General features: G+C 37.2%; 1 protein-coding gene across 24 annotated transcripts; it reads left to right on the top strand.

The window, feature by feature from the left end:
- Positions 1–3973: 3973 nt before the first annotated feature.
- On the top strand, positions 3974–32139 carry LOC112169873. 24 transcript variants are annotated; one of them, XR_005801243.1, is made up of 21 exons: positions 3974–4103; positions 4201–4227; positions 4326–4448; positions 5332–5575; positions 5738–5800; positions 6035–6121; positions 6498–7073; positions 7548–7634; positions 7979–8560; positions 8740–8802; positions 9035–9121; positions 9460–10041; positions 10221–10283; positions 10516–10602; positions 10892–11488; positions 11963–12049; positions 12400–12996; positions 13471–13521; positions 13909–14504; positions 14803–14853; positions 15305–15646. XR_005801243.1 is itself a non-coding variant. In XM_024306936.2 (19 exons), exons 1-19 carry the CDS (start codon positions 4048–4050, stop codon positions 31886–31888), a joined length of 4998 nt encoding a protein of 1665 aa, XP_024162704.1. In that variant the 5' UTR covers positions 3974–4047; the 3' UTR covers positions 31889–32139. The 24 variants fall into 24 exon arrangements, 19 of the variants coding, with proteins under 19 accessions (XP_024162704.1, XP_024162706.1, XP_024162705.1 ...); XR_005801240.1 differs by having other exon boundaries at positions 13471–13617; XR_005801242.1 differs by having other exon boundaries at positions 13471–13617; positions 15252–15646.
- Positions 32140–59895: the final 27756 nt, after the last annotated feature.

The raw sequence follows: 59895 nt of genomic DNA, 5'->3' as shown, positions 1-59895 counted from the left end.
AAGATTACATATCACAGATGGTGACAGGTTGCAGACGGTGACCTTGATGTTTGATTTTATGACCAGACGGGGTCTGAAGATCATGTGTCATAGATGGTGACAGAGCACAGATGGTGACAGAGCACAGATAGAGACCTTAATGTTGATTTTGAGACCAGACGGGGTCTGAAACCACATGTCACAGATGATGACAGGTCGCAGATGGTGACCAAGGCAGGAAATAGGTAATCACGTTCGTAGTCGGACGAGTGGTTACGATTTCAATAGAGCTATAGTCTGTCTGCCATTATAGATTATGGGGGTAACGGTCGAGGTTGCTGGAGACTCATAAGTATGTAGTTAAAGGAGAATTCCTTGAGTATTCTTCTTTTATTGTCTAGATGAGACTTGAATTGCTTCTTGATGGTTAAGTTAGCAAATAGAACATTGTCACAGTGGTGATTTATGTTGTCCTTTAGATGGAAAGGTTATGGAGTGTTAGAAGGAATCATGGTTGCATGGTTTCCTTTAGTTGATGTGTGTGAGTTGTTGATTGATGTTCATGAGTTGCTCATACGAGCTTTCATAAGCTTACCAGGTTTTGTTGTGTGGAAACCCGGTGCACCATTCTTTTGGTCTAGGGGTTAATTCTACAGGTCAGGGTAATCGTGGCTGAAACTGAGGTAGCTTGCTGGCAGCTGAACGGGTAGGAAGCAAATTTTGTTGGCTTTGCCATTGTTATGACTTCCGCTATGTAGTAAGCTCTGAGGAGCATTTACGCTTTATTTTGAGATGACAATTTAATTCGTAAATTTGTGTAATATATAACTCTGTGGAGCGAGTGTATATTAACTTGGATTTGGTTCAGCGCATCAGTATGTACTTGTTTTAAGGGAAAGATGTTCCAGGTATTTGTATTGATGACTGAACATTCACGTATGTATAATTATGGGATTATATATATCGATTTTCATGTGTGTAAAATCAGGGGCGTGACATTTGACATTGCCACAAGAAAAAGTCTCTTAATTCCTAATATGCGCTGTGACATTGCCAAGCTTCTTGAGACTGGCCAGGAAGCTACAGCTAGGATTCGGGTAATTTCTCTTTTTTCATTGGGGTTAATTTACTTGCACAGTATCGAGAACAAGTTCTTAGTTTTTGGTTAGTAATTATTTGGTATATGTATTTTAGGTAGAGCATGTTATTAGAGAAGAGAATATGATGGCAGCTTAGGAGATCATCAGGCTATTTGATGAGCTTATTTCTATTTGCAGATTGAGGTTTGCTGTTCTTCTGCTGATTATTTCTTCTAAATATATTGCAAAGAAACTGGGGCCTTGTGTGCAATGAAGGAAGTCTCCTTCCTGATGATCTTAGATCTGCAAAAAGTATAAAGCAATTGGCGCAGGTCCTTCTGGGTTTTATTGAAGCTAAAGGCAGCTAAAGGCTAAGAGCCATCGAGAATATGAATGATCTTGATTCATGTATAACTAGCTAGGAATGCTCTTGTCTGGTACATTATCTAGTTACTTGAATGTATAGATGTTTGAATAATAGTACTTGAATTATATGGATTATAGTACTGTTTATATCGTAATATATCGAGCATTATTTCTGTGAATATTCTTCTTGTTGTCCAAGTTTCAGTCATACAACACAATACAAAACAATGTGTTGTATGACTGCAAAAGAGTTCAAAATTAAGGCTTCTCCTACAACAGTTACTAGATGTTATCCGATTTGATTACAATATTCACACCACAGTTAACCAAATATAGTTGGTTGTGTGAACTAACAACCAACATTAGAAAACAATAAAATTCTGTTGTGTGAGATTCATAACACACAACAGAAATATGACTATCCCTGTTGTCTGAATGAATCAACAGACAATAAATAAAGAATTATAGCTGTTGTGTCTTTACATCTCAGACAACAAGAAAGATTTATAATTGTTGTGTGTTATGAACCTCAGACAATAGCTAATTTCTTCTTTTGTTGTCGGAAGGGTCATGTCAATGCCGAGGCATCTCTGCGCATGCCATGCCAGACACATGTCTACGCAGCACAACATAAATAATTATCTGTTGAGGAAATGGATATTGCACAACGGTGGAATCACCGTTGTGTGATTTTTCAATCACACAACACTCGTTTAGACCACAGTGAGGCTGGTCATCACACAACTCCAAATATCTGTCGTCTGATCAACTTATTGTAGTAGTGCAATTAGAAAATTATATACAATTAATTAATATTTTAGAGGTATAAAAGAAAAAAAAAATCAATTATCGTGAGCAAACCCTTTACTCTAAAATATGGAATAGATTTCATTCAAAAAAAAAAAATATATATATATATATATATATATCTATACTTTTATTAAGAGATGGTTAAGTTAGTGACCTATTCTTGAAGACGTGAAGGGCAAATAAAATTGCTCACCCTCAATCAAGAACGGAGGATATATCCAGATGTCGCTCTCTCCAAACCCTAGACTCCCCGTTCTTGGGGGTCTCCAATGGCGGCCGATGCCGGCATCCTCTCTAAGGGGAGTTCTTCTCTCCACACTTCATGGCCTTTCAGCCCTCCGAAGCCATCTCTTTTCGGCAAACTCCCAACCACATCAATCTCTCTGGCAGATTGAATCGGTCGACCCAGGTCTCCGTTTTTCTCAAGAGGAATCTCGAAAGAAAACTGGATTACGGTGTTGTTCCGTATGGCCTTCCAGTGTCTGATTGCTGGGATGGATATTTCAGGTCGAGCCCGGCCACAACAAGGGCGGCTCAAGGATGTTTTGTCAACTTGGGATTACTGAACAGATCCGAGGAGCTGCTAAGGGTGATGGGATACTACGCTCTCCGATCTGCGGTGGTCGGATCTATGGCGAAGTCATTGAGGCATACAACGTTGGCTTTCACGGCAGCGATAACGGCCCAAAGATATCAAAACGCTGTGGCCTGGGCTTCGCGTTTGAGGGTTCGACATCAGGTCGGCCGACAGCCTGTACGTGCAGCGGCGATCGTGATCGGTGCAGGAGAAGGACGATGGGATTTCAGTTGGGTGCCCATATCACTTTCACGGCCCAATGTGCGGCCCAGATTTATTGGGTGGCCCAACTCATGTCCAAGACCCAGATTAGTTGGAACTCTTTGGGTGTCCGAGTTATTTTTGGATACTTCTTGTATTTAGGCCCGTTTGTGGACCAAACTCAGGGACTCTAATTCTTTAGGGTTTCGTATTTGGGATCCCGGAGGGTTATTTCGAACTACATCTGTGTTTGTCACCTGTGGTACTAGTGAATCTTCTGGAGTAGTACTGAAGGAATATTCACGCTATTTTGTAATGGTGGAGCATGGAGTGTTCAATGAATGGACCTATTTCTATGTACCACTGTGGGTACTACCACATCTTCTTGGTCTGTCTGTATATGGCAGCGGAAGGGTATGTAACGGCCATTTTGGCTTGAGGCTAGCACAGGTTTCTCTTGTTTGGATGATGCTCCAGAAAGTGTTCTAGATGTGTTACGATATGATTGTAATCAACTCTATTGAGTTCTAATCTATAAGGTTCTTTCCTTGATTAAAAAAAAAAAAAAAAAATTTATTAAGAGAAGAGGTTTTGTTAGCCAAAATTAAAAATTTTGACAAATTTAACTGTGAAAAATTAAAAAACTTTAAAAATAAATTAAATCAGAAGGTTAAATATGACAATTTCAAAAAGAATTTTTATTGAAAAAATTAAAAAGAAACTATCACACAACCTCCACTTTTCTCTCCCACTATTTTCTCTCTGTAATAATTGTTTTATTTCATTTATTTTTTTAAATTTTCTTTTAAAAAAAAAAAGTATTACACATGCAGAGTATGTATGAAGAAGACTAGTATAGAATAGATAAAAAGGAAAATGTCTCAAAAAAAAAAAAAAAGGAAAAAAAAAAGAATAGATAAAATACAAAACTTCAAAGTTCCTACACTAGTCTTCTGGTCAAATAAAAGAAAACGAAAATTTGATTCGACACTGCAGTCTGCAGCCCGTAACCATACGAAGACGTTGACGCTCAAGATGGGCTTACTGGGTCTCGTTGGATTTGCGCTCCAGTGCTTTGATGTTGTTGCATGGTACGCTTTCTCTACGAAGATGAACACCTTGGTCAAGTTGAGAAAAATTTCTCATAATATAATAACAATTTTGGTTTTGTTTATGATTTACTTGCAGGCCTCTCTTTGCTCTGGTCTATCCTCTGTAAGTCGTCCCGCTCTGACTTAAAATTTGTCAGAATATAATAAAATTTTTGATGCTGATGCTGATGCTGATGGTTTCCCTGATCATTATTCTGACAGCTATTCTTCCATTAGAGCAATCGAGACAAATTCCATTACAGATACTCACAAGATAAATACGTATTGGGTCGTCTTCTCATTGATCTTGCTATTTGAACATGCTTTTATGAAGCTCCTTGAATGGTACTTCTCTATTTTCTTTTGCTTTTTTATTGGGTGTTTCTATTTTTGATTTCCCAATCAATGAAAGATCACAAATATTGGAACCTTGTATAATGTAGGCAAGATAACTGTGTTGAACTCCTATCTGTAATATGGACCTAAAGTTGTGAATTTTCCCCAAAAATTTTCGCAATTGAATCGGTTATCCATGCTTTGATTTCTAACTACATACTGAAAGAAATGGAAAAGTAGTAATAAAATTTAAAAAGGAATCTTTAAACATTTCCTACCCATTACCAGAATCAATAGGAGAGAGACTTTTCACACTGGCTGTACTTAAATGCTGGACATGTAGCGACAGTTGGCATGACATTTCATTGTTTGTGGTGTAATCAAGGAGAAACAGAGAATTTTTCTTCACTAAGAAACAGACAGTTTCACAAGTCTTTTGAAAGTAATATAAAGATGGATATGATATAGGCATGTGTATTGTTAAATTAGATAAAGTACTGTTCCTTGTCTAAGGAGAAATATTAATAACCATGGTTTGTTTAGATGTAGATGGTCCTCATGTGTAAAGAGTATGATTACTTGAATTTTCTCTTCTTTGTTGTTCTCTAATGCACTTCAAGCTTTTCTAATGGATGTAATATATAATTTCAGTTTCAAAATCAATTTGTGTGCATGTACCAATGTATATCTGTGAGGAAGCTTTCATTCTTTTTTCTTCTATCCAGATGTTCCCCCCCCCTTCTTTTTCAAAGAAAAAGAGCTACTTAGTTTGATAACTGTTAGGTCCTTAATGACAAAGTGCTGAATCTTGTTACAATTTTTCAATGATCGTGATATGTAATATTAGTTTTATTAACTTTTGTTTCCTATTTTCCTATTCGATACCTGTCAGGTTCCTGCTCTGGCCATACATTAGGCTACTGATTGTCTTCTTTTTGGTGATGCCACATTTTGATGGTGCCTTATATGTCTATAAACACCTTATCTGTCCATGCCTCTCCATGGATCCCCAAATTGTTATCAACTTGTTCAACAAGCGGAAGGAGTCCTTTGTGAGAGATAACTTTCTCTCTGAGGTGGAGAGATATGTAAAGGAGAATGGACCTGAAGGTTTGGAAAGATTTATTGCTTGCAAGGTAAGCAGATCTTGTTACTTGTATCATTGTTTTTATTCATCATGTACATGAATGCTTCAAAATTCGAAATCTGAGAGAACACAAATTCACTTTTTGTCAGCAAGACCTTTGATGAAATCACTAGCTCCTCACCAGGTATCTCACTCCAATTTTTTGTTTCAGTCAACGAGGACAAATCTCGATGTAAAAGAGTTCAATGCCGTTTCATCCATGGATACTGAAGCGGTAGAATGCATAAGATCCCTTATGTGATTCATAGAGATTTCATGGTTCTTTCAATACAGTATTAGTAATTTTGAGCTAGATGACTTGCCTAATAATCTCAAATGGCATAGGAAAGAGTTTAGTTGTTTAATGTGATCACTGATAAAAAACCCTGAAATTCCGGCTTTCTTATATTACTTCTACTGACTTAACTATGAAGTTGATGATCTGACCTTTCCTTATCTTTTCTTGTAGTCAAAATCCATAAAGCCAAATGGTGGACAGAATGATATCAAAGCTGTGCAGGTAATGGCAAAAAAGAAGCGAACAACTGCTAGTCAAGTAAGGTTTTACTTGTGGTAAAATCTTATAACTGCATTTTTGGTTATAAATATGTTAATAGTATAAAGACATAGCATTAGTTGTATTGATTTACATCAGGAAAAAAAAAAGGAAAAAAAAAAGAAAAACAGTATGCTCATTTGTTCTAAATTGCTTCCAGTCATGTTGCTGAATCATTGGTGGTGGGATTGCTTCTCAAATTTCCGCCTAATTTGACGTTGTCATTCTTTTCACTCTTTATTCGGAATGTTTTATTCATGATTACTTTTTTTTTTTTGAAATATCAATTGCAACAGAATTGTGTCCATTTCAAGAGTGTATAAATGAAAAAAAAAAAAAAAAATTCATTTTGACCATTGTTTCTTTGCATTTGTAGGTTAGTCAGGCAAAGCCTAATCTCACTGTGAATGAAGATAAATTTTCTTCTACGAAGATGAATGAAAAAGCCATAGAGGGTGCAGCTGATGGAGAAATTCTGAAGACACCACCTCCAAAGAAATTCCAGAAGGAGTGGACGACCACTCAAACTGATGCAACTTTGAGTTCCCCTCTTGGTGATAATAAAGACAAGGCTACATACGAGGCACTGAAGATAAAGAATGAGGCAGATCCTAAGCTCACTTGGCCTGGAAACCGTGCAGCTATGGAAATATATGAAAAGCCAGTTGAGGTTGGAACAGGTATAGAAGATCCAGTGACTCCTAAAGAAGTCCAGAAAGAGTGGACTTGTGCTCTCTGTCAAGTAACCACTACATGTGAAAGCAATTTGAATTCCCACCTGCAAGGGCGAAAACACAAGGCAGCATATGAGGCTGTGAAAGCAAGGAACCAGGAATTTTTGCCCAAGATTGCCCCAGCTTCAACTGCAAAAACATCCAATCAACCGAATGAGGTGCCAGGAAAGAGTTCCCCGAGCAGTGGATCAAAACAAAAGGTTACTATCAATGAAAATGTAAGCAGATCTTGTTACTTGTATCATTTTATTTATTCATTATGTACATGAATGCTTCAAAATTTGAAATTTGAGAAAACACAAATTCATTTTTTGTCAGTAAGACCTTGGATGAAATTATTGTTAGAGGTTGATTACTAGCTCCTGACCTGGTGTCTCACTCCAATTTTTTGTTTCAGTCAACGAGGACAAATCTCAATGTAAAAGAGTTAAATGCAGTTTCATTCATGGATAATGAAGCGGTAGAATGCATGAGATCCCTTATGTGATTCATGTAGATTTCATGGTTCTTTCAATACAGTATTAGTCATTTTTGAGCTAGATGACTTGCCTAATAATCCCAAATGGCATAGGAAATATTTTAGTCGTTTAATGTGATCACTGATACACCCTGAAATTCTGGTTTTCTTATATTACTTCTACTGACCTAACTATTAAGTTCATGATATGACCTTTCCTTCTCTTTTCTTGTAGTCGAAATCCATAGAGGCAAATGGTGGACAGAATGATATCAAAGCTATGCAGGTAACGGCAAAAAAGAAGGAAACAACTTCTAGCCAAGTAAGGTTTTTACATGTGGTAAAATCTTATAACTGCATTGTTGGTTATAAATATGTCCACCGTATAAAGACTTGGCATTAGTTGCAGTTCATTTACATGAGAAAAAAAAATGCGTCTGGTTACTTTGCTGAATCTCTGGTGATGGGGTTGGTTCTTATATTTCCGCATAATGTGTCGTTGTCATTCTTTTCTTCAGACTTGTCACATGGATTTGGGTTTTACTCTTTATTTGGAATGTTTTGTTCAAGTTTACTTTTCTTCATTGCAACAGAATTGTGTCCATTTCAAGAGTGTATAAATGAAAAAAAAAAATCCTTTTGAACCTTGTTTCATCGCATTTGTAGGTTTGTCAGGCCGAGCCTAATCTCACTGTGAATGAAGATAAATTTTCTTCTATGAAGATGAATGAAAAAGCCATTTTGGGTGCAGCACTTAGAGATATTCTGAAGACACCACCTCCAAAGAAAGTCCAGAAGGAGTGGACCACCACTCAAACTGATGCAACTTTGAGTTCCCCTCTCGGTGATAATAAAGGCAAGGCTACATATGAGGCACTGAAGATAAAGAATGAGGCAGATCCTAAGCTCACTTGGCCTGAAAACCGTGCTGCTGCAGCTATGGAAATATATGAAAAGCCAGTTGAGGATGGAACAGGTATAGAAGATCCAGAGACTCCTAAAGAAGTCCAGAAAGAGTGGACTTGTGCTCTCTGTCAAGTAACCACTACATGTGAAAGCAATTTGAATTACCACCTGCAAGGGCGAAAACATAAGGCAGCATATGAGGCTTTGAAAGTAAGGAACCAGGAATTTTTGCCCAAGATTGCCCCAGCTTCAACTGCAAAAACATCCAATCAACCGAATGAGGTGCCAGGAAAGAGTTCCCTGAGCTGTGGATCAAAACAAAAGGTTACTATCAATGAAAATGTAAGCAGATCTTGGTACTTGTATGATTTTATTTATTCATTATGTACATGAATGCTTCAAAATTTGAAATTTGAGAAAACACAAATACAGTTTTGGTCAGTATGACCTTGGATGAAATTATTGTTAGAGGTTGATTACTAGCTCCTGACCTGGTGTCTCACTCCAATTTTTTGTTTCAGTCAACGAGGATAAATCTGAATGTACAAGAGTTAAATGCAGTTTCATTCGTGGATAATGAAGCGGTAGAATGCATGAGATCCCTTATGTGATTCATGTAGATTTCATGGTTCTTTCAATACAGTATTAGTCATTTTTTAGCTAGATGACTTGCCTAATAATCCCAAATGGCATAGGAAATATTTTAGTTGTTTAATGTGATCACTGATACACCCTGATATTCTGGTTTTCTTATATTACTTCTACAGACCTAACAATTGAGTTCATGATATGACCTTTCCGTCACTTTTCTTGTAGTTGAAATCCATTGAGGCAAATGGTGGACAGAATGATATCAAAGCTGTGCAGATAACGGCAAAAAAGAAGGAAACAACTTCTAGCCAAGTAAGGTTTTTACATGTGGTAAAATCTTATAACTGCATTGTTGGTTATAAATATGTCCACCGTATAAAGACTTGGCATTAGTTGCAGTTCATTTACATGAGAAAAAAAAAATGCGTCTGGTCACTTTGCTGAATCTCTGGTGATGGGGTTGGTTCTTATATTTCCGCCTAATGTGTCGTTGTCATTCTTTTCTACAGACTTGTCACATGGATTTGGGTTTCTCTTTATTTGGAATGTTTTGTTCATGTTTACTTTTCTTCATTGCAACAGAATTGTGTCCATTTTGAGAGAGTATAAATAAAAAAATCCTTTTGAACCTTGTTTCATTTCATTTGTAGGTTTGTCAGGCCGAGCCTAATCTCACTTTGAATGAAGATAAATTTTATTCTACCAAGATGAATGAAAAAGCCATAGAGGGTGCAGCCGATAGAGAAATTCTGAAGACATCACCTCCAAAGAAAGTCCAGAAGGAGTGGACCACCACTCAAACTGATGCAACTTTGATTCCCCCTCTCGGTGATAATAAAGACAAGGCTACATACGAGGCACAGAAGATAAAGAATGAGGCAGATCCTAAGCTCAGTTGGCCTGAAAACCGTGCTGCTGCAGCTATGGAAATATATGAAAAGCCAGTTGAGGTTGGAACAGGTATAGAAGATTCAGAGACTCTTAAAGAAGTCCAGAAAGAGTGGACTTGTGCTCTCTGTCAAGTAACCACTACGTGTGAAAGCAATTTGAATTCCCACCTGCAAGGGCGAAAACACAAGGCAGCATATGAGGCAGTGAAAGCAAGCAACCAGGAATTTTTGCCCAAGATTGCCCCAGCTTCAACTGCAAAAACATCCAATCAACCAAATGAGGTGCCAGGAAAGAGTTCCCCGAGCAGTGGATCAAAACAAAAGGTTACTATCAATGAAAATGTAAGCAGATCTTGTTACTTGTATGATTTTATTTATTCATTATGTACATGAATGCTTCAAAATTTGAAATTTGAGAAAACAAAAATTCAGTTTTGGTCAGTAAGACCTTGGATGAAATTATTGTTAGAGGATGATTACTAGCTCCTGACCTGGTGTCTCACTCCAATTTTTTGTTTCAGTCAACGAGGATAAATCTCAATGTAAAAGAGTTAAATGCAGTTTCATTCATGGATAATGAAGCGGTAGAATTCATGAGATCCCTTATGTGATTCATGTAGATTTCATGGTTCTTTCAATACAGTAATAGTCATTTTTGAGCTAGATGACTTGCCTAATAATCCCAAATGGCATAGGAAATAATTTAGTTGTTTAATGTGATCACTGATACACCCTGAAATTCTGGTTTTCTTATATTACTTCTACTGACCTAACTATTAAGTTCATGATATGACCTTTCCGTCTCTTTTCTTGTAGTCGAAATCCATAGAGGCAAATGGTGGACAGAATGATATCAAAGCTGTGCAGGTAACGGCAAAAAAGAAGGAAACAACTTCTAGCCAGGTAAGGTTTTTACATGTGGTAAAATCTTATAACTGCATTGTTGGTTATAAATATGTCCACCGTATAAAGACTTGGCATTAGTTGCAGTTCATTTACATGAGAAAAAAAAAATGCGTCTGGTCACTGTGCTGAATCTTTGGTGATGGGGTTGGTTCTTATATTTCCGCCTAATGTTTGGTTCATGTTTACTTTTCTTCATTGCAACAGAATTGTGTCCATTTTTGGAGAGTACAAATAAAAAAAATAAATAAAAAAAATCCTTTTGAACCTTGTTTCATTGCATTTGTAGGTTTGTCAGGTCGAGCCTAATCTCACTGTGAATGAAGATAAATTTTCTTCTATGAAGATGAATGAAAAAGCCATAGAGGGTGCAGCTGATGGAGAAATTCTGAAGACACCACCTCCAAAGAAAGTCCAGAAGGAGTGGACCACAGTCAGTCCGCTACAAACTCAAACTGATGCAACTTTGAGTTCCCCTCCTGGTGATAATAAAGACAAGGCTACATACGAGGCGCTGAAGATAAAGAATGAGGCAGGGGCTAAGCTCACTTGGACTGAAAACCGTGCTGTTGTAGCCATGGAAATATATGAAAAGCCGGTTGAGGTTGGAACAGGTATAGAAGATCGAAAGACTCCTGAAGAAGTCCAGAAAGAGTGGACTTGTACTCTGTGTCAAGTAACCACTACATGTGAAAACAATTTGAATTCCCACCTGCAAGGGCAAAAACATAAGGCAGCATATGAGGCAGTGAAAGCAAGGAACCAGGAATTTTTGCCCAAGATTGCCCCAGCTTCAACTGCAAAAACATCCAATCAACCGAATGCGGTGCCAGGAAAGAGTTCCCCGAGCAGTGGATCAGAACAAAAGGTTACTATCATTGAAAATGTAAGCAGATCTTGTTACTTGTATCATTTTATTTATTCATTATGTACATGAATGCATCAAAATTTGAAATTTGAGAAAACACAAATTCAGTTTTGGTCAGTTAGACCTTGGATGAAATTATTGTTAGAGGTTGATTACTAGCTCCTGACCTGGTGTCTCACTCCAATTTTTTGTTTCAGTCAACAAGGAAAAATCTCAATTTAAAAGAGTTAAATGCAGTTTCATTTGTGGATAATGAAGCGGTAGAATGCATGAGATCCCTTATGTGATTCATGTAGATTTCATGGTTCTTTCAATACAGTATTAGTCATTTTTGAGCTAGATGACTTGCCTAATAATCCCAAATGGCATAGGAAATATTTTAGTTGTCTAATGTGATCACTGATACACCCTGAAATTCTGGTTTTCTTATATTACTTCTTCTGACCTAACTATTAAGTTCATGATATGACCTTTCCTTCTCTTTTCTTGTAGTCGAAATCCATTGAGGCAAATGGTGGACAGAATGATATCAAAGCTATGCAGGTAACGGCAAAAAAGAAGGAAGCAATTTCTAGCCAGGTAAGGTTTTTACATGTGGTAAAATCTTATAACTGCATTGTTGGTTATAAATATGTCCACGGTATAAAGTCTTGGCATTAGTTGCAATTCATTTACACGAGGAAAAAAAAAAAGCGTCTGGTCACTTTGCTAAATCTTTGGTGATGGGGTTGGTTCTTATATTTCCCCCTAATGTGTCGTTGTCATTCTTTTCTTCAGACTTGTCACTTGAATTTGGGTTTTACACTTTATTTGGAATGTTTTGTTCATGTTTCCTTTTCTTCATTGCAACAGAATTGTGTCCATTTTAAGACAGTATAAATAAAAAATTAAAAAAAATCCTTTTGAACCTTGTTTCATTGCATTTGTAGGTTTGTCAGGCCGAGCCTAATCTCGCTGTGAACGAAGATAAATTTTCTTCTACGAAGATGAATGAAAAAGCCATTGGGGGTGCAGCCTATAGAGAAATTCTGAAGACACCACCTCCAAAGAAAGTCCAGAAGGAGTGGACCACAGTCAGTCCGCTACAAACTCAAATTGATGCAACTTTGAGTTCCCCTCCTGGTGATAATAAAGACAAGGCTACATACAAGGCACTGAAGATAAAGAATGAGGCAGAGGCTAAGCTCACTTGGACTGAAAACCGTGCTGTTGCAGCCATGGAAATATATGAAAAGCCAGTTGAGGTTGGAACAGGTATCGAACATCCAAAGACTCCTAAAGAAGTCCAGAAAGAGTGGACTTGTACTCTCTGTCAAGTAACCACTACATGTGAAAACAATTTGAAGTCCCACCTGCAAGGGCGAAAACACAAGGCAGCATATGAGGCAGTGAAAGCAAGCAACCAGGAATTTTTGCCCAAAATTGCCCCAGCTTCAACTGCAAAAACATCCAATCCACCAAATCAGGTGCCAGGAAAGAGTTCCCCGAGCAGTGGATCAAAACAAAAGGTTACTATAAATGAAAATGTAAGCAGATCTTGTTACTTGTATCATTGTATTTATTCATTATGTACATGAATGCTTCAAAATTTGAAATTTGAGAAAACACAAATTCAGTTTTGGTCAGTAAGAGCGTGGATGAAATCATTGTTAGGGGTTGATTACTAGCTCCTGACCTGGTGTCACACTCCAATTCTTTGTTTCAGTCAACGTGGATAAATCTCAATGTAAAAGAGTTCAATGCAGTTTCATCCATATATAGTAAAGCGGTAGAATGCATGAGATCCCATATGTGTTTTGTGTAGATTTCATGGTTCTGTCAATACAGTATTTGTCATTTTTGAGCTGGATGACTTGCCTAATAATCCCAAATGGCATAGCAAATATTTTAGTTTTTTAATGTGATCACTGATACACCCAGAAATTCTGGTTATCTTATATTACTTCTACTGGCGTAACTATTAAGTTCATGATATGACCTTTCCTTCTCTTTTCTTGTAGTCGAAATCCATAGAGGCAAATGGTGGACGGAATGATATCAAAGCTGTGCAGGTAACGGCCAAAAGGAAGGAAACAACTGCTAGCCAAATAAGGTTTTACATGTGGGAAAATCTTATAACTGCATTGTTGGTTATAAATATGTCCACGGTATAAAGACTTGGCATTAGTTGCAATTCATTTACATGAGAAAACAAAAAAAAAAAATGCGTCTGGTCACTTTGCTGAATCTTTGGTGATGGGGTTGCATCTTATATTTCCGCCTAATGTGTCATTGTCATTCCTTTGTTTAGACTTGTCACATGAATTTGGGTTTTACCTTTATTTGGAATGTTTTGTTCTTGTTTACTTTCTTCATTGCAACAGAATTGTGTTCATTTTAAGAGTTTAAAAATAAAATAAATAAAAATCTTTTTGAACCTTGTTTCATTGCATTTGTAGGTCAGTCGGGCAGAGCCTAATCTCACTGTGAATGAAGATAAATTTTCTTCTACAAAGATGAATGAAAAAGCCATTGAGGGTGCAGCTGATAGAGAAATTCTGAAGACACCACCTCCAAAGAAAGTCCAGAAGGAGTGGACCACAGTCAGTCCGCTACAAACTCCAACTGATGCAACTTTGAGTTCCCCTCTTGGTGATAATAAAGACAAGGTACATACGAGGCACTGAAGATAAAGAATGAGGCAGAGCCTAAGCTCACTTGGCCTGAAAACTGTGCTGTTGTAGCCATGGAAATATATGACAAGCCGGTTGAGGTTGGAACAGGTATAGAAGATCCAGAGACTCCTAAAGAAGTCCAGAAAGAGTGGACTTGTGCTCTCTGTCAAGTAACCACTACATGTGAAAGCAATTTGAGTTCGCACCTGCAAGGACGAAAACAGAAGTCAACATATGAGGCAGTGAAAGTAAGGAACCAGGCATTTTTATCCAAGATTGCCGCAGCTTCTACTGCAAAAACATCCAATCAGCCAAATAAGGTGCCAGGAAAGAGTTTCCCGAGCAGTGGATCAAAACCAAAAGTTCCTATGAATGAAAATGTAAGCAGATCTTGTTACTTGTATCATTGTATTTATTCATTATGTACATGAATACTTCAAAACTTGAAATTTGAGAAAACACATTCAGTTTTGGTCAGTAAGACCTTGGATGAAATCATTGTTAGAGGTTGATTACTAGCTCCTGACCTGGTGTCTAATAATCCCAAATGGCATAGGAAATATTTTAATTGTTTAATGTGATCACTTTCAAACCCTGAAATTCTGGTTTTCTTAGATTTACTTCTACTGACCTGACTATTAAGTTCATGGTCTGACCTTTCCTTCTCTATTCTTGTAGTCAAAATCCATAAAGGCAAATGGTGGACAGAATGATATCAAAGTTGTGCAGGTAACGGCAAAAAAGTAGGAAACAACTGCTAGCCAAGTAATGTTTTACATGTGGTAAAATCTTATAACTGCATTGTTGGTTATAAATATTTTCATGGTAGAAAGACTTGACATTAGTTGCAATTCATTTACAATTTTACATAAGAAAAAAAAAAGCGTCCAGTCACTTTGCTGAATCTTTGGTGATGGGGTTGCTTTTTATATTTGCGCCTAATGTGTCGTTGTCATTCTTTTCTCCAGACTTGTCACATGAATTTGGGTTTTTCTCTTTATTTGGAATGTTTTGTTCATGTTTACTTTATTCATTGCAACAGAATTGTGTCTATTTCAAGTGTGTGTGAATTAAAAATAAAGAAAAAAAAAAAAATCCTTTTGAACCTTGTTTCATTGCATTTGTAGGTTAGTCAGGCAGAGCCTAATCTCACTGTGAATGAATATAAATTTCCTTTTAGGTAGGTGAATGAAAAAGGCATTGAGTTTGCAGCTGATGGAGAAACTATGAATGAGTGGACCACCGTCCGTCTGCTAACAACTCAAACTGATGCCATTTTTAGTTCCCCTCTTGGTGATAATAAACACAAGGCTACATACGAGGGGCTGAAGATAAAGAATGAGGCAGAGCCGAATCTCACTCGGCCTGAAAACCATACTGTTGCAGCCATGGAAATATATGAAAAGCTGGTTGAGGTTGGAACAGGTATAGAAGATCCAGAGGCTCCTAAAGAAGTCCAGAAAGAGTGGACTTGTGCTCTCTGTCAGTTGACTATATATGAAAACGATTTGAATTCCCACCTGCAGGGGAAAAACACCAGGCAGCATATGAGGCACTAAAAGTAGGGAACCAGACATTTGTGCCCTATTTTTCGAGTGAGTGGAGTACTTACATTCAATATGGTTCTGAGGCTGATTCATTTAACATGTTATCCATAGGGAAGCTGTTTTTAAAAGTAACCCGGGATCTACTTTTGTTTTGGAAGTTGATCCATCGAGTAATCGGTTTCAAAGGCTTTTCCTAGCTTATGCAAGCTGTGTTGAAGGCTTTGAATTCTGTGTTCCTGTATTGTATGTGGATGGGACTTTTGGGAATAGTATTTACAATCGGCAGATTCTTTGTGCAACTGGAATGAATGGAAATCAAGATAATTTTCTCTTTTGTTGCCTCCTAATAATATATTTTTAATACTTTCGTTGCACCCCAATAAAATAAGATCTCAGACTTTTTTCTTCTGATTTTTTTTTTTTGGTTTCTTTTTCTTGTTTAGGTTATTTCACTGGTCTTTTCGAAATTGTGGAGCGGCATGCTCCCGTTGATCGTGCAGCGGCACCTTGCAATATCTTTTATTACCCCCCAATAAATTTTATGTTATTGTGATTTCTTTTCCCTTTTTGTTTATTTTTTCTTATCTTATTGTTTTTTGGTTTTTTGTTGAAATTGTGGAGCGGCATGCTTTCGTTGGCAGTGTAGTGATACGGCTGAAATAGCCTCACAATTTAACCCTACAAAATGTAGTAGTCAGTATAGGATAAGCAGGGATCGTTCAGTCTGGAGATTGTAGGTACACCTACATAAAAAGGTCAATTAACAAATAAAAGAATTAAATTGGGGTTTTGAAATTTTGTTCCTAATCTACTTAAAAAAAAACAAAACAAATAAATCTATATACAATAATCGACTTCCCTAACCTAGACCAATATCACTCGTAAATTACTAAGTGTAAAAACAGAAAATCCATTTTAACATGCTACAAAATGTGCCCATCTTAAATGCCTAGATAAGAGCCCAAATGAAAGCCTTAGCGGATCAATCCATTTATCTAATTCGTTCTAATGTAGGCTTGAATCGGAAAAGTCCTTACTAAGTCTAATACTACTAATTTTTGAATACACTCAGCGTAATTCTTTTAACTAGTAGTATTATCTAACCCTCGAATAAACTCACAAATGCAAATTAGCCATTACACATAGAATTTAATACGTAATTTCCAGAATTGTTTAATCATTGAGACATGATTTTTACCACTCATTATAACTAATTACTATTTGTTTAACTCGGCGTCTTAACAAATAACAGTTACTCTTGGCAAATTAAGCAAACGCACAAGAACTCTCACCGTTATTCTAGCATGCAAACTTATTAACCTAACTCTGAAAATTATCTAAACACGTAAAATGGCACAAGATTGTAACATGTATAAAAAAAGAATTCTCAAAATTAATCCAATAATAAACTGAAAATCTCAAAAATATTAATAAAAATATTCTAAAAATTTCATGTCTCCAATTACATAACTCACAAATCCAAACATACAAAACCGAAACAAAAATTGTAAGTAGAGTCACACTTTGAAGCTTTCCTCAGTGGCTTAGCAACAAGGTGATAAACTCGTCTCTGCTATGGTGGTGGAGCGTCTTTGACTTAGCTCCTAAGAGCTTCGTAGAATGATGGAATGATGGTGGTCACGGTCTTGTAGGTGATGGAGGTTTGAGGAGTGAATTGGGCAGAGTATTGGAATAGTTTTTTGGCCAGGAAGTGATAGGCCGGGAAGTGATGGGCAAGGAAGTAATGATAATTCTGGTCTAGACGTTACCTATTTATAGGGGAGCAGTGGTTGGCTTTTGTCGATCATAGCCTTCATCATTTGGACAGATGAGATTGCATCATAATTATTTTAATTTCCCAACTGAAACATCTCCTTTATGGCCTTAATTCCTCTCATAATGGGGTATTTTAACAAGCTGAAACGTCTTTCTCCTTTATTTATTTTCCAGTTGAAACATCTTTCTCCTTTATTCCCCAACTGAAAACGTCTTTCTCATTTATTTCCCTTCTTCATTGCTTGGTCAAACATCTTAAATGTTTTATTTTCTGATTCCATCATTACTGTTTCTAAGAGTTCCACCAGGCAAGATTTCCTACAACAAGGAGGAGAATATCAGAATGTTTTAGAGAAAATAAAGGGAATTAAAATGTAAAGACTGCAAAAGCAGTCGACAGTGAGGAATTTTGATCCAGTTAGGATTTCTTTAATTTTGCGTTTTCCACCCATTTCACGCCAAACACTCAACAAGACTCTCAAAATGACTCAATAACTCAAAACATGAAACTAAGGGAGAAACAAGGCTAAAATAGGGCACATACTCAATAACATCGTCGCACTTTGTGCTCCTATCAACTACCCCACACTTAGCTTTTGCAAGTCCCTTAGCAAAATAAAAATACAAAACAAAACAAAGACTAGACAAAAAGCAAGTAAATGACTCTACTGCCCCTAACTGTTGTCTTAGAGACTCCAAACTCATGGCTTTCACATTAAACACTTAATCAAAATCGCATAGATAATTCCATGGTTAATAAACATGTGACACTCATATGACTAAGTAAGATGTGGAGAACTTAAGTTATATAGTGAATGATAGCATGTTTCGAACAAGTCCAATCCAAACTCATAAGGCATACTCTCGATTTTTCTCTCAGAAATGGCTATGCTTAAAAACTTATCACTCAAGTATATGCAAGAGAACAAATAGTAAGGCAACAAACAACTTGCATATTTCATCAATAAAAGCATTTTGTGAAGAATTTTTAAAGACCTCAAGAAATGACTAAGTGCACAAATTGACCTAAACCATAAGCTCGACTTTGTAACTGACTCCACTAACCAAAGGCTGCCCATCTCAAGGATCAAGTAAGGACTTGAAACAGGTTGTAATAGGGCTAAGCTAGGGTTTTCAAAATGAAGATTAAGGATTCAAAAGTCCTAAGGACCTAGCAAAGCATATATGGACCACCTTATGTCACCATTTTTGTGGGCCAATTATGATTGTTTTGGGTTCAACCTTCACTCTAACCAACATGGGAATGGACAAAGGCCTAATTTTCAAGTTTGAGCCTTCTACAAATTTGAAAGTCCAAAACCACACTTAAACAATTTCCCAAGAGTTTTTTTTTTCAATTTTTCTTCTCTTTTGCAATTTTTCTTTCGTTCTTTTTCATTTTTATTTTTTTTTACGGCAATTTTTTTTTCTCTTCGGTTTTCCCCACCCCGCACTTGTCTTTCATCGTCACCCCTACACATTATGTCATGCTCTACTAAGTCTGTAGCACAAGGGTAGAGATGTCCTGTACTAAGCTCATGGTAAGGTAGTGAGGGTGATGACACAGAGGTTTTCAACATAGGCTCAAAGGGGTTCATTCTAAGGAGTCCCACGACGGGCACATGCAATTGGGGACACATGCTTGTTTCACTATAGTGGTTACCCTAATGCCTTCTATCCTATCCAAGATCAGGGCATATTATGGCATACAAGTTTTGACAGTCACAAAAGTCGAGTTCTAGTATTCTCTAGTCCATTAAACTCTATGGCACATGATCATTGAATTTTCAAAGAATGATGAGGTTTTGCAAATACAGCCATGAAATTATGAATTTATCAATTAAGCACTCAAAAAGAAAGTATTTAACTCAACAGCTCACTTAGGGTCAAATGAATTAGACTTAATCCTAGCATGCTTAATGAACCAAGTTACAATCCTATCTCAAATCTTCATACAAGTATCACAATGTCGATTAACCACAAAATTCAACTAAGTCATATTTCGATTGCGAAAACCTTCAGCCATGAATTCAGAGACATGTTAATCCTAAACGTTAGGGGCATCCTAAGACTCAAACAAACAAAAAGACTCGAAAACCAAAGATTTTTTTTTTCTTATTTTTTTTATTGGTTTTTTTTATTTTTTATTTTTATTTTTTTTAACTCAAGACTGAAAATATTATGAAATAAAGGTGTAAACCCACCCCACACTTAGAATCTACATTGTCCTCAATGTAGGCAAGAAAATATGGTATATGGACCCTAAATATGGGGGGCTACGAAAATAAGGGAACGATAAAACAAACAAACAAACAAACAAAGACACAAGTACAATTCAACCGAAGCAAGTGAAGGGATAGAAATGTCAAACTCTCGTTGATGGCTCCTCCACAGCTTCAGTTGAAATGGGTTGCCTCCCATGCAACGCTTAATATTTATAGTCCTTCAGCCTGGACTCTTCTCCTTGTTCACACGTCCTGGGTCAAGTGTTAGTAACATATACAAGGTTAGGAATACAAACGTTATGCATTTCCTTAACTTTCTAAGTTACTTTTACATTTACATACTTAGATACTGGAACAGAGGATCCAATATACCTTAAGCATGTCACACAACATGTTTTGTTTTGTTTTGTTTTGTTTTTTTTTTTGAGCTTGTTATAAAAATAGTTAATATCTCGATTGATTCCAAGTTGTAAGTTGGACCCAATAGAAACCACTACTATTGGTGAGATACGATATATGGATAGTTGCTTAAACATAAGTCTTTTTCCTTTGTTTCAGAAGGCTAGATGGCCAGATTAAGAAGTAAGTGAGAGGGAGGACTCATTTTAATGATACTACGGAGGCTACTCCCTCATTGAGGTTTAGGCCCTTATCGGCTACTCCCACATAGTGGTTTAGGCTCATTCTATAGTATCTTTGAGATCCAATTGAACCCATCACCAAGGGTCCTAATCTAAGACACCATCCGTATGCGCCCCTTACTCAGCTGGGAAATTAACTTATGTGTTAGACCATTCTCCAACTGCTAATAAAGGCCTCCCTCAAGCTCAAGAGACCTTAGCAACGTACTAATGAAGGGTTAAGGCCAATATTAACAAAAGGGTCATTGTCTACTCGTACGATTTCACACACTTACAACAATTAAGTCTTTAACTAAATTCATAACAACCTAAGTATATTAATCTAAGTGAACCACATACAATTTACAACATGCTTAATCTAAGTGAAAAATGTACAATTTACAACATGCTAAAAAAAAAAACTTCTACAAATTGCACAAAAATTATAAAAGATATGCTTAATTTCGTAACACTCATAAAACTTAAACTAAATCACAATTATAGCTTGGCCTAACATAAATCGCAATTTGTCACCATTCCACAAGTGTAGTATAAAAATTTAGCATGCATTCTATATAAACAACAAAATCGATGACATTTTAAGCGCTAGGGATTTTAACAATCCCCAGCAACGGCGCCAAAAATTGATACGGCTGAAATAACCTCACAATTTAACCCTGCAAAATGTAGTTGTCAGTATAGGATAAGCAGAGATCGTTCAGTTCGGAGATTATAGGGTAAACCTACACAAAAAGGTCAATTAACAAATAAAAGAATAAAATGGGGGTTTTGAAATTTGGTTCCTAATCTACTTAAAATAAAAACAAAAAAAATAAACCTATATATAATGATCGACTTTCCTAACCTAGACCAATATCACTCGGAAATTACTAAGTGTAAAAACAGAAAATCCATTTCAACATGCTACAAAAATGTGCCCATCTTAAGTGCCTAGATAAGAGCCCAAATGAAAAGCCTTAGCGGATCAATCCATTTATCTAATTCGTTCTAATGTAGGCTTGGATAGGAAAAGTCCTTACCAAGCCTAATACTACAAATTTTCGAAAACACTGAGCGTAATTCTCTTAACTAGTAGTATTATATAACCCTCGAATAAACTCACACGTGCAAATTAGTCATTACACATAGACAGCGTAATTCTCTGAGTTCTCATCTGTCAGAGTTTTTTCCCCTCTCTACATCATCAACCGAAGAATCCACTGTGAATGTTCCTCCTCAGGTACCTTTAATTTAGAATGAATTATCTGGGATAGATAATATTGATTTTAGGAAATCACAGAGGATTACCAAGGGTATTCCTAAGAAACAATATAAGCTAGACATCAAAGCCAAAACTAAATATCTTGTAGCTAATTACATGTCTAACCATAGGTTGTCTGGGTTATATGCACTTGTTGTTGATCAATTATCTACTGTATCTATTCCTAGTAACGTGCATGATGCATTGACCGATCCAAAATGGACAAAGGTGATGAATGAAGAATTAGAAGCTCTTCAAAAGAATGCAACATGGGAGTTAGTGCCTCTGCTGTCTAGGAAGAAGACTGTAGGATGTCGTTGGGTGTTTACTGTGAAGCTTAATGCCGATGGAACTATTGATAGATACAAGGTGAGGTTGGTTGCCAAGGGATATACACAACGCTATGAGATTGATTATGAGGAGACTTTTGCACCGGTAGAAAGATCAATATTGTCCAGATTTTAATCTCACTTGCAGCAAACAAAGATTGGCCCTTGCACCAATTTGATGTGAAGAATGCGTTTCTTAGTGGGAATTTGGAGGAAGAAGTGTCCCTGGATGTGCCCCCAGGTGTTAAGAATCACCCAAGTGACGTTAGCAAGGTGTGTAAATTGAAGAAATCTTTGTATGGCCTGAAGCAATCTCCAAGAGCTTGGTTCGGAAGATTTTCAAAGTCCATGAATGCGTTTAGGTACAGACAGAGCAATTCTGACCATACCTTGTTTATCAAACACAAGAATGGTAAGATTACAGCTCTAATTGTGTATGTTGATGACATAATTATTATATGGGATGATTCGAAAAGATGAATGAATTGCAAAAGTATCTGTCAAAGGAGTTTGAAATGAATGATCTGGGACAATTGAAGTATTTCCTGGGTATTGAAGTTGCAAGGTCTCAGAAGGGGATTTTTGTTTCACAAAGAAAGTATGGCCTTGATTTACTTGCTGAAATGGGGATGCTGGACAGCAGATGTTGGAGGTGAAAAATTCCGTAGAGGAGTTTGACCCAACAATTAATGCGGACTGGAGTGGGAGCTGACCGGGAACAATAGAGAAACTTCCTTCGAGCGTTGACCTGGAGTTTGACCTTAGGCTCGAGGAGGAGGGGGTACCTGTAGAAAACTCTCTGATGCCTAAGTCAGTACATTTCTCAGTAGTGGAGTAGAGAGAATTGGAATTTCATGGAGTACCTGGACGCCGAGCCTCCTTTATATAAGCGATGACTTACTTCGGGAACAAGCCGCCATTATTTCTGCTTTGATGGCTACATTTATTTACACACTTATAATGATAATTATTGCTGCACTAATAACAGTTAATCATTGCGTACTTACGACCGTCATTCATTGCGTATTTATGATAGTCATTCATAGCGCACTTATAATCATAATCATTGTGCGTAGTTATTGTCGTAATAATCTCCTTAATTGCAGGCCTAGCAGAATTTGACCACTCCCACAATGCCCCCAAATTTTCTCTTTGGATACTCGTCCTAAGAGGAAATTTCCATTCTCTGGCTGTTTCGAATCTTGCCTCGAATATTTCCTCGAGCTCTGGCCGTCCCGATTCTTTCCTCAAGCCCTGGCTGCCCCGATTCTTTCCTCAGGCCCTTGCCGCCCCAATTCTTTCCTTGGGCCCTGGCCGCTCAGAATCATTCCTCGGGCCTTGGCCGCCTTGAATCTTTCCTCGGGCCCTGGCCGCCTCGATTCTTTCCTCAGGCCCTAGCCGCCTCGATTCTTTCCTTAAGGCGAAGATTCACTTTCAGCATGAGACATGGAATTGCCCCCATTTCCCTTTGAATCTGATCAACAACATTTTATTCTCCTTGGCCACTGGTCTCAGGTATTTACTCTGGCCACCAGCCTTACACATACATTTCAACAACATTGACCACAAATATATTTCAAATATAAAAGGAAAAAAATCAGAATATGATTACTAAAGGAAAGAACGCTAGTCTACGTTACCCAGACTTTTGTCACTTCGAGGTTGTATTCCATCACTCCCAGTCCTTAGTGACAGAAATAGAATCCCGTCAGGGGTAGCTCCCGCCATCACTATTTAGGGACAATTGTTTCCCACAGACGACGCCACTTGTTGGAGGTGAAAAATTCCGTAGAGGAGTTTGACCCAACAATTAATGCGGACTAGAGCGGGAGCTGACTGGGAACAATAGAGAAACTTCCTTCGAGCGTTGACCTGGAGTTTGACCGTCGGCTCGAGGAGGAGGGGGGGTACCTGCAGAAAACTCTCTGATGCCTAAGTCAGTACATTTCTCAGTATTGGAGTAGAGAGAATTGGAATTTCATGGATTACCTGGACGTCGAGCCTCCTTTATATAGGCGATGACTTACTTCGGGAATAAGCCGCCATTATTTCTGCTTTGATGGCTACATTTATTTACACACTTATAATGATAATTATTGCTGCACTAATAACAGTTAATCATTGCGTACTTACGACCGTCATTCATTGCGTATTTATGATAGTCATTCATTGCGCACTTATAATCATAATCATTGTGCGTAGTTATTGTCATAATAATCGCCTTAATTGCAGGCCTAGCAGAATTTGACCACTCCCACAGCGACCAATGGAGACACCCATTGAGATGAATCATAGACTTGCTATTTATCCTGATCAAGTTCCAACTGATAAAGGGAGGTATCAACATCTTATAGGAAGGTTGATTTATCTTTCACATACTAGACCAGATATTGCTTATGCTGTGAGTGTTGTTAGCCAGTTTATGCATTGGCATAGTGAAGAGCATATGGATGCAGTCTTTCGTATTTTGAGGTACTTGAAGATGGCGCCAGGTAAAGGGTTACTGTTTGAGAAAAATGATGAATGGGAAGTTGTTCGATATACGGATGCAGATTGGGCTGGTGATAAAATTGATAGACGTTCTACATCTGGGTACTTTACTTTTGTTGCAGGGAACCTTGTCACTTGGCGTAGCAAAAAGAAGAAAGACCACTAAAAGTACCGAAACGACAGTAAAAGTGAAAGTAAAGGTTGTTTACCGCCCAAATGGCTAGTAAACCGGTAAGTTCAGGTTCAGGATGTTACAAATGACGAACTTTTTTTTGCCCAATGGGCTAAAGTCAACTGGCTAGCTCTTGGGGACAGGAACACTCATTTTTTTCATACCCAAGCTACAGTTAGAAAGAAAAAAGAACAGAATCTGCAAAATTAGAAATGAGCTTGGCATTTGGTTATTTGATCAATGTGACATCAAAATTTTTTTTGTAGAGGATTTTACGAAAGGTTTAGAAGTCGTGGAAATCCCGAGAGTTATGTTTTAACAGAATTTGTCTCTGTTATAGAACCTACAATTTCTGACCATGACAACAAACTGCTCTCACGGCCAGTTATAGTTGAAGAGATCCACAATGCTGTTCACTCCATCGGTGGTCTAAAAGTACCTGGCCCAGATGGCTTAAATGCCTTATTCTTTCAGAAACATTGGGAGGTTGTTAAGGGAAGTCTCTCAAAGCTAGTTTTTGACTTCTTTTCAAATACTTCTTCTCTAAAGTATCTCAACCACACTAACATTGCTTTGATTCCAAAAATAGATTCTCCTGAACTTGTTTCTCACTTTCGTCTTATTAGCCTGTGCAATGTTGCGTACAAGGTCATCTCAAAAATCTTGGTTTCCAGGCCGAAACCCCTTTTGAAAAAATGTATTTCTCAAAACCAGGGTGCTTTTGCTCCTGGCAGATCCATTGTGGATAATATCCTCATAGCCCATGAGCTTTTTTCTGGTTTCAATAAGTCTAAAGCTATAAAGGGTGCCATGGCTATAAAATTGGATCTTGAACAAGCCTATGATTTTCTAGATTGGACTTATATAAGAATGGTTCTTTCTCGATTTGGTTTTAATTCTACTTGGATTAATTTAATCATGGAATGCTTCTCGTCAGTTTCTTTTTCTTTGATTATTAATGGCAAGCATGAGGGAAATTTCTCCCCTTCAAGGGGAATTCGACAAGGGGACCCTCTATCCCCCTACATTTTCATTTTATGCATGGAACCATTGATTAGACATTTGAATTTGGCTGCTGGTCATTCCAAATCTCATATTGGTTTACTTTCCTCTCCAAAGGGATTAGAGTTTCAAACCTCATGTTTGCTGATGATTGTTTGATTTTTGGTAGGGCCACTCCTACTGCGGCAAGGAATATCTCAGCTATTTTCCAAAAGTTTGCTTCTACTTCAGGCCAGAAGATTAATTTTGATAAGTCTTCCATTTATTTCTCTTCTAAAGTTCCTTCCAATGTTAAGGTAAATGTTTTTGCTATACTTGGGATAAGTCATAGATGTTCCATTGGAAAATATTTGGGGATTCAAAACATTGTTTTCTGGAAGGATCCCATGAATGCTAAAGAGCTCCTCATTAAAATTTCCAAGAAACTTAGTGGCTGGAAAAGCAACACTTTGTCTAGAGCAGGGAAATTAACTCTGATCAAATCAAATTTATATGGTATTCCTAACCATATAATGTCCTGTTTCAGGTGTCCCCCAAGGTCACTAGTTCCATTGAAAAAGAAATGAGGATTTTTTTATGGGGAAATGATTCGAAAAGCCCCCAAATTGCTTGTAACCAGGTTTGCTTACCGAAGAACTAGGGTGGTCTTGGTGTTAGACCTTCTGCTTTTTTCAATAACGCTCCTCTTGCTAAGCTTGGTTGGAAATTATTAACTGACAAAGAAAATTGGTGGGTTCATTTGGTTAGGAAAAAATATTTAAGAAAGCACTCTTTTTTTTTTTTTTAATCTTAAGAAGCAGGCTAATCATTCGATGGCCTGGAAAGGTATTCTTGATTCTCGTGATCTTATCCTTCAGGGAATGCGATGGATAATTGGTTCTGGTAAGGATGTCAAATTCCGGACCTTTAATTGGGCTTTCGATTTCCCTTTATACCATCTTTTGGATGATAATGTCAAGGCTATTGTGGATTTGAATGAATCTGTAAGTGATTGCATCACCTATGGAAGCTGGAACTTGAACAAATTAGCTCTTGTCCTGGATCAAAAGATTATTGATCATATAATTAGCATTCCTATTCCTGTTTTTTATTTCCAAGATGAATTTGTTTGGGGTCCTGCAGCAGATGATGCCTTTTCCATAAAATCTGCTACTTGGCTTCAGTGTAGTCCGAATTTTCATAGCCAATCAACTTTCTTGAGTAAATTGTGGAAACTTAGTCTCCCCCAAAATTTAAAATCTTTGCTTGGCTGTTTTCGGGGGAAATTGAAAACTAGGGCTTTCATTGCTCGTTATAATCAGTCTATTGTCTCTACTTGTGCTTTTTGTGAAACAGGTTTGGAAGATTGCAACTATTTGTTCCATTCCTGTTCCTTTGCTAACAGTGTTTGGAGCTCCGTCCCAAATCTTCCTGCTCCAGCAAACTTCTCCAATCTCTCTGATTGGATCTTTTCCCTCTTTACCAAGGATTCTTCTGCAACAATTGAAGGCTGCTTATTAATTTATTGGCAAATTGGGGGGGATGGGGCAAGGAACAACCTAGTCTTCAACAACACTCTTGCTTCCCCAAACAACATCTCTCTTGCTGCGACCTCTATTGGTTCAAACTTCAGAAGCAACAATCAGTCTACTGCAAAGAAAGTCCCTTCCTCCACGACTTCTATTAATTGGAATTCTCCTCCAGCTGGTTATTTCAAACTTAACTTTGATGGTTCGGTCAAGAATCGCAACCATGCAGCTGCGGGGTACATCATCAGAGATTCTAATGGTAGTCCTCTCTTGGCGGGAGCTCATCAACTTGGTGCTACTACAGTTCCTGTCGTCGAAGGAAGTGCGCTCAAAGATGGTTTAATGCAGGCTCTTTTGCATAACGTCTCAAGAATTCAAGTTGAGGGTTATTCTCTTCTCATTATCAACTGCATAAAAAAGCTTGTATCCCTCCTTGGAAACTTAAGTCCCTCATCCAAGACATTTTCAATCTGGCTGCGAAGTTCGAGACCATTTCTTTTTCGCATGTTTTTCGCGAGGCCAACTTTGTGGCGGATGCCATTGACTCAACAGGTCATGCCCTCTCTTCTCCCAAAGTTTGGTTTGGTTCTGTTCTGGTTGCGGCCTCGTCCGCCTTACTGCTAGATATTGTAAACCTTGGCTGCCTAACGGGCTTTGCTTTGTAATTTTCTTTTCTCCTAAAAAAAAAAAACAGAAAAGATTTCTAAAAAGTTTTCAAGTTTTTCTTGCAGGGATTTAGTAAGGGTTTAGATGACTCTTTACGACTTTACCTTCTCAAATGGTTATTTTTCAACTAAATTAGAAAACAATATTATTAATCATTTTGAAGACACAAAAAGGGTTATTTTTTAAAAATTCTCAATAATCGAAGTCTTATAAGGAAACATTATCGTACAATGACTAGGATATATAAGAAGATAGGTGTAAGACTAACCTTATTATAACTGAAACAAGTCACCAGGGAGTTTGGGCGAGACACACAATGTAGGTGTGGTTAAACAAGTTATTTAATATTTCAGGAGTATAAAAGTAAAAACAAAAAAAAAAATCAGTTATATGAGTAAATTATCTCCTCTTAAATATAGAATAGATAAAATACAAAACTTCAAAGTTCCATTTCCCCGCTGTAGGAACACTAGTCTTTTGGTCAAATAAAAGAAAAAGAAAAAGTATGGTCTTGTCCAAGTCTTTCAAATTCCAAGGGAAAGAGACCAGAATTTGATTCGACACTGCAGCCCGTAACCATGCGAAGACGCTGAAGCCAAAGATGGGTTGGATTTGCGCGCGATCATGTTGAAGAAAAATTGAAGAGCAATGCTATAATATAAACTTATTTAATATTTTAAGAGTGTAAAAGTAAAAAAAGTCAGTTACGGTGAGCAACACCTCTACTCGTAAATATAGAATATACAAAACTTGAAGGTTCCATTTCCCCGCTGTACGAACACTAGTCTTTTGGTCATATAAAAGAAAAAGAAAAAGAAAAAGAAAAAGTAAGGTCGCTTCTCCAAGTCTTTCAAATTCCAACTTCCAAGGGCAAGAGACTAGAATTTGATTCGACACTGCAGCCCGTAACCATCGGAAGACGCTGAAGCTCAAGATGGGCTTACTGGGTCTTGTTGGATTTGCGCTCCAATGCTTTGTTGTTCTTGCATGGTACGCTTTCTCTACGACGATGAACACCTTGGTAAAGTTGAAGAAAAATTTCTCATAAGATGATACCAATTTTGGTTTTGTTTATGATTTACTTGCAGGCCTCTCTTTGCTTTGGTCTATCCTCTGTGAGTCCCTTTCTGACTTAACAACTGTAATATTTAACTCATGATCATGATCATGATGATGGTGATTTGCCTGATCATTGTTCTGACAGGTATTCTTCCATTAGAGCAATCGAGACAGATTCCATTACAGATACTCACAAGATAAACACGTATTGGGTCGTCTTCTCATTGATCTTGCTATTTGAACATGCTTTTATGAAGCTCCTTGAATGGTACTTCTTTATTTTCTTTTTCTTTTTTATTGGGTATTTCAATTTTTGGTTTCTCAATCAGTGAGAGATCACAAATTTTGGAGCCTTGTATGATGTAGGCAAGATAACTGTGCTTAAATCCAAATTGTAATGTGGACTGAAAGTTGTGAATTTTCCCCAGAATTTTGCAATTGGATTGGTTATCCATGCTTTTATTTCTAACTACATACTGAAAGAAATGTAAAAGTAGTAGTAAAAATTTAAAAAGGAATCTTTAAACATTTCCTATCCATTACCAGAATTAATACAAAATAAAATTTTCACACTTTGGCTGTACCTAAATGCTGGACAGGTATGAAATGCAGAGTTGGCATGACATATCCATTGTTTGTGGTATAATCAAGGAGAAATGGAGTGTTTTTCTTCACTAAGGAACAGAAAGTTTCACAAATCATTTTGAAAGTAACATCAAGACAGATGTGATATATGTACATGTGTTGTTAAATTAGATAAATATTGACAACCATGGTTCGTATAGATGTAGATGATTCTCATGTGTAAATAGTAGGATTACATGAATTTTCTGTTCTTTGTTGTTCTCTAATGCACTTCAAGCTTTTATAATGGATGTAACATATAATTTCAGTTTCAAACTCAATGTCAAATCAATTTTTGTGCATGTACCAATTTATATCTGTGAGGAAGCTTTCATTCTTTTTTCTTCAATCCAGATGCTTTTTTTTTTTTTTCCAAAGAAAAAGAGCTACTTAGTTTGATATCAGTTAGGTCCTTTACGACACAATGCTGAATCTTGTTACAACATTTCAATGATTGTGATATGTTATATTTGTTTCATTAACTTTTGGTTCCTATTTTCCAATTCGATACCTGTCAGGTTCCTGCTCTGGCCATACATTAGGCTACTGATTGTCTTCTTTTTGGTGATGCCACATTTTGATGGTGCCTTATATGTCTATCAACACCTTATCTTTCCATGCCTCTCCATGGATCCCCAAACTGTTATTAACTTGTTCAGCAAGCGGAAGGAGTCCCTTGTGAGAGATAACTTCCTTTCTGAGGTGGAGAGATATGTCAAGGAGAATGGACCTGAAGGTTTGGAAAAATTTATTGCTTGCAAGGTAAGTAGATCTTATTACTTGTATCATCATATTTATTCATTATGTACATGAATGCTTCAAAATTTGAAATCTGAGCAAACACAAATTCAGTTTTGGTCAGTAAGACCTTTGATGAAATTATTGTCAGGGGTTGATTACTAGCTCCTAACCTGGTGTCTCGCTCCAATTTTTTGTTTCAGTCAACGAGGACAAATCTCAATGTAAAAGAGTTCAATGCAGTTTCATCCATGGATAATGAAGCGGTAGAATGCATAAGATCCCTGATATGATTCATAGAGATTTTGATGGTCCTTTCAATACAGTATTAGTCTTTTTAAGCTAGATGAATTGCCTAATAATCCCAAATGGCATAGGAAAGATTTTAGTTGTTGAATGTGATCACTGATAAAGTCGGAAAAATATGGCTTTCTTTTATTACTTCTTCTGACTTAATTATTAAGTTGATGATCTGACCTTTCCTTGTCTTTTCTTGTAGTCAAAATCCATAAAGCCAAATGGTGGACAGAATGATATCAAAGCTGTGCAGGAAATGGTGAAAAAGAAGGAAACAACTGCTAGCCAAGTAAGGTTTTGCATGTGGTAAAATCTTAAAACTACATTGTTCGTTATAAATATGTTCATGGTATAAAGACTTGGCATTAGTTGCAATTCATTTACATTTGGAATGATTTGCTCATGTCTACTTTCTTTATTGCAACAGAATTGTGTCCATTTTAAGAGTATATAAATGAAAAAACAAAAAACAAAAAGAATCCTTTTGAACCTTGTTTCATTGCATTTGTAGGTTAGTCAGGCAGAGCCTAATCTCACTGTGAATGAAGATAAATTTTCTTCTAGGAAGATGAATGAAAAAGTCATCGAAGTTGCAGCCGACAGAGAAATTCTGAAGACTTCACCTCCAAAGAAAGTCCAGAAAGAGTGGACCTCAGTCAATCCGCTGCAAACTCAAACTGATGCAACGTTGACTTCCCTTCTCGGTGATAATAAACATGAGGGTACATACGAGGCACTGAAGATAAAGAATGAGGCAGAGCTCACTGGGCCTGAAAACCGTACTGTTGCAGCCATGGAAATAAATGAAAAGCTGGTTGAGGTTGGAACAGGTATAGAAGATCCAGAGTCTCCTAAAGAAGTCCAGAAAGAGTGGACTTGTGCTCTCTGTCAGGTAACTACTACATGTGAAAGAAATTTGAATTCCCACCTGCGAGGGAGAAAACACAAGGCAGCATATGAGGCACTGAAAGGGAACCAGGCATTTGTGCCCAATATTGCCCCAGCTTCAACCGCAAAAACATCCAATCAACCAAATAAGGAGCCAGGAAAGAGTATTCCGAAGAAAATGGAAATGAAAATGAAAATGAAAATGTGCAAGGCCAGAAAAATAGTAGTCCAGCTCCAATCACACAGAAGCAATCCAGCAATGGCCAGAAAGGGATCAAAACAAAAAGTTACTTTAAATGAAAATGTGCAAGGCCAGAAAAATAGTAGTCCAGCTCCAATCACAAAGAAGCAATCCAGCAATGGCCAGAAAGGGAAAATTGCTATACAGGTCGAGAAGGTACAAAGTCAACAACCGAAGCCAAATGAAGTTCCAAGGGTGAAGAGTTCTCCTTTGTGGTGCGCAATTTGTAGAATACGCTGTGCTGGTGAGATTGACATGCTGTCTCATCTCAACGGAAGAAAACACAAGGAAAATGTGCAAGAACGAAAAAAGAGAACCTAATCAAGCTTGCAAGGATGAATAAGCCCAGGGGCCCTTTGTGATACCACAACTGGTGAATTTAACACTCTGGTGAGTTCATGGTATCTCATCTTAAGTGAAGGAATTGCTGTCATAGTTTATCACCAGAAATGGTGGTTGTGCTGAGAAACGCTCAAAAAAGAAAATAGTATAGTCTGTAATTCTGATTTATTTTTCTTTGCTAAGCAACTGAAGACATTTCATGATCAGTTTAAATCATGTTCTATGATCAACATGAGTTGCATCCCGCTTAAAGGCTAACAGGACCTCACAAACGTACTCAACATGTGCTCAATATATAAAGTTATAAACACAAAGAACGTAATTGGCTTCTATGAGTTCCATTTCACTTAACCCTTCAACAAAGGCCGTCTTTCATGCAATGATGAACATAATCGCTGATGTAAACAACCGCTGAACGTATACAAGTAATACAACTAACAATAAAATAACCACAACCGTCTACAAATTCCAAATGCTCAAACCCCCTCGAGTATGTTGCAAACCCAAGCGAATAACGGAAAACTATGGGCTAATTGTCTCGCAAGATCCAAAAAATGACTAGAAGCCCTTTTTACGGCTTATCTAGAATGGCTAGAATGTTTTGTTCATGTTTACATTCTTTATAGCAAGTTAGCAACAGAATTGTGTCCCTTTTAAGAGTGTATGAATAAAAAAAAATAAAAAAATAAAAATCCTTTTGAACCTTGTTTCGTTGCATTTGTAGGTTAGTCAGGCAGAGCCTAATCTCGCTGTGAACGAAGATAAATTTTCTTCTAGGAAGATGAATGAAAAAGCCATTGAGGCTGCAGCCGACATAGAAATTCTGAATACTCCACCTCCAAAGAAAGTCCAGAAGGAGTGGACGGCAGTCAGTCCACTACCAACTCAAACTGATGCAACTTTTAGTTCCCCTCTCGATGATAATAAACACAAGCCTACATACGAGGGACTGAAGATAAAGAATGAGGCAAAGCCGAAGCTCACTCGGCCTGAAAAAGAATACTGTTGCAGCCATCGAAATATATGAAAGCTGGTTGAGGTTGGAACAGGTATAGAAGATCCAGAGCATCCTAAACAAGTCCAAAAGGAGTGGACTTGTGGTCTCTGTCAGGTAACTATATATGAACACAATTTGAATTCCCACCTGCGAGAGGGAGAGAACACAGGGCAGCATATGAGGCACTGAAAGCAGGAACCGGGCATTTGTTCCCTATTTGTCGAATGAGTGGAGTAGTTACATTCAACATGGTTTTGAGGCTGTAGTTACATTCAACATGGTTTTGAGGCTGATAGCTGATTCATTGAACATGTTATCCTGGTATCGGGAACCTGTTTTTGAGAGTAATCCGGGGTGAGCTAACTCTTTGCTCTGGTCTATCCTCTGTAAGTCCCTCTCCGACTTAACAACTGTAATATTTAACTCATGATCATGATCATGCTCATGATGATGGTGATTTGCCTGATCATTATTCTGACAGGTATTCTTCCATTAGAGCAATCGAGACAAATTCCATTACAGATACTCAGAAGATAAATACGTATTGGGTCGTCTTCTCATTGATCTTGCTATTTGAACATGCTTTTATGAAGCTCCTTGAATGGTACTTTCCTATTTTCTTTTGCTTTTTTATTGGGTATTTCTATTTTTGATTTCCCAATCAATGATAGATCACAAATTTTGGAGCCTTGTATAATGTAGACAAGATACTGTGTTGAAATCCTATTTGTAATGTGGACCGAAAGTTGTGAATTTTCCCCAAAATTTTTGCAATTGAATCGGTTATCCATGCTTTTATTTCTAACTACATACAGATAGAAGTGGAAAAGTAGTGATAAAATTTAAAACGGAATCTTTAAACATTTCCTACCCATTACCAGAATCAATAGGAGAGAAAGCTTTCAAACTGTGGCTGTACTTAAATGCTGGACATGTAGTGACAGGTGTGGAACGTGGAGTTGGCATATTCATTGTTTGTGGTGTAACCAAGGAGAAACAGAGAATTTTTCTTCACTAAGGAACAGACAGTTTCACAAGTCATTTTGAAAGTAACATCAAGATGGATATGATATATGTACATGTGATGTTAAAATAGATAAAGCACGGTTCCTTGTTTAAGGAGAAATATTGATATCCATGGTTTGTTTAGATGTAGATGATCCTCATGTGTAAATAGTAGGATTACATGAATTTTCTGTTCTTTGTTGTTCTCTAATGCACTTCAAGCTTTTATAATGGATGTAATATATCATTTCAGTTTCAAACTCAATGTCAGATCAATTTTTTGCATGTACCAATGTATATCTGTGAGGAAGCTTGCATTCTTTTTTTTTTTTTTTTTTTTTCCAAAGAAAAATAGCTACATAGTTTGATATCAGCTAGGTCCTTTGCGACAAAGTGCTGAATTTTGTTGCAATTTTTCAATGATCGTATTTGTTTCATTAACTTTTATTTCCTATTTTCCAATTCGATACCTGTCAGGTTCCTGCTCTGGCCATACATTAGGCTACTGATTGTCTTCTTTTTGGTGATGCCACATTTTGATGGTGCCTTATGTGTCTATAAACACCTTATCTGTCCATGCCTCTCCATGGATCCCCAAATTGTTATCAACTTGTTCAACAAGCAGAAGGAGTCCCTTGTGAGAGATAACTTTCTCTCTGAGGTTGAGAGATATGTCAAGGAGAATGGACCTGAAGGTTTGGAAAAATTTATTGCTTGCAAGGTAAGCAAATCTTGTTACTTGTATCATTGTAATTATTCATTGTGTACATGAATGCTTCAAAAATCGAAATCTGAGAAAACACAAATTCAGTTTTGGTCAGTAGGACTTTTGATGAAATATTTGTTAGAGGTTGATTACTAGCTCCTGACCTGGTGTGTCACTCCAATTTTTTGTTTCAGTCAACAAGGACTAATCTTAATGTAGAAGAGTTTAATGCAGTTTCATCCATGGATAATGAAGCGGTAGAATGCATACGATCCCTGATGTGATTCATAGAGATTTCGATACAGTATTAGTCATTTTGAGCTAGATGAATTGCCTAACAATCCCAAATGGCACAGGAAAGATTTTAGTTGTTGGTTGTGATCACTGATAAACCCTGAAAAATATGGATTTCTTTTATTACTTCTTCTGACTTAACTATTAAGTTGATGATTTGACCTTTCCTTGTCTTTTCTTGTATTCAAAATCCATAAAGCCAAATGATGGACAGAATGATATCAAAGCTGTGCAGGTTATGGTGAAAGAGAAATGCTAGCTACCTTCCCCTTTTACCTTTCCCTTTCAACCTTCCCTACTCAACAAATGACATGTGGATTCCACTACCATTTTAAACTCAATATTTATTACATTGCATAACTAATTCTATTTTTTCCATGTCTACCCTTCTAATAAATGTCTCACATTTTTTTTCTTTCTATATTTTACTTTGACTTTGCAGGATATTTAAGTTATTTTTCATTTTTTTTCTTAATTAATTTTGCATTTTTTAATTGTTATTTTGACAATCTGGGTTGTGGTTTTTTCCTTTCTGGGTTCATCTAGGTCAAACTTCCCCATACCTATCTTCCCTTTCTCTCAAATATTTCTTTTTCTCTTTCTATTTCTCTAGCATCCATTCTAAAATCCATTCCCATTTTTTTAATCTTCGTTCAATCAAATCTTTTTTTTTTATCTCTTTCTTTTTCTCTAGCATCCACTCTGAAATCCATTCCCATTTTTTAATCTTTGTTCAATTTCATTTCTTTGGCAAGGAAATGAAATTGAACAAAGATTTTAAAAATTGTTGTTGTTTTTTTTGTTTTTTGTTTTTTTTAAGAAATTGAGCTAACTGAACCCTTTCACCGGGCATACCATTACTCTTCCACCACTTATAAAAACCACAGATAGAAGATGTTCTATTTATTCGGTTGAATTGTCGGCTGACCCATGTTTGTGTCCTAATGATTATGAAGTACTAGTACGATACAATAGTGAGTTTCTTTCTGTAACTAGTCTTGCATATTTTAGATCAGGGGATGATACTTGGACTCAAATAGATGATGAAAGTTTCGCCAGCAAAGTTAGATGGCGATTAAGAGTATTGAAAGTGATGTTTTACTAGATAATAATAATGCAAGCTAAAAAGAAAAAAACCACAACCCATATTGTCAAAATAACAATTAAAAAATGCAAAATTAATTAAGAAAAAAGAAATGCAAAATAAATTAAACATCCTACAAAGTCAAAGTAAATATATAGAAAGAAAAAAAAAATGTGAGACATTTATTAGAAGGGCAGACATGGAAAAAATAGAATTAGTTATTCAATGTAATAAATATTGAGTTTAAAGTGGTAGTGGAATCCACATGTCACTTGTTGAGCGGAGAAGGTTGAAAGGGAAAGGTAGAAAGGGAAGGTAGCTAGCATTCCTCTATGGTGAAAAAGAAGGAAACAACTGGTAGCCATGTAAGGTTTTGCATGTGGTAAAATCTTATAACTGCATTGTTGGTTATAAATATGTTCATGGTATAAAGACTTGGCATCAGTTGCAATTCATTTGCCATAAGAAAAATGCGTCTAGTCACTTTGCTGAATCTTTGGTGGTGGGGTTGCTTCTTATATATCCGCCGAATGTGTCGTTGTCATTCTTTTCTCCAGACTTGTCACATGAATTTGGGTTTTACTCTTTCTTTGAAATGTTTTTTTCATGTTTACTTTCTTTATTGCAACAGAATTGTGTCCATCTTAAGAGTGGATAAAAAAAAATAAAAAAATCCTTTTGAACCTTGTTTCATTGCATTTGTAGGTTAGTCCGGCGGAGCTTAACCTCACTGTGAATGAAGATAAATTTTCTTCTGGGAAGATGAATGTAAAAGCCATTGAGGTTGCAGCTGACGGAGAAATTCTGAATACTCCACCTCCAAAGAAAGTCCAAAAGGAGTGGACCACAGTCAGTCCGCTACTAACTCAAACTGATGCAACTTTTAGTTCCCCTCTCGGTGATAATAAACACAAGGCTACATACGAGGGACTGAAGATAAAGAATGAGGGAAAGCTGAAGCTCACTGGGCCTGAAAACCGTACTGTTGCAGCCATGGAAATATATGGAAAGCCGGTTGAGGTTGGAACAGGTGTAGAGGATCCAGAGCATCCTAAAGAAGTCACAAAAGAGTGGACTTGTGCTTTCTGTCAGGAAACTACATATGAACACAATTTGAATTCCCACAATTTGAATTCCCACCTGCGAGGAAGAAAACACAGGGCGGCATATGAGGCACTGAAAGCAGGGAACCAGGCATTTGTTCCCTATTTGTCGAATGAGTGGAGTAGTTACATTCAACATGGTTTTGAGGCTGATTCATTGAACATGTTATCCTGGTATCGGGAAACTGTTTTTGAGAGTAACCCGGGCTCTACTTTTGTTTTGGAAGTTGATTCATCGAGTAATCGGTTTCAGAGGCTTTTCCTAGCTTATGCAGGCTGTGTTGAAGGCTTTGAATTTTGTCTTCCTGTACTGTTTGTGGATGGGACTTTTGGAAAGAGTATTTACAAAGAGCAGATTCATTGTTGTCACGCCCCGAATTTTGAATAACAAATTCAAATCCGAAACATGAATAATAACCAATACAAATAAATTCCTGAATTTTTTTCTTAACCAGCGTCTCGCAAACCATAATACAAACCTCGTAGCAAACTATCTCTTGAGTCAATTATTACAATACCAACAAAGATAAAATGTTAAGTCCGTAAGAGTCTACAACACACCAAAATAGGTTAAGTGCAACACTTAACACCGATATCCTACTCCGCTCGATCTCCACCCTGATACTCCTAACCTGCAGAGTTATCCGCTACACCGTTTGAATAGTGTACCGGGATTGCAAACACAAAACCCGGTAAGCTTTTTGCAAAGCCCGTGAGTAAATAAGAAATGAACAGTTGATTTATTAAATCACAATTCTTTTAATTCAAGTAAAACAATCTAACAATCCGAACACACACAACAACCCCAACAATTTAACTCACCTGGCACAAAGTACTCACAATGCAATAACCTAGTTACCACCATGACCGTACTCCCACAACAGTCTAGAGCTCTATCTGAATCGTTACTTGTCACCTTGGCCTAGGTGCAAGCATCCGGTATACTTCGATTAATACTATAACCGTCGAACTTTGGGCATTTCTGCCCGCAGAACAAAAATACTTCGTTTATCACAATGATAACCATCGAACTTTGGACATTTCTGCCCTCAGAACAAAACACTCTGGTTATTATAACCATCGAACTTTGGACATTTCAGTCCGCTGAACAAAATATAAATAGAATCCCACCCGTTTCACAATATCACGTCTCCACCCAAATCATACTCACAATAATACCAATTATCATAATATTCATGGCAAATATATCCTTCATACAAGTATAAAAACGAAATCATCAAAAAACCACATATTTCAATGTCACACCATTCCGTATAAAATCACGTAAATATATATATACGTAATCATCCACTCATGAATGACCACTAATACCAACTATAGTTCACACGTAGTAAAACCAAGAAATTCATTTTCTTATATACTTTAAATTTCATTTTCTTAAAACCATTTTTTCACACATAACAATTAATTGTGCAATAAGGAAATTCGGTTCGTAAATGAACCATGTGAGATTTACTCACCTCTAATCCCGCTGCGTCTTCTCAACAGCTTAAAATACGGTTCACAATCGTCCACCAACTCAAACCGTCAATCACCTAACCAAATACGATAATTAACTTAGCGTACAATTCAAGAACGCACTTATATGAAGATCCAACGGTCGGATCTTCACCCGTGACCACACAAAGTCATCGGGATAGTCCTACGATCATCATATCAAACTACAAGTCCAACAGACGGTCCGATCTTCACAGATCACAAATCGAACGATCGAAATCGATCGAAATTGTAAAATTCATAACTTAATCATACGATCTCCAAAATTCACATGCTATATATCGAAATGATTATATGAACACGTAGAACATAAAAATGGGCAGAAACTTCCCTTGGGACCCCCGGAGGTGGCCGGAAAAGGCCGCCGGAGTTAGGGACAGATCCGCCATCGACCACCGCCAATGGTGTCGGGGCTGGGCTTTTCCTCTTCTTTTAATCATTTTGAGCAACTTTCATAACTATCAGGAAGTCAGAAAATGAGTGGAAGTGGTCGAAAATTACCAAAACAGTCTGGTTTGGCCGGAAAATCTGCAAAAAACGGCAAGGCTTCCGACGAGCGTGAAATCGATCACTTCAGGTGTTTTTCTTCTTGGTTCTTGTCTAGAAACTCAAGGTGAGTTCAAAAAGCAAAGAACATCGAGTTCTGGTGGCCGGTAGCTCGAGATATTCACTTCGCACTCAAAACGGTCGGAAATGGAAACAAGCTTCTTGCCGCCGCTACAAGCCATGCCACGGCGCAAGGCTGCCACTGGCAGCTGCGCAAGGTCAAGAAGAAGCCGTGGGAGGTGGTTTGGTGGCCGAAGGAGGGAGAACGGAGCCGGAGACTCCTTGCTCTGTTTTCGGCTCGAGCTCGGGAGGGGGAGAGAGAGAGAGAGAAGGAAACTGTGCGGCTGCCAAAAATGGAAACCCTAGCTATTTTTGGAAATTCCCAAAAATAGCTAGGTATATATACCCAAAATGGAAACTTTTCCAAACGCGATAACTTCTTCGTACGAACTCCGATTCTTGCGTTCCGCATATGCACGAACTCGTATCGACGAGCTTGATTTTAGTGACCCCCCCCCCCCCCCCCTAAATAACGTTTGTCTCGAAAATAAACTCATTCGAAACCAAATTTCTCATACAACGACATACGAATCATGCCCACAATTCATATTTCATCTAATTGAACAAATATCGGATTCCAAAATATTTATCGGAGAATTTCGGGTCTTCACATTTGTGCAACTGGAATGAATGGAAATCGAAGTAATTTTCTCTTTTATTGCACCCTAATAATATCTTTTTAATACTTTTATTGCCCCCCAATGAAATAAGGTTTCAGACTTTTTTCTTCTAATTTCTTTTGCTTTCTGTTTCTTTTTCTTTTTTACGTTATTTCATTGGTCTTTTTGAAATTGTGGAGCGGCACGCTCCCATAGGCAGTGCAGCTGCACCTTGCAATATCTTTTATTGCCCTCTAATAAATTTTATTTTCTTGTTCTTTTCCCTTTTTATTTATTTCTTCTTGTCCTATTGTTTTTTATTCTTTTTTGTTGAAATTGTGGAGTGGCATGCTCTCGTTGACAGTGTAGCGATACACTGTAATATCTTTTATTTCCCTCCAATAAATTTTTATTTTCTTATGACTTTTTTTCCATTTTTTCTCTTTACTTGTTTGGGCTTCTATCATTGTTCCTTTTGAATTTGTGGAGTAGCATGCTCCCATTGTGGAGCGGCATGCAGCAATATCTCTTATTGCCCCTCAATAAACTGACCTTCTTCTTTGTGCAGGTTTCTTCCCTTTTGCAATGTGTGTGTGATTCTGAGACGGATGCAAATTGGACCTTTTTTTTCGAACACTTGAAGAGCTTACTTGAACCTCAAGGTAGAGTGATTACATTTATTAGTGCTCGTACTGTGGGACTATTGAGTGCTTTCGATAAGGTATTTCCTGCTAATCCTCATCTATTTTGTTACAAGCACTTGGCGTTTAACCTTATGAGTAAATACAAGGATGAAGGGGGTTCTGTTATGAAAGAGGATGTTAAAAAGAAGTTTTTTGAGTTAGCATATTCATGTACTGATAAGGAATATTGTTTCCATTTAAGAGAGCTAACTGAAGTGGGGGGTTTTGATATTATAAACACATTTCTTTCTGATATGCCTCTTGAAAATTGGTGCTGTCCTTGGATCTCATTATGGAATTATGGCTAATAGCATAACGGAGTCTTTTAATTCATGGTTTTCTCTTGAGTGTGAGATGCCTGTATATACTATGCTTGATCAGACTAGGATTAAGATAATGCAGCAGATGAGTGAGAGGAGAGATGAGGCAGAACTTTGGATCACAGAACTTATTCCAGTTATGGAGGGTCGTTTGAAGGATAGTATAAAGCAAGCTCGCAATTTAAGTGTGCATTACTTGCATACAAATGTTTATGAAGTTCGTTCTAAGTACTCTTATGAAGTGAACCTTGGAACTCTTTCATGCTCATGTAAAGAATGGCAAATTAATTGCTTTCCTTGCTGCCATGGTCTTGCTGCAATGCAATTTGCCTCACTGGATGTGTATGCATTTATTGATCAGTACTTTCATGTTGATCATTACTTGAAGTGCTATGATTTCCCTATTTGTCCGATATCTAATATGGATATACTACCTCCACTTAAAAAGAAGCCGCCCAGGAGGCCTAGGCTCAAGATGTTCAAGTCTAGAGGAGAGTCTAAAAAGAAGCTAATTCATTGCGGCCGTTGTGGTAAAATGGGTCAGCACAACAAGAAGACCTGCACAGTATCTATTTGATTGCAAAGTTGTCGAATGTTTTAACTTTCTGTCTATTTTTCATTAGGAAGCAGTAGAACATTTCCCTTTGGAAGATGATTGAGATTGATTAGTGCTTGAATTTTGTTTCTTTTTGAGATTATGTTTTTGAAGTACTTGTATCGAGAATTTTTCTGCTTACTCTACATTTTGATTTTGATTTTTCAATTATTGCAGGAGTTTATTTTATGTTCATTTTCATTTTAACATGTTTGATTGTGAAGGGCAAGCTTTTCCAATGTGATGTGAAAGCACATTGACTCATTAAAAAAGTTTTACTAGGGGGAATAACTTCTATTGCCCCCAATAAAATTTGAGGACTTGAATTCACCAAGAATAGAATTTGAATATTGTACTTTTCCAATGTAATTTGAAACCCAGTATAGAATAAGCAGGGATCGTTCAAGTTGGGGATTGAGGGTACTCACATATAAATCACAAAAGCGACAATTATTCAGAAGTATAGATCACACGAATTAAAATATATATAAACAAAGAATTCGACATTTACAACAAAGAATTAGAATCTAAGTACATCACAAACACAAATACAAATTCTTACACAAAACCTAAAACAAATCTAATTAGGAAAACATATACAAAATGTAAAAATTTGAAACTAAAAACAATATTTTCGATTTCTTTAGGGTATTTTCATATTATATATGAAATATTTACAAGTACAGAAAACCAAAAACACAAATTTATATACAAGAACAATATTTATGAAATCAAAGAAGAGTTTTGGGGGTTTTGGGAATGAAATTTTCAGCAAACAAAAATAAAAGAAAACGTTGAGAATGAAAGGGAACATGAACGGAAACTTTGAAAACGATTTATGAACCACAATTCAATGCTCAAGGGAACATGAACGGAAACTTTGAAAACAATTTTTCAACCACAATTCAATGCTCAATTTGTTACATGCATGCTTAATCCTTTACTAATGCCATGAAATGCTATCAATCAAGAAACAAAGTTAAAAGAAAACAATGTCCCTTATTTTACTTCCCTTTACACAATTGATCAAGCAAAGCACCTAACCAATATATTTCAAAAGCAGGTTTCACACAATCAAAGCAGCCGTGCAAACTTAGGTTTCAAATCATTAAGAACATGTGAAATTAGTTTAGTCAATAAACATGCAAATCCAAGTACTCAAAACAAGTCAATTCAATGCATGCATAATCTGATTTTGACTTATGTCCTAAGCCTTTTCTACTCATTTGAATTAGGGTTACAAAGCACAAACCTAATTACTAGCTCCAATTACATGCAATCATCCTAAGTTTGCCACCAAAGAACAAGAACATGCAAAAGGTATCAATAAAACAAAATCAGATTATCTTTTCATATTTAGGCAAAAGCAAACAATCAAGAACACATAAATACAAATATCACATAGAAAAGAGCATCAAAATTGCTCACAAAATCAGAGTAGTTATTCATAGGTTTCAGATTACACAAAAGAAATTCCAAAGCTGAAAATCTATTACAAAGAACAAAAACCGTAAGGAATAGATGAAGATGGTGGTATCACGTCCCAAAGATCCATAGCAGCTCTAAGGTGTCACAACAAGGTGAAGATCACAACTAGGAATGGTGTTGAGCATGGCAAAGCTTCCTTGTGATGTGAAAATTTGAAAACTAAAGAGAAACTTGTGAGAATACGAAATTGTGGAGAGTATGGTGTATCTTGACTTCTAAAATGCCTTCTTTATATACTGGAACGTCCAAGGCATCTCCCAATTTGTTCCCACTTGAGTTCTCCAAGTTCGTATTGATCTAGGATTGGTTGACCCGAAACAAATTCACGGACAGATTGACCTTCGTGTACTAAATCAGCCATAACTTCTCCTAAAACATTGATATTGACGAACCGTAAAAAGTTTTGGAAACAAGACATCCGTAGATTTCCAATAGCATAAGGATCATAACCTGCATCATTCTAAGCTGCTCTCAGGTGTTTGTCAAATTTGAAACAGATTTGAATTTGATGCGTTCTTTGTGTCCAATTAGGTTTCTTTGCTGCCACATGCCTTGCACATGTAGTCCATGACATCATCTAGAAGCTTCATGATTATTTTTTATGCTTTCCTAGCTTCCATAGGTCTCCTAAGTCTCATCAGGACTCCACATGCCAACCAGTTTCCTAGTAAGGATTTACTAGAATTTTGCTGTTAGACATCACAACAATTACATCGGTGAGAAATTCACGTGATGTAAAAAAATATTCTAACATCGGTTTTTGAAAATTCGATTTCTATTCATATAATTAACATCATTTGTTACTATTGACCGATGTCTATAATTTGATTCTTGTTCAAGTAAATCCAGAATATGTGTTTGGCCCAAACTCGAGGTTACTTGCCCTAGTTGAAATAGGGTTTATATTAGAGATATTATCGGAGAATCTTAGGAGATATCCAATCAATGTACGATTATGTTTCCATGTACAACTCTATCTCTATGCTTGTAATCCTCTATATAAAGAGGCCCTATTATTAATGAAAGTATGACTCAATTCTCTCCCAATTCAGTTTTTCAACACGTTATCAGCACGAGCTCTAACCCTAGCTTTAGAAACCAAAACCCCAGAAATTGATCGAACTCCACCGGATTAGCCTTGTCTGCGCTACTACTGCCTCCGCAGCCCCCGTGTTGCAACTCAATGCTAACCCTACCGAGTTAGCCTCGCTACCCCTGCATCGCCCGTAAGCCCTACTTGCCTTCTGCCCTCTCACGCGCTCTCCTGCCCTCGCGACCGCGACTCATCAGTGGCACCGCGACCCTGTGACCCCAATGTCACCGCAACTCGCTCGTAATATTGCACGCCTGTGACTCCACGACCCTAGTGACCTCAGCGACACTGCGACTCGCCCGCGACTCCGCAATCCCGCGACCCCTGCGACTCCTCATTCCTGCGACTCGCGACCCTGCTACCGCCATCTCCCTAGAATGCTTGCCTAGGACTGAAGCTCGTCTGCAATCCTTCAACGAGGATCGAGTACATCTCGCAATCCTTAGAGGTATGTTTTACTAAAAGTTCCCATTTTTGAGTTTCTCTTCTTTTCTCAGGGACTTGCAAACTCCCTTCTTATACCGCCCTTTCTTCATCATAGGGGATACCTAATTAAGCCGAACGGTGGGGGTTCGTGCTCACTCCAAGCTTGGAGCTTGTTGAGATCTCAAAACTTAGAGTTTGTAGAGAATTTATGATCGACCACTTACGTCATTGTTTCGATCTAATCCAATACCTCTTGGAATTTAATTTCTTGGAAGCGATTACGCTCCAAAACTAACCCTAATTTATTGTTCTCTTTTAGGATGAGTAACCTGAACAAATTGGACTTTGCTCCATTGGGAACAACTGGCTCTAAATACCACAGGTGGGTTCGTGATGTCTACCAGCATCTCAAGGCCGATAGAATCCTAGATACGATTCTCGAGCCTAGTCAGGACGTGCTAACTGTTGAGCAAGCTCAAGCTTTGGAAGCAAATAGAGTAGCCTTAGAGGCAAATAAGGTGAAAGCCATCATCCTAATGACTCGTCATATGGATGATTCGCTCCAGTACGAGTGTATGAATGAAGAAGACCCCATAAGGCTTTGGGTCTCACTCGAAGATAGATTTGGCAACGTCCGTGACTCCCTGCTTCCTGACCTAGAAGTAAGATGGATAGCCTCCGCTTTTGTGATTTCAAGTCAGTTCTTGACTACAACTCGGAAGCACTTCGCATTAAATCCTTAATGGAATTCTGTGGTAAAGAGATCACACATGCGATGTTGATTGAGAAAACTCTCTCTACCATCATTCCTATATTCTAAATGAGCAACAATATATGCAAAGCATAATAACAATACAAACAACCACACAAAAAGGTTAGAAATGTAGTTCAGCATATCCAATACTAGAGAACAACTGATCGAGTTACTGAGTAATAACCCAAAAGCAAACCCAACAATCAACAAGCTGCCTAGCAACAACCAATTTCAAGTGATTTGAATTAAACTCAAGAGTAAATCGAACAATATGAATTGAGTTGAACCCATCTAAACCTAATTAATCTAAGCTTAGTCAAGTCTATACATGCTTCCGCCATCATTAACCAGAGGAATATAGTAAATTCACAACAGAATTCCCCATCTTATATAACCAGCAAACAACATCAACAATCAAATTCCAATTCTAACACTCCTTAACAAACAATTTAACCTAATCTTTCAATAAGCTCAGTACCACATCAAAATTACTCTTAAAAATTGAACAAAACCCAATCTTTCTCTAAATTACCCCACTAGCTACCCAGTACTCTAAGTAGTCACTAAGCTCATTATCAATTGGCTCTGTTTGCACAAAATGGACAAAGCATCAACACTTTACTGGTAGAAGCACCATTTAATCTACAATTAAATAGCTGATTACTACATTTAATTTAGTAAATGATGTGATTCATGCTAAGCTACATTCTAAATTTGCATAGATTCGTGTGGGGATTATAGAGTCAATTGCTTTTTGTAGCTCATAGTCAGAGGTAGCTTTATTGTACGACAATGGCTAGGTGGCAAACCATCTTTACTTTCATTTTTGTTTATTATTCAGTATTGAGAACAAAAGGGAAGGCTGTCAAACTTTGCCCAACTTAAACCTGGATGAAGAAAATGACCCTTTTCAGACTTTATTCTGAAAAAAAAAAAAAAAAAAAAAAAAAAAAAAAAAAAAACAAACAAACAAACAAACCAAAAAAGTTTTAAAGGAAAAAATAGTTGAAGATATTTATGTGATGTTGACTGGTCAGATTTGTAGTCAGGGAATTTGACTGAAGCAATAGGTTTTGTCCAAGGCAGGACATCTGTGATGGTGATCTCTGTTGAGACCTGCTCAGTAAAGGGTCTCCTATTAGAAACAAAAGTTATTGAAATCCAAACACTATAAGAAAAAATGAACACTGGGAGACTTTACAGTTGTTTCTGTATCAGCTTTAATATCAACCGTAGCTTTCTTGTATTGTGCTTCATCCCCAAGAGAAAGACCTCCTTGCTTGGCCAAGGAGGAGTTGATGGGCTAAAATCAAAGAGAAAATTATGATTACTTATCACTATACAAATGCACATATGGAATTAAAAAAACAAAAGCAGCCGTAATGTACGTGAACTTATCAAGGAATCTAGTAGAATCTAGTAGTTTCAATATAATCTCGGGAAAACTACAGCAACAAAATTCGATTCAGGTAGGCAAGCAAGAAAACTCATCCCTGCTCAACTCATTGCCTAAGCAGCTACTCACATAGTCAACATACAAAAATTATAAGATTTTACTTCTACACAAGTTTTGTTAGCCAAATAGCCACCCTCAAGTATAAGGGTCAAGTTATAGTGTAAGAGATTATGAGTAGAGGATATTGTTCTCAAGGGATTGGAAAACCACTCTAGCTAGGGAAAACCTAAAGGATGCTAGATGAATATGCAAATGTACAAATTTGATAGGAGCATTTTAATGCGACATTTTAATATTTAAGTCCCTATATTTTGTTTAGTTATTTCCTTTACTTAATCATTTTTAATTTAGTTTATATTTTCTAAGTATATCAGAAAAAATGACAAGAAAATGAGCTTAAAGACACATGAGAAGAATGTGAGACATTGGAGACGACAAAGACAAGGCACAAGGATGCATAAATGAGCTTAAACGAATAAATAAAGTTTTCCCGGTCCAGCTAGGAAATCTTGGTCAGACTAGGAAATCCAGTCAAAGTAGGAATTCTGAAGACATGAGGAATCCTGATGAGGCTAGGAAACCTGAGAGCATTAGGAGACCATGTGGCTTCAAGATTACTCAAGAAAGCTCAAGATTGTTCTACAATATTTTGGGATTTTCGGCAATTGAAGTAATTAACCTAATTACTCTAGGGCTTTTGGGACGTGAAAAGGAGTATTTTTGGGGGATAAATACATGATTTGCAGTGAAAATAAAAGAAGATTCAAGAAGGTGATGTTTTGAACTTATCCTAGAGAATTTCAAGGGATTTCAACAAACAAAAATGTTGAAAACAGGTCCAGATCGATACATTCCTTGAGCTCCACACTCCATCCTTGGCCAAAATTGAGGAGATAAATCAGAAAATAATCATGTGATTAATGCAAAAATAATCTTCCTAGAATCAAGGTGTTAATTTGAAGGCTTTTTATCAGTTGGATGACACAGGAAGGATGATGTGAAATTATCTGATTGGCTAATGCTGTGTGGATCAATCAAATAAATCCTAGAAAATAAAAAGAAGAATTTTGAAAACTTGGAGACTAAGTTGTCATCCTCCAATAAATAGGAGCATCATTGGGACGTTTCACACACCACTTCACCCATAATTCCAGCACAAAAATCAATTTCATTCACTATTCTTCATAGTCTGCATTATCAACTAAGGAGGAGAAGAAGTCATGCAATACATCAAAATCTTAGCTGCCATCCACTCTTGTGTCGTCCCTAGAAGATTTCTTGCTTTCAAGGATCTTCAAGTTCTTCGTTTCAAGGGTTTGTCATTCATCTTTCACGGTGTATTTCATCATTTTCTTTTGTTTTCTTTGTTTGATTTCGTAAACTATGAATTCTAGTTAACATAATGTTAAGGGAAAAGTTTAAAGCCCGTCTCTATGTTTTGAAATAAAGTTGCAATTTCTTTGTGTTGATTTCTATGTTGCTTATGTGAGATTGCTTGATTGATTTTGGATTACAGAAAACTTTTGCATGTTTATGTTCTTTAGTGGCCAACTTAGGATATATGCATGTAATTGGGGCTAGATTTAGGTAAATAATTCATCTAATAGTTTTATGAACCTATTTCATAAGTAGTAAACGCTTTGGACAAAAGTCGAAATCAATTAAGGAGGATTGCAAATAGATGAGCTTTCTCATACTAGGTTGTGCACTTTGGTTGACATCCTTTCTTTGTTCTTCATGCATTGAATGTGTTCTTGATTAGTTAGCTTTCTAGACTATAATTTCATGTTCAATAGGATTGATTTAGGTGCTTTCACTTGATCAATTATTCAAGGAAAGTAATATATGGGAAATCATTTGCTTATTAACGTTTCACACGGTCAACTTCTTTCTCATGACATAGAAAATTGACCATAAAGATTTGTAATCGGATTTCTTGCATATGGATGTAGTTTTGATCTTTGTTCCTTGCATTCCACCCTTGTATATATGTTTTTACATTTTCTTTATTTTATTTGTTTCAATTTTTTATTTTATAATCTTAAAACCCCCCCTTTTGTGTTTACTTGTATATATTTCTATTCTTTGTTTTATGTTTGTAAATAATATTTTATACTTATATTAATTCTTTATTTGTTTATACAATTACAGGTGTACCCTCAATCCCGACTTGAACGATCGCTACTTATTCTATAATGACAACTACATTTTGCAAGATTAAATTGTGTGCTACTTTTAGCATGTCAAAATCACAAACAAGGGTTCACAATTGAACAAAAGTTGATGATGAATATATGCATGATGGTGTATTGGATTGATTTTTTGCTTTGAAGATGGTTTCAACTCAAACTAACACAAAATAAAAACTTGAAATGTAAACTAGGTTATGCTAAACTATATGTGACAAAATGGATAGAAGTTAAAGATTTAGATTGTTCACCATAGCCTCTCTTGCATGCATTGATGTTCAAACTATAAATAAAATAATCCCAAGTATCCAATTTCCCTCTTAGCATCCAGATAAAACTGCTAAGGCCTAAACTCCTTTGATTTTATCAATTTCCACTGGATAAGTTATATTACTAGATAAGAATCAATTCGTTGCTCTTAGATGCATAAAGGTTTGAGTTTAGATAATCAAGCAAGCAAACCAATCCTAAATCTAGGTGATTTTAACTCACTACCCTCACATACACACCTAGCGTGCTATCAGGCTTTCAATGTCCAAAGCTAGCTATTCTCTAAATATTGTTCATGTAATGATAAATGCAAAGTATTGAAATTAGCTAGATTCAAATACAAGCATTTACTTCTTGAATTATCATGTGAAGATGATTGCATCAAATAAGACTCAAATATCAATTAATTCAAGTTTGGTTAGGGCTTTCAACCCTAACCCCAACAATAGACTACTCATACATATCTACATAAACTAGCATCAACATAATGGAAAACATTAAGCTATCCAAGAATAGAGTTTAGAAATAACTAGAGATGATCACAAGTGCAGGATGATGAAGTGGTTGATCATGGAAACTTTGTTATGGAGATGATGTAGTGGCTCCTCTTGTGCTCTAGCTTCTTCCTTGAACTTCTTTTTCAAGACTTGAGATGATGATGGTGCTTGGTATATGTAAGATGTTATGAGTAGGGATGTAGTTGAAAAATGAAGTGGTGGAGATGGAGGTTTTGTGGAGCAGATGGTAGTGGATTGTGTAGGGAATAGAGAGAGAGAGAAAAAAAAAGATGTAATGGCTAAGTGTGGTGATGCCTTCTTCCTTGTGAGAATGGGTGCTTAAATAGATGGAGAAAGAGATGTGAAATGGTGATTAGAAGCAAAAGGAAGCAGCTCAAGCATTGTGAGAAGCATGGAGGTGGAGTATAAGAGTGGTAATAGATCCCAAAACCAAGGGAAAAAGGTATGGGAGTGATGGTATAGGTTAGAATAGGTAATGATGAGTGAAAGAAGGTGATTAAACCGGCCCGTAAAAACCTAGCAGATTTTTGTGTGCTAGATGAAGACTTTTGGTGCACAGAGGGAGTAGAGATGGTGTGGGAAAGAAGAAAAAAGGGTATGGTTGATTTGGAGTTAAAAAGGTTTGGGATTTGGTAATGATGGAGTGATGGTGAATGGATGTAATGAGATAAGTACAATGTTACTCCTCCTCCTTGCTCCTCCATGAGTATAGCCGGAAAATACATGGCACCATCGTGAGTGGTGGTGCGCCAGCACTTGTGCCTTCAAAAGTGGTGGTGCAAGGAAAAATCGCCGAAATTTCACTTTTTTTTCCTTGTCAAGATTTTCTACAAAACATGGAATTGGATTAGTCAACATTAAATTGGACTTTAGAACAAATAATTTCCATGTCTTAGGGTGCGCGCGTACACACACACACACACACACACACACACACACACACATATATATATATATGAATTATGATCTAACAAGTTTGATTAACTGAATGATAGATAAGCTAAAAGCAACAAGGAGCCACAGTTTTTCAAATAAACAACAATTGGGGCACCTGATAATTTAATTCAAAAGTAGTATATAAACAATCAATGACTGGTACTTTGTTCTCGCTGACTGGCATTTCACAAGCAAATCATACTAAAATAAAGCAAAAGCTACATTTTGTACCTCAAATTGCAAAGAATATGATTAGGGTTCATCATGGGTATAGTTGGAAAATACATAGCACCATCGTGAGTGGTGGTGCGCCGCCATTTGTGCCTTCAAAAGTGGTGGTGCATGGAAAAATCGCCGAAATTTCACCTTTTTTTTCCTTGTCAAGATTTTCTACAAAACATGGAATTGGATTAGTCAACATTTAATTGGATTTTAGAACAAATAATTTCCATATTTTAGGGCGCGTGCACACACACACATACACACACAGATAGATATATATATATATAGATATATATATAGGGGCGGGTTCTGAAGCGGACGTCCGCACTTGGCTAAAGTGCAGACGGCGACGCAGCGGCGGCGTTCCAGGCTGCGACGGAGGCTCGGGGCTTGGCGGACGGAGGCCGGAGGCTTGGTGGACGGTTCTAGGCAACGTTCGAGGTTGGAGGAGGTCGGAGTTGCAGGTTTCTGGGCAGCGAGCTCACCTGCAACTGCAGGTTTCTGGCCAAGGCTGCAACCACGTCGCCGGCGACTCCACCGACTGCAGACCCGTCCGTCTGACCCGTGGCGTCCGTCCGGCAAGCTCCGCCGCTCCGTCGCACCCCGAGCCGAGCTGTAGCAGCGCCGTCCGCACTTTAACGAAAGTGCGGACGTCCTCTTTCGAACGCGTTCCTATATATATATATAGATATATATATATCTATATCTATATATATATATATATATATAGATATAGATATATATATCTATATATATATATGAATTATGATCTAACAAGTTTGATTAACTGAATGATAGATAAGCCAAAAGCAACAAGGAGCCACATTTTTTCAAATAAACAACAATTGGGGCACTTGATAATTTAAGGGCTAAATACTTATTACTACCCTGTAGTTTGGGTCCAAAATCAATTCAGTCCTTGAACTTCTAATTTCATCAAAAACACCCCTGCACTTTCAATTTCGATATAATAGGTCCAATTTGTTAGTTTTCCGACAATTGAGTTATTTAACTTGTTAACGTGGCTGATATATGGCCTATGTTTTATGATGTGGTGTCGAGGTGGCCTGCATAGTCAATTTAGGAGTGAGCCCTACTATAAAATAAATAGTTTTTTAACAAATAATCCAACTATAACTTGAACTCATAACAAAATAAGTGCAGGGGTGTTTTTGATGAAATTAGAAGTCTAGGGACTGAATTGATTTTGGACCTAAACTACAGGGTAGTAACTAGTATTTAGCCCATAATTTAATTCAAAAGCAGTATATAAACAATCAATGACTGGTACTTTGTTCTAGCTAACTGGCATTTCACAAGCAAATCATACTAAAATAAAGCAAAAGGTACATTTTGTACCTCAAATTGCAAAGAATATGATTACGGTTCATCATGGTATCGCCTAATTCAAAATTTCAATAGTTACCAATCAAAGCACATTTACCAAAGGGAAAATGGCCCCAACAGTGTCCCACCTTTCGGTCATTCTAAAGTTCCATACCTCAATTTCAAAATATCAGATTGGTATATGACATTCGCAGCCCAACCCAATTTTGGTATCTGGAGCCGTTTGCTCCATTACAGAGGCTACCATCTGGCATATTTTGAAGGGTATTTTCGTCCTTTCGTTGTTCCCTCTTCTCTCTCTCCCTCAATCTATTCTTTAATGTCTTCTTCTTCCTCACAGCCTCTTCTTCTTCTGGGTTTGCTAGATTGTTGAACTGGGTTTGATTGAAAGTTTGCTTGAAGACCCCATTGAATCTAAAGAGAAAATTGCCTCTCTCTCTCTCTCTCTCTCCCTCCCCCCTCTCTCTCTCTATTATGTTCTTTTTCTGATGGAACTGAAATAGCAAGAATAGTTGCCGGCCAGAAATTGAAGAATGGCTCCATTAGATAGTAACATCATCAATTGGATCATTATTAGCAACCCATTCATCAAAACAAGCCATGAAAATCTTAATACTCTCCTCCTCCTCCTCCTCGTTCTCAATCTGGGCATCATCAATTGATGGGTTATTTGTATCAGAGTTCAATGACTCATCACCAAAGGCCATGGGTTATCGATCTCCTCTGCCACATTAGAATCTGACCATCATTCTCAAATAATGTCGGATCAAGCAATAACTCATCCTCTAAGAACAGCAATTCCATATCAGAAAAGACAAACTCCTCATCATCAACCAATAACTCATTGGCAGGGAAGATTAATTCCATATCATTAAGCATAAACTCATCCAGTGATAACATCTCGAGTGAACCTGAGCCCTTTTCTTCTTTTTCTTATCAAGATCCAGTTTTTACTTTTTGAAAGACTTGGTCTTTCTCACACCAGTCTCATCCTTGTTGAATCTGCAATTTTAGAGTGAAATTATGGACGATATGAGTTAGGGCCATTGAATCTAAAAAGAAGGTTGCCGCATTTGCCATCTCATGTATATTTGATAACTAGCAGTAGCCATTAACCAAACCTTTGGCATTGTGCTTGAGAATGAGATGCTTTAATAATCTGAAATTTTTGAAATTAAGTGCTCAACTGGGCTATACCCACCAATGGCTTCAAATCTCTCGCACCCAAAACAACGAGTTTGATTAACCTAAGAACACTGACAGTTCCATCAGAAAAAGAACATAATAGAGAGAGAGAGAGAGAGTAGACTAGGCAGCGAATGAAGTGAAGAAAGAAAGAAAAAATGATTAGAAAAAGAAAAATTAATTATTCTTGGATCTGAGAAGCTACCACATTGGTGCTACTCATTACTTGGAATGCGGATCTCAGCATAATTCATGGATTTCATGGGGTGATTCATCTGAGCACTGGGTCGAGATTGAAGGAAGAGAAGAACAGCAGGAAAAAGAGAGGAAAAAAAAAGTTAAAATGCTTAGAAAAAAAAAAAAAAAAGGGTTATGACATGAAGAGACGAAAATACCCCTCATTATATGCCACGTGGCACACACCGTAACAGAGCTAACTGACACCAAAACTGGGTCGGGGTGAGAACGTCAGATACTAATTTGATATTTTTTGAAATTGAGGTACAAAAGTTTAGAATGACTGAAAGGTGAGACACCGTTGGGGCAATTTTCCCTTTACCAAATTAAAGAAAGATCAAGTCCACCATCTCTACTACTAAGCTATTCATCAAGCTTCTATTTGAACTCCTATTGTACTATACAATGATTAAACAGCAAACAAAAGTAACCAATTGCGAAATAGTTGAATGTTGAATCCAAAACAATAATCATAGACTTCAAAACAGAATAGACTAGCTTACAAAAGTCTAGCCTACAAGCCGACAAGACCTTCTGCAATTGTTTATTAAGTCTAGCCGACAAGACCTAGCTGACAAGACCTGCTGCCTTTTTTTTTATTTCTGCTCAATGGACGAACCATCCACCCTTGCACTCCACAATATGCCTCCAATCCTCAACCATTATGATACCACCGCTCAAGATACCTCGACGTTTCCAACCGGCGTTGCCTTGAATGAATCCAATTATACCATATGGGCACCTCTTATGAAGATGAGGATTGGAGCACGAGGAAAGGTTGGCTACCTCACTGGAGCCAGAGCTGCTCCAGATGAGAACTTTCTTGAATTTGAGGTTTGGGCCACAGACGATGAAAAAGTGAAGAGTTTGCTCATTGATTCCATGGAGCCATCACTCATGAATCAGTATATCTGACTCCCAACAGCCAAAGATGTTTGGGAAGCTGTTGAGAAGACCTTTTATGATGATTCTGATGAAACCAGAATTTTTGAATTAAGCAAGAAGTGCTTTGGAGGGAAACAGAACGGTCGAACTCTTCCTACCTACTACAATGAGTTGGTGGGATTGTTTTAGGAGATTGATCAGCGTATGGCCTCCCAAAATAACACAGTGGTTTCCGTTGTTCAAGAGACCACTACCATGGCATGAATGTGAGTTCACATGTTCCTTAGTGGACTCGATTTAGAGTATGATCAAGTCCGTGGTGAGATTCTGCGCAAAGACCCAAAATTTGACTTGGAGCAAAGTTATGCCTATATCCGAAAGGTGCATTCTGAGAGGCATGCAATAGGATAGGCCTCTGAGTCCTCTGCCATGGCTGTCTAAAGCAAACAGGGCCCTTCCTCAGGTTTCTCAACACAGCGCCGCCCTCCGGGTAAAGCAAATTCATATGCAAATATAAGGTGTCCAGTTTGTGGAGATTTGGGTCATAGCAAGCAAAGGTGCTATGAAGTGATTAGCTATCCTGATTGGTGGGATTTCACCAAGAAACCACAAAAGAACCTTGGAAAAGCTATTGTGGCTACTACAGAGGAAAAGCAACCATCTAGTGCCTCTGCTAATGTAGCACAGTCAGGTATGAAGGGTAAGGTATCTATGAATAGTTCTTGGATAATTGATACAGGTGCGTCTGACCATATGACTAATGATCCTTGTCTCTTAAAAAGTATGAAACCTTCCTCTCAAAATATTGTTTCTACTGCTAACGGTACTCCAACTCTGGTTACCGGAGAAGGCTCTGTTATCCTATCTGACACATATATTAACCCTTGATTATGTGTTGGTTGTTCCTTCATTGGCATATAATCTCCTATCTGTTGGCCAAATTATTCTAGCTCTAACATGTATTGTGACCTTTTATCCCTCTTTCTGTGTGTTTCAGGACATTCTGACTCGGCGGATTCTTGGTTATGGTGTTAGAAGGGGAAACTCTACTACTTGGATCTGACAGAAAGTGGAGAGCAACAGTTGTTAGGACAAGTGAATCAGGTTAATGGAGTAGAGAATGCTAAGGAAACAGTGTGGCTGTGGCATCGTCGTTTGGATCATCTATCTTTCAGTTATCTTAAAAAACTACAACCTCATTTGTTTTTGGTTGTTAGTGATTCAGATTTTCGTTCTGAGGTATGTGAACTAGCTAAGAGTCATAAAATTTCGTATTCACCTAGTCTTAATAAAAGTCCCATTCCATTTATGAAGATTCATTCTGATGTCTGGGGTCCTACCAAGATCCCATCTCTTTCTAGAGCCCGATATTATGTTACTTTTATTGATGATTGTACTCGTATGACTTGGGTATCTTTGTTAAAGAACAAGAGTGATGTGTGTTCCATGTTCAAAAATTATGGGCTAAATACTGGTTACTACCCTATGGTTTAGGTCCAAAATCAATTCAGTCCCTGGACTTCTAATTTCATCAAAAACACCCTTGTACTTTCAATTTTGATCTAATTAGTTAATATTCTGTTATGAGTTCAAGTTATAGTTGAATTAATTGTTGAAAAACTATTTATTTGATAGATTTCTAATAGTGGGACTCACTCCTAAATTGACTATGCAGGCCACCTCAACACCACATCATAAAACATAGGCCATATATGAGCCACGTCAACAAGTTAAATGACTCAATTGTCAGAAAACTAATAAATTGGACCTATTAGATCAAAATTGAAAGTGCATGGGTGTTCTTGATGAAATTAGAAGTTCAGGGACTGAATTGATTTTGGATCCAAACTCCAGGGTAGTAATCAGTATTTAGCCCAAAAATTTTTGATGAAAGTAAGCGGCAATTTAATCCTGCAAAATGTAGTTGTCAGTATAGAATAAGTAGGGATTGTTCTAGCCGGGGATTGAAGGTACACTTATAATTGCAAAAATAAATAAAAAATTAATAAAAGTAGAAAGAATTATTTACAAAAATAAAGCAAAGAATGAAATTATATACAAGTAAACACAAATAGGGGGGATTAGGATTATAAAATTGAAAATTAAAATAAAATAAAGAAAGAAAATGTAAAAACATATATACAAGTGTGGAACGCAAGGAACGAAAATCAAGACCACATCCATATGCAAGAAATCCAATCACAATTCCTATAGTTTATTTTCTATGTCATGAGAAAGAAGTTGACCATGTGAAACGTTAGAAAGCAAACGATTTCCCATTTTTACTTTCCTTCAATATTTAATCTAAGTGCAAGCACCTAAATTAAACCTATTGAACATGCAATCATAGTCTAGAAAGCTAGCTACTCAAGAACACATTCAATGCATGAAGAACAAAGAAAGGATGTCAACCAAAGTGCACAACCTAGTATGAAAAAGTTCATCTATTTGCAATCCTCCTTAACTGATTTCGACTTTTATCCAAAGCCTTTACTACTTATGAAATAGGTTCACAAAACTATTAGGTGAATTGTTTACCTAAATCTAGCACCAATTACATGCATATATCCTAAGTTGGCCACCAAAGAACATAAACATGCAAAAGTTTTCTGTAATCCAAAATCAATCAAGCAATCTCATATAAGCAACATAGAAATCAACATAAGGAAATCACAACTTTATTTCAAAACATATAAGAATGGGCTTTAAAATTTGCCCTAAACGTCATGTTAACTAGAATCCATAACTCTACGAATCAAACAAAGGAAAATAAAAGAAAGTATGAAATACACCGTGAAAGATGGATGACAAGCCTTGAGACGAAGAACTTGAAAATCCTTGAAAGCAAGCAATCTTCTAGGGACGACACAAGGGTGGATGGTGGCTAGGATCTTGATGTATTGCATGACTTCTTCTCCTCCTTGGTTGAGACGCAGAGCTTCTGAAGACTAGAGAATGGAGAGAATTTTTTCTGATGTTTATTTTCTGAGGGAGAGAGGTGTGTTGTGGTCTGTGTGCCAATGAGATCCTATTTATAGGAGGATGTCAACTTAGTCTCCAAGTCTTCAAGATTGATCCACACAACATTAGCTAATCAGATAATTCCACGTCAGCTTTGCTATGTCATCCAACCAATGAGAAGCCTCCAATTTAACACCTTGATTTAGGGAGATTATCTTTGCATGATTATTTTCTGATTTTTCTCTTAATTTTCGGCCAAAATACTCTTGAGTGAAAATAGGAATGAATCCTTGTTTTGGACCTTTTCTCCCTTAAATTTCTCCATGGCTTTATCCTCAATGTCCTCCCCTTGATTTTCTCTTGATTTTCACATTAATACTACAGATTTTAATTCCTTAATTTTGGCCAACATATCTTGAGGAAATTGAGGAACGAATCTGGACTTGTTTTGAGCCTTATCTTGTTGCACACACTTCACCCTTCCTTGAAACTCTCCCTTGATATTCTCCAACGTAATCTTTTTTATCTTCCTTTGATTTTCATGTTGTCTTTGTGATCTTCTCTTGATAATTCACGGCAATTAAGGATTTATTCTCCAAAATCCCTCCTTGATGTTCATAAAACCCTAAATCCAATGGGCTTCCTCCATTTGCCGAAAATCCAAATTAATCCAGAAGATTCTTGGGCCTCCATGTGTCATCTTCAAGCCATAAGGTCTCCTAGTGCCATCAGGATTCCTCACATTTAGCCATTTTTCCAATCATACTTCCTGGTTGACTCAGGAGTCTTGCTTTGACAAAGTTTCTTTTTCTGAACAAGGTTTCTTGGTTGAAACAGGATTTCCTAGCTAGACCAGGAAAACTTCATTTCTTCTTTTCAGCTCATTTATGCTCCATTTTCTCCATGAGACCTAAAAAATAGAAACTAAATTAAAAATGATTAAGTAAAGGAAATAACTAAGCAAAATACGGGGAGTTAAATATTAAAATGTCGCATTAAAATGCTCCTATCAATTTTCACAAAATGGTGTTTACACAGTACCAACAGGCTATTCGAGTTTTTCAATCTAATAATGGCGGAGATATGTTAATGGCCCTATGCAGGAGTTTATGCAATCTCATGGAATTCGACATTAGACTTCAAATTCATACACTCCTCAGCAGAATGGGTTGGCAGAAAGAAAGAATCGGCAATTTCTTGAAGTTGTTTGTGCCTCCTTGTTTAGCATGCATGTACCTCGTGAATACTGGGGGGAAGCTGTGAAATCCGCTACCTACCTCATTAATCGTACTCCTTCTCAGGTGATTGAATTTCAAAACCCTTAACAACAGCTTCAGAAACTTCTTTCACTTCCGTCGTTGGATAACTTGGAACCTCGTATGTTTGGATGCATAGCCTATGTTCATATTCCCAAGCCTCAATGAATAAGCTTGATTCTCGTGCCCGTAAGTGTATATTTGTTGGTTATGCTGAATTTCAGAAGGGTTATCGGTGTTATGATCCTCTTACTGGCACCATACATGTCTCTCTTGATGTTGCTTTTCGTGAATTTGAGCCCTATTATTTAGGGGGAGTTTCAGAGTCTTCCCTTCAAGGGGAGAGAGGTTGTGTTATTTGAATTTGAAGAATTAGAAGCCTTGGAAGAGAAATTTGGAGTTGGAAATTCTCCAGCATCAGTAGACAACGAAAAAGAGAAAGGAAAAGAAAAAGGAGAGTCTGGCATTGGAAACGAGAAAGAAAGAGAAAAAGGATAAGGAAGAGAAAAAGGAGTAGAAAGAGAAAGAGAAGAGGGAGAACAAAGAGTGTCTGACGTTGGAAACAAGGAAAAAGGAGAAGAAAGAGAAAAAGGGCAAAGGAAGAAAGAAAGATAAAAGGACGAATCTAGGAACATTGATTCAATTGGTGGTGGACCAGTGAGGTCCCCAGCATACCAAACTTACCAAAACACATGCAGCCGACGTCATGACCAATGCAATCGCCAGGAAAGTGACAATGACGTTTCAATGCTTCTTGGAATGCATGAAACGTCACAAGCTGATGAATTACTCATTGACCAGCCCAATTGTGATACACCCAATGAAGATAATATAATTCAGAGTTCTAATCTGTCAGAGTTTTTCCCCCCTTTTGCATCGTCAACTTAAGAATCCGCTGCGAATGTCCCTCCTCAGGTACCTTTAATTTCAAATGAATCATCTGAGGTAGATAATATTGAGCCTAGAAAATCACAGAGGGTTACCAACGGTATTCCTAAGAAACAATATGAACCGGACATTAAAACCAAAGCTAAGTATCCTATAGCTAATTACATGTCTAACCATAGGTTTTCTAGGTCACATGCACTTGTTGTTGATTAATTATCCACTGTATCTATTCCTAGTAGTGTACAGGATGCTTTGGCGGATCCTAAGTGGACTCAAGCGATGAATGAAGAACTAGAGGCTTTGCAGAAAAACTCGACTTGGGATATTGTGACTATGCCTACTGGAAAGAAGACTGTTGGATGTTG

Source organism: Rosa chinensis, chromosome 6 (assembly GCF_002994745.2).
Source record: "Rosa chinensis cultivar Old Blush chromosome 6, RchiOBHm-V2, whole genome shotgun sequence".
Taxonomy (NCBI): Eukaryota; Viridiplantae; Streptophyta; class Magnoliopsida; order Rosales; family Rosaceae; genus Rosa; species Rosa chinensis.
This window is presented reverse-complemented; position numbering and strand designations above follow the sequence as displayed.

Excerpts from the sequence above, each read along its gene's own strand:
- LOC112169873 (XM_024306934.2), top strand. The coding sequence starts at position 4,048 with ATGGGCTTACTGGGTCTCGTTGGATTTGCGCTCCAGTGCTTTGATGTT. Across the intron at positions 6,122-6,497 it reads AGCGAACAACTGCTAGTCAA|GTTAGTCAGGCAAAGCCTAA; the intron begins GTAAGGTTTTAC and ends TTGCATTTGTAG. Across the intron at positions 8,803-9,034 it reads CATTCGTGGATAATGAAGCG|TTGAAATCCATTGAGGCAAA; the intron begins GTAGAATGCATG and ends CTTTTCTTGTAG.